Raw genomic sequence first — 72089 nt, 5'->3', positions numbered from 1 at the left:
CTCCAGACCAAGTAACAATGAAGACACCAGCAGCGTGTAGGGGGCAGGCCTGGTCCACTTGTCAGGAGAGAGCAGTCACTGGAGGGTAAGAAGGGGGTGGGGCCTAGTCCTACAGACGGGAGAGAGCACAGACAGGAGAGAGCAAGGTACAGGGGTAGAAGGGGACGGCTGATGTGAAGAAGGGGGCGGGGCCTATTCTTGCATCCTTTCAAAATTCGACTTTTTTAAATTCGACATTTGACAAATTCGACTTTTCTGCAATGGTACAAATGCGGCAATTCAACAAAAGTATATTCAATTGAAGTTTGTAAATTCGACAACAGTGCTTTTAAACAGTAAATTCGTCATTTTCAATCCGCCACACTTTGCAGGCGGAATCTAATAAAAAATAATATTTTTTTGGGGTAATAGCATATCTATTTATATTAGAAGGGATTAGGTACTTGGTTTGTCTTTTTTGGAGGCACAAGTATTATTTATATATTTTTTAAAAGATTATTATTATTATTTATTTTTTTTTTTTAATGGAATGTGAAAAACCCGGAAAAGAAAAATTGCGTGGGGTCCCCCCTCCAAAGCATAACCAGCCTCGGGCTCTTCGAGCCGGTCCTGGTTCTAAAAATCCGGGGGAAAAACGGACAGGGGATCCCCCGTATTTTTAAAACCAGCTCCGGGCTCTGCGCCTGGTGCTGGTGCAAAAAATACGGGGGACAAAAAGAGTAGGGTCCCCCATTATTTTTACACCAGCATCGGGCTCCACTAGCTGGACAGATAATGCCACAGCCGGGGGTCACTTTTATACAGTGCCCTGCGGCCGTGGCATTAAATATCCAACTAGTCACCCCTGGCCGGGGTACCCTGGGGGAGTGGGGACCCCTTCAATCAAGGGGTCCCCCCCCAGCCACCCAAGGGCCAGGGGTGAAGCCCGAGGCTGTCCCCCCCATCCAAGGGCTGCGGATGGGAGGCTGATAGCCTTGAGAAAATTTAAAGAATATTGTTTTTTCCAGTAGTACTACAAGTCCCAGCAAGCCTCCCCCGCAATCTGGTACTTTGAGAACCACAAGTACCAGCATGCGGGAGAAAAACGGGCCCGCTGGTACCTGTAGTTCTACTGGGGAAAAAATACCCAAATAAAAACAGGACACAGACACCGTGAAAGTATAACTTTATTTCACACCTGCCGACACACACATACTTACCTATGTTGACACGAAGCAGTCGGTCCTCTTCTCCAAGTAGAATCCACGGGTACCTGAAAATAAAAGATAATTATACTCACCTGATCCAGGTTCCAGATTAAATCCACGTACTTGGCAAAACAACAAACCGAACACCCGGACCAGACGGACTGAAAGGGGTCCCATGTTTACACATGGGACCCCTTTCCACGAATGCAGACATCCGAATCTCGCGGGAATCCGACAGCGGGATGATGACGTTCGGGCGCGCTCGGGTTAGCCGAGCAAGGCGGGAAGGTTCGAACCTGCCTCGGACCCATGTAAAATGGGTGAAGTTCGGGGGGTCCGGATTCCGACGAACCGAACCCACTCATCACTAGTATGTACGTGTGTGTCAGGTGCCGTGCGCGTACGTACGTGTGTGTCAGGTGTCGTGCGTGTACGTGTGTGTGTGTGTGTGTGTGTGTCAGGTGGCGCGTACCTACATGTGTGTATGTCAGGTGCTGTGCATGTGTGTACGTACACGCGTGTATGTGTCAGGTGCCGCGCGTGTACGTGTGTGTGTGTGTGTGTGTGTGTGCCAGGAGCCACGCGTGTACATGCGTGAGGGTGTCAGGAGCCGCGCATATACGTACATACGTGTAGGTTTCAGGTGCCGCGCGTATACATACGTGTGTGTGTCAGGAGCCGAGCGTGTACGTACATGTGTGTGTGTCAGGAGCAACGCGCGTGTGTGTCAGGAGCCACACGTGTGCATACGTGTGTGTGTCAGGTGCCACACATGTACGTACGTACGTACGTACGTACGTACGTACGTACGTGTGTGTGTGTCAGGTGCCGCGCGTGTACGTGTGTGTGTGTCAAGTGTCGTGTGTGTACGTACGTATGTGTGTGCCTGGAGCCGCGCGTGTACATACATGTGTGTGTGTGTGTGTCTCAGGTGCTGTACGTGTATGTGTGTGTCTCAGGTGCTGCACATGTATATGTGTGTATTTCAGGTGCTGCATTTGTATGCGTCAGCTGCCACGTGGGTGTCAGGTGTTGAGCGTGTATGTGTTTGTGTCAGCTGTCGCATCTGTATGTGTGTGACTGTCAGGTGCTGCGCGTGTATGTGTGTGTCAGGTGCTGTTCATGTATGTGTGAGTGGCAGGTGCTGCGTGTGTATACGAGTGTGTGTGAGGTGCTGCGAGTGTATGTGTGTGTTAGGTGCTCTGAGTGTATATGATTGTGTGTCAGGTGCTGTGCGTGTGTGCGTTAAATGCCACATGTATATATGTGTGTGTGTGTGTGTGTCAGGTGCTGCATGTTTGTATGTGTGTGTGTGTGTCAGGTGCTGCATGTCTGTATGTGTGTGTGTGTGTCAGGCGCTGCATGTCTGTGTGTGTGTGTGTGTGTGTGTGTGTGTGTGTGTGTGTGTCAGGTGCTGCATGTCTGTATATGTGTGTGGGTGTGTCAGGTGATGCATGTCTGTGTGTGTGGGTGTGTCAGGTGATGCATGTGTGTGTGTGGGTGTGTCAGGTGCTGCATGTCTGTATGTGTGTGTGGGTGTGTGTGGGTGTGTGTGTGTGTCTGTCAGGTGCTGCATGTGTGTGTCAGGTGCTGCATGTCTGCGTGTGTGTGTGTGTGTCAGGCGCTGTATGTCTGCGTGTGTGTGTCAGGCGCTGCATATCTGTGTCAGGTGCTGTGTGTGTGTGTGTGTGTGTGTGTGTGCGTGTGTGTCAGGCGCTGCGTGTCTGCGTGTGTGTCAGGCGCTGCGTGTCTGCGTGTGTCAGGCGCTGCGTGTCTGCGTGTGTGTCAGGCGCTGCGTGTCTGCGTGTGTGTCAGGCGCTGCGTGTCTGCGTGTGTGTCAGGCGCTGCGTGTCTGCGTGTGTGTCAGGCGCTGCGTGTGTGTCAGGCGCTGCGTGTGTGTCAGGCGCTGCGTGTCTGCGTGTGTGTCAGGCGCTGCGTGCCTGCGTGTGTGTCAGGCGCTGCGTGTGTGTCAGGCGCTGCGTGTGTGTCAGGCGCTGCGTGTGTGTCAGGCGCTGCGTGTCTGCGTGTGTGTCAGGCGCTGCGTGTCTGCGTGTGTGTCAGGCGCTGCATGTCTGCGTGTGTGTCAGGCGCTGCGTGTCTGCGTGTTTGTGTGTCAGGTGCTGCGTGTGTGTGTCAGGTGCTGCGTGTGTGTGTGTCAGATGCTGCGTGTCTGCGTGTGTGTCAGGTGCTGCGTGTGAGTATGTCAGGTGCTGCGTGTGTCAGGAGCATGTGAGTGTCAGGTGCGTGTGTGTGTCAGGCGCTGCGTGTGTCAGGCGCTGCGTGTGTCAGGCGCTGCATGTGCGTGTGTGTCAGGCGCTGCCTGTGCGTCAGGCGCTGCGTGTCTGTGTGTGTCAGGCGCTGCGTGTCTGTGTGTGTCAGGCGCTGCGTGTCTGTGTGTGTCAGGCGCTGCTTGTGTGCCAGGCGCTGCCTGTGCGTGTGTGCCAGGCGCCGCGTGTGCGTCAGGCGCCGCGTGTGCGTCAGGCGCCGCGTGTCTATGTGCGTCAGGCGCCGCGTGTGAGTGTGTGCGTGTGTGTCAGGTCCGTGTGAGTGTCAGGTGCTGCGTCTGTGTGTGCGTGTGTCAGGTGCTGCGTGTGTGTCAGGTGCTGCGTGTGAGTGTGTGCGCGTGTGTCAGGTCCGTGTGAGTGTCAGGTGCTGTGTGTGTGTGTGTCAGGTGCTGTGTGTGTGCGTGTGTGTGTGTGTGTGTGTGTCAGGTGCTGTGTGTGTGCGTGTGTGTCAGGCGCTGCATATGCGTATGCGTGTCAGGCGTTGCATGTCTGTGTGTGTCAGGCGCTGCGTGTCTGGGAGGGGGTGGCCGGACACACAGCAGAGAGGGGGGGGTGGCTGGACACACAGCAGAGAGGGGAGGGTGACCGGACACACGGCAGGGAGGGGAGGGGGTAGGGGGTGGCCGAACACAGCGGGAAGAGGGGGGAGTTGCCGAACACACAGCAGGGGAGGGGAGGGGATGGTGGCCAGACAAACAGCAGGGGAGGGGAGGGGGGGGAGGGTAGGCCGGACACACAGCAGGTGAGGGGGGGGGTGGCTGGACACACAGCAGGGAGGGGGGGTAGGCAGGACACACAGCAGGGGAGGGGAGGGTGGCCGGACAAACAGCAGGGAGGGGGGGGTAGGCCAGACACACAGCAGGGGAGGGGGGGTGGCTGGACACACAGCAGGTGAGGGGGGGGGGGCTGGACACACAGCAGGTGAGGGGGGGTGGACACACAGCAGGTGAGGGGGGGGGGCTGGACACACAGCAGGTGAGGGGGGGGGCTGGACACACAGCAGGTGAGGGGGGGGCTGGACACACAGCAGGTGAGGGGGGGGGCTGGACACACAGCAGGTGAGGGGGGGCTGGACACACAGCAGGTGAGGGGGGGGCTGGACACACAGCAGGTGAGGGGGGGGCTGGACACACAGCAGGTGAGGGGGGGGCTGGACACACAGCAGGTGAGGGGGGGGCTGGACACACAGCAGGTGAGGGGGGAGGCTGGACACGCAGCAGGTGAGGGGGGAGGCTGGACACGCAGCAGGTGAGGGGGGGGGCTGGACACGCAGCAGGGGAGGGGGGGGGGTAGGCCGGACACACAGCAGAGGAGGGGAGGGTGGCCGGACACACAGCAGAGGAGGGGAGGGTGGCCGGACACACAGCAGGGGAGGGGAGGGTGGCCGGACACACAGCAGGGGAGGGGGGGGGGGTAGGCCGGACACACAGCAGGGGAGGAGGGGGGGGCTGGACACACAGCAGGTGAGGGGGGGCTGGACACACAGCAGGTGAGGGGGGGTAGGCCGGACACACAGCAGGGAGGGGGGGGTAGGCCGCCGGACACACAGCAGGGGAGGGGAGGGTGGCCGGACAAACAGCAGGGGAGGGGGGGGTAGGCCGGACACACAGCAGGTGAGGGGGGGGTGGCTGGACACACAGCAGGTGAGGGGGGGGTCTGGACACACAGCAGGGAGGGGGGGGGGTAGGCCGGACAAACAGCAGGGAGGGGGGGGGGTAGGCCGGACACACAGCAGGGTGGGGGGGGGGGCTGGACACACAGCAGGGGGGGGGGGTAGGCCGGACACACAGCAGGTGAGGGGGGGGTGGCTGGACACACAGCAGGGAGGGGGGGTAGGCCGGACACACAGCAGGTGAGGGGGGGGGCTGGACACACAGCAGGTGAGGGGGGGGCTGGACACACAGCAGGTGAGGGGGGGGGTAGGCCGGACACACAGCAGGTGAGGGGGGGTGGCTGGACACACAGCAGGGAGGGAAGGGGGTAGGGGGGTGGCCTTATTATAATAACCGTGTGGGGGAGGAGTCTGCGGCGGTGGTGAATGAGATGTGGGGGCAGGCTGCTAAGGGTGCAGGGGAGGAGGGGGAAGGGAGCCGGATGGATCTGAATGTGAGCCGCACGTAAGGGACCATACTGATCCTCCCCACCTCAGCCCGCTGGTGCTGCTGCTGCTGCCTGACTTCTTCCGTGCAGCACAGCTGTCTTCTCCGGCTGCCGCTCCCGCACCCGCTTCAGGTGTGGGGGTACCACACCGCTCAGTAGGCAATAGAGATGAGCGCCTGAAATTTTTCGGGTTTTGTGTTTTGGTTTTGGGTTCGGTTCCGCGGCCGTGTTTTGGGTTCGAACGCGTTTTGGCAAAACCTCACCGAATTTTTTTTGTCGGATTCGGGTGTGTTTTGGATTCGGGTGTTTTTTTCAAAAAACACTAAAAAACAGCTTAAATCATAGAATTTGGGGGTCATTTTGATCCCAAAGTATTATTAACCTCAAAAACCATAATTTACACTCATTTTCAGTCTATTCTGAATACCTCACACCTCACAATATTATTTTTAGTCCTAAAATTTGCACGAGGTCGCTGTGTGAGTAAGATAAGCGACCCTAGTGGCCGACACAAACACCGGGCCCATCTAGGAGTGGCACTGCAGTGTCACGCAGGATGTCCCTTCCAAAAAACCCTCCCCAAACAGCACATGACGCAAAGAAAAAAAGAGGCGCAATGAGGTAGCTGTGTGAGTAAGATTAGCGACCCTAGTGGCCGACACAAACACCGGGCCCATCTAGGAGTGGCACTGCAGTGTCACGCAGGATGGCCCTTCCAAAAAACCCTCCCCAAACAGCACATGACGCAAAGAAAAAAAGAGGCGCAATGAGGTAGCTGTGTGAGTAAGATTAGCGACCCTAGTGGCCGACACAAACACCGGGCCCATCTAGGAGTGGCACTGCAGTGTCACGCAGGATGTCCCTTCCAAAAAACCCTCCCCAAACAGCACATGACGCAAAGAAAAAAAGAGGCGCAATGAGGTAGCTGTGTGAGTAAGATTAGCGACCCTAGTGGCCGACACAAACACCGGGCCCATCTAGGAGTGGCACTGCAGTGTCACGCAGGATGGCCCTTCCAAAAAACCCTCCCCAAACAGCACATGACGCAAAGAAAAAAAGAGGCGCAATGAGGTAGCTGTGTGAGTAAGATTAGCGACCCTAGTGGCCGACACAAACACCGGGCCCATCTAGGAGTGGCACTGCAGTGTCACGCAGGATGTCCCTTCCAAAAAACCCTCCCCAAACAGCACATGACGCAAAGAAAAAAAGAGGCGCAATGAGGTAGCTGTGTGAGTAAGATTAGCGACCCTAGTGGCCGACACAAACACCGGGCCCATCTAGGAGTGGCACTGCAGTGTCACGCAGGATGTCCCTTCCAAAAAACCCTCCCCAATCAGCACATGATGCAAAGAAAAAGAAAAGAAAAAAGAGGTGCAAGATGGAATTGTCCTTGGGCCCTCCCACCCACCCTTATGTTGTATAAACAAAACAGGACATGCACACTTTAACCAACCCATCATTTCAGTGACAGGGTCTGCCACACGACTGTGACTGATATGACGGGTTGGTTTGGACCCCCCCCAAAAAAGAAGCAATTAATCTCTCCTTGCACAAACTTGCTCTACAGAGGCAAGATGTCCACCTCATCATCACCCTCCGATATATCACCGTGTACATCCCCCTCCTCACAGATTATCAATTCGTCCCCACTGGAATCCACCATCTCAGCTCCCTGTGTACTTTGTGGAGGCAATTGCTGCTGGTCAATGTCTCCGCGGAGGAATTGATTATAATTCATTTTAATGAACATCATCTTCTCCACATTTTCTGGATGTAACCTCGTACGCCGATTGCTGACAAGGTGAGCGGCGGCACTAAACACTCTTTCGGAGTACACACTTGTGGGAGGGCAACTTAGGTAGAATAAAGCCAGTTTGTGCAAGGGCCTCCAAATTGCCTCTTTTTCCTGCCAGTATAAGTACGGACTGTGTGACGTGCCTACTTGGATGCGGTCACTCATATAATCCTCCACCATTCTATCAATGTTGAGAGAATCATATGCAGTGACAGTAGACGACATGTCCGTAATCGTTGTCAGGTCCTTCAGTCCGGACCAGATGTCAGCATCAGCAGTCGCTCCAGACTGCCCTGCATCACCGCCAGCGGGTGGGCTCGGAATTCTGAGCCTTTTCCTCGCACCCCCAGTTGCGGGAGAATGTGAAGGAGGAGATGTTGACAGGTCGCGTTCCGCTTGACTTGACAATTTTGTCACCAGCAGGTCTTTCAACCCCAGCAGACTTGTGTCTGCCGGAAAGAGAGATCCAAGGTAGGCTTTAAATCTAGGATCGAGCACGGTGGCCAAAATGTAGTGCTCTGATTTCAACAGATTGACCACCCGTGAATCCTTGTTAAGCGAATTAAGGGCTCCATCCACAAGTCCCACATGCCTAGCGGAATCGCTCCGTGTTAGCTCCTCCTTCAATGTCTCCAGCTTCTTCTGCAAAAGCCTGATGAGGGGAATGACCTGACTCAGGCTGGCAGTGTCTGAACTGACTTCACGTGTGGCAAGTTCAAAGGGCATCAGAACCTTGCACAACGTTGAAATCATTCTCCACTGCGCTTGAGACAGGTGCATTCCACCTACTATATCGTGCTCAATTGTATAGGCTTGAATGGCCTTTTGCTGCTCCTCCAACCTCTGAAGCATATAGAGGGTTGAATTCCACCTCGTTACCACTTCTTGCTTCAGATGATGGCAGGGCAGGATCAGTAGTTTTTGGTGGTGCTCCAGTCTTCTGTACATGGTGCCTGTACGCCGAAAGTGTCCCGCAATTCTTCTGGCCACCGACAGCATCTCTTGCACGCCCCTGTCGTTTTTTAAAAAATTCTGCACCACCAAATTCAAGGTATGTGCAAAACATGGGACGTGCTGGAATTTGCCCATATTTAATGCACACACAATATTGCTGGCGTTGTCCGATGCCACAAATCCACAGGAGAGTCCAATTGGGGTAAGCCATTCCGCGATGATCTTCCTCAGTTGCCGTAAGAGGTTTTCAGCTGTGTGCGTATTCTGGAAAGCGGTGATACAAAGCGTAGCCTGCCTAGGAAAGAGTTGGCGTTTGCGAGATGCTGCTACTGGTGCCGCCGCTGCTGTTCTTGCGGCGGGAGTCCATACATCTACCCAGTGGGCTGTCACAGTCATATAGTCCTGACCCTGCCCTGCTCCACTTGTCCACATGTCCGTGGTTAAGTGGACATTGGGTACAACTGCATTTTTTAGGACACTGGTGAGTCTTTTTCTGACGTCCGTGTACATTCTCGGTATCGCCTGCCTAGAGAAGTGGAACCTAGATGGTATTTGGTAACGGGGGCACACTGCCTCAATAAATTGTCTAGTTCCCTGTGAACTAACGGCGGATACCGGACGCACGTCTAACACCAACATAGTTGTCAAGGCCTCAGTTATCCGCTTTGCAGCAGGATGACTGCTGTGATATTTCATCTTCCTCGCAAAGGACTGTTGAACAGTCAATTGCTTACTGGAAGTAGTACAAGTGGGCTTACGACTTCCCCTCTGGGATGACCATCGACTCCCAGCAGCAACAACAGCAGCGCCAGCAGCAGTAGGCGTTACACGCAAGGATGCATCGGAGGAATCCCAGGCAGGAGAGGAATCGTCAGAATTGCCAGTGACATGGCCTGCAGGACTATTGGCATTCCTGGGGAAGGAGGAAATTGACACTGAGGGAGTTGGTGGGGTGGTTTGCGTGAGCTTGGTTACAAGAGGAAGGGATTTACTGGTCAGTGGACTGCTTCCGCTGTCACCCAAAGTTTTTGAACTTGTCACTGACTTATTATGAATGCGCTGCAGGTGACGTATAAGGGAGGATGTTCCGAGGTGGTTAACGTCCTTACCCCTACTTATTACAGCTTGACAAAGGGAACACACGGCTTGACACCTGTTGTCCGCATTTCTGGTGAAATACCTCCACACCGAAGAGCTGATTTTTTTGGTATTTTCACCTGGCATGTCAACGGCCATATTCCTCCCATGGACAAGAGGTGTCTCCCCGGGTGCCTGACTTAAACAAACCACCTAACCATCAGAATCCTCCTGGTCAATTTCCTCCCCAGCGCCAGCAACACCCATATCCTCCTCATCCTGGTGTACTTCAACACTGACATCTTCAATCTGACTATCAGGAACTGGACTGCGGGTGCTCCTTCCAGCACTTGCAGGGGGCGTGCAAATGGTGGAAGGCGCATGCTCTTCACGTCCAGTGTTGGGAAGGTCAGGCATCGCAACCGACACAATTGGACTCTCCTTGTGGATTTGGGATTTCGAAGAATGCACAGTTCTTTGCTGTGCTGCTTTTGCCAGCTTGAGTCTTTTCATTTTTCTAGCGAGAGGCTGAGTGCTTCCATCCTCATGTGAAGCTGAACCACTAGCCATGAACATAGGCCAGGGCCTCAGCCGTTCCTTGCCACTCCGTGTCGTAAATGGCATATTGGCAAGTTTACGCTTCTCCTCCGACAATTTTATTTTAGGTTTTGGAGTCCTTTTTTTTCTGATTTTTGGTGTTTTGGATTTGACATGCTCTGTACTATGACATTGGGCATCGGCCTTGGCAGACGACATTGCTGGCATTTCATCGTCTCGGCCATGACTAGTGACAGCAGCTTCAGCACGAGGTGGAAGTGGATCTTGATCTTTCCCTAATTTTGGAACCTCAACATTTTTGTTCTCCATATTTTAATAGGCACAACTAAAAGGCACCTCAGGTAAACAATGGAGATGGATACTAGTATACAATTATGGACTGCCTGCCGAGTGCAGACACAGAGGTAGCCACAGCCGTGAACTACCGTACTGTACTGTGTCTGCTGCTAATATAGACTGGTTGATAAAGAGATGTCTATGTAACTATGTATGTATAAAGAAGAAAGAAAAAAAAACCACGGTTAGGTGGTATACAATTATGGACGGACTGCCTGCCGAGTGCAGACACAGAGGTAGTCACAGCCGTGAACTACCGTACTGTACTGTGTCTGCTGCTAATAATATAGACTGGTTGATAAAGAGATGTCGTAGTAGTATGTATGTATAAAGAAGAAAGAAAAAAAAACCACGGTTAGGTGGTATACAATTATGGACGGACTGCCTGCCGAGTGCAGACACAGAGGTAGCCACAGCCGTGAACTACCGTACTGTACTGTGTCTGCTGCTAATATAGACTGGTTGATAAAGAGATGTCTATGTAACTATGTATGTATAAAGAAGAAAGAAAAAAAAACCACGGTTAGGTGGTATACAATTATGGACGGACTGGCTGCCGAGTGCAGACACAGAGGTAGCCACAGCCGTGAACTACCGTACTGTACTGTGTCTGCTGCTAGTATAGACTGGTTGATAAAGAGATGTCTATGTAACTATGTATGTATAAAGAAGAAAGAAAAAAAAACCACGGTTAGGTGGTATACAATTATGGACGGACTGCCTGCCGAGTGCAGACACAGAGGTAGCCACAGCCGTGAACTACCGTACTGTACTGTGTCTGCTGCTAATATAGACTGGTTGATAAAGAGATGTCTATGTAACTATGTATGTATAAAGAAGAAAGAAAAAAAAACCACGGTTAGGTGGTATACAATTATGGACGGACTGCCTGCCGAGTGCAGACACAGAGGTAGCCACAGCCGTGAACTACCGTACTGTACTGTGTCTGCTGCTAATATAGACTGGTTGATAAAGAGATGTCTATGTAACTATGTATGTATAAAGAAGAAAGAAAAAAAAACCACGGTTAGGTGGTATACAATTATGGACGGACTGCCTGCCGAGTGCAGACACAGAGGTAGCCACAGCCGTGAACTACCGTACTGTACTGTGTCTGCTGCTAATATAGACTGGTTGATAAAGAGATGTCGTAGTAGTATGTATGTATAAAGAAGAAAAAAAAACCACGGTTAGGTGGTATACAATTATGGACGGACTGCCTGCCGAGTGCAGACACAGAGGTAGCCACAGCCGTGAACTACCGTACTGTGTCTGCTGCGACTGGATGATAAATGATATAAAAAATATATATATATCACTACTGCAGCCGGACAGGTATATATTATATATTATATAATGACGGACCTGCTGGACACTGTCTGTCAGCAGAATGAGTTTTATTTTTATAGAATAAAAAAAAAAACAACACACAAGTGAAGTCACACGACGAGTGTTTAACTTTTTCAGGCAATCACAATATAAGTATACTACTAACTATACTGGTGGTCAGTGTGGTCAGGTCACTGGTCAGTCACACTGGCAGTGGCACTCCTGCAGCAAAAGTGTGCACTGTTTAATTTTAATATAATATTATGTACTCCTGGCTCCTGCTATAACCTATAACTGGCACTGCAGTGCTCCCCAGTCTCCCCCACAATTATAAGCTGTGTGAGCTGAGCAGTCAGACAGATATATAATATATATAGATGATGCAGCACACTGGGCTGAGCCTGAGCAGTGCACACAGATATGGTATGTGACTGAGTCACTGTGTGTATCGCTTTTTACTGCACTGTCTGGTGGTCACTCACTATATAATATTATGTACTCCTGGCTCCTGCTATAACCTATAACTGGCACTGCAGTGCTCCCCAGTCTCCCCCACAATTATAAGCTGTGTGAGCTGAGCAGTCAGACAGATATATAATATATATAGATGATGCAGCACACTGGGCTGAGCCTGAGCAGTGCACACAGATATGGTATGTGACTGAGTCACTGTGTGTATCGCTTTTTTCAGGCAGAGAACGGATATATTAAATAAACTGCACTGTCTGGTGGTCACTCACTAGTAAACTCTCTGCACTCTCTACACTTCTACAGTACTCCTCCTAGTCCTAAACTCCAGTAAATCTCTCTCTCTTATAATCTAAATGGAGAGGACGCCAGCCACGTCCTCTCCCTATCAATCTCAATGCACGTGTGAAAATGGCGGCGACGCGTGGCTCCTTATATAGAATCCGAGTCACGCGATAGAATCCGAGCCTCGCGAGAATCCGACAGCGTCATGATGACGTTCGGGCGTGCTCGGGTTAACCGAGCAAGGCGGGAAGATCCGAGTCGCTCGGATCCGTGTAAAAAAAGCTGAAGTTCGGGCGGGTTCGGATTCCGAGGAACCAAACCCGCTCATCTCTAGTAGGCAAGCGCTGTCAGTCAGGAGTCAGCGCTGCACCGGATGTCTCTTCTGGATGTCCTCTGACTTTCTCCTGCGGCGCAACTCCAGCTATTCCTCCCGCTGCGGCTCCCACTTCGGGTAAGGGGACCATATTGCTCAGTAGTGAGCACTTTCGGTAAGCCTGCGGCTGCTATGCCGCTACCCCTCTCCTCCACAGTCCTAATGGGTCGCTGCAGTCTGTAAGGGACCGCAGGTGCACACACCCAGGAACCGCTGGCTCTCCTCCCGCCGCCAGCAGCTACTTTTATAACCTCAGCCTGCACGAGACCCCTTCCCTCACTCACTCTCGCTCTCCTGGCGGCCACTGCGCAGCCGCAACAAATTGAAAAGCCCTATCTCTATAATGGGGCATATTTCTCCTAATTAAAAAAACCCTATAACTTTCTGAAAAACCACAACCCCAAAAGGCACTACACTGGGGCATACTCTATCTAGTAAAACAAACCCAAGTCTTAATTCGTCCTCTATCCGGAGTTATGCCTTTCCAAAAAATATCTAATTCACTCTATAGGAAAACGGTGTCAAAAAGCCACAAAGGAAGTCACAGAAAAAAACTGACAGTTGGAACTTTAGGTTACTCCCAATTCCTCATTTTTTATTATTTTGCCCTGAAATTTGGCATGCAGCACCGGGTGACGATTCTACACGCCCATGCCAAATTTCAGCTCAGTACGTCCAATCAGTTTTGAGGTGTAGCCCCTCAAACACCATGCCCCCATCTCAGAAGTTCCCTATGGGAGAATTCCGTTTGTTCGATTCAGCCTTAATATAAGGGCACGGCCGTGCCCTTATAATATCTATCTATCTATCTATCTATCTATCGTATGTGTGTGTATATATACATCTATACATACATGCGCTAACACCTGGACATACACTGATGTACCCACACCTAATATCCATACATACACGCCCTGACACCTGGACATACACCAACATTCCCACACCTGCATCTATACATACACATGCTGACACCTGGACATACACCAACATACAAGCACCTGCATCTATATATACACGCGCTGACAAATGGACATACACCGACGTACCCACACTTGCATCTATACATACATGCACTGACATCTGGACATACAAGCACCTGCATCTATACATACACGCGCTGACACCTGAACCTACACTGACCTTCCCACACCTGCATCTATACATACACATTCTGACACCTGGACATACACAGACGTACCCACACCTGCATCTATACATACACGCGTTGACACCTGGACGTACACTGACGTACACACACCTACATCTATATATGCATGGATGCAAATGTGGGTACGTCTGTATACGTCCAGGTGTTAGCATGTGTATGTATAGATGTTAGGTGTGGGTACATCAGTGTATGTCCAGGTGTCAGCACATGTATGTATAGATTCACATGTGGGTAAGCCGGTGTACGTCCACGTGTCAGCATGTGTAGGTATAGATGCAGGTGTGGGTACGTTGGTGTACGTTTAGGGGTCAGCGTGTTAATGTATAGATGTTGGTGTGTGTATGTCAGTGTACGTACAGATATAGGTGTGTGTGTGTGTATGTATGTATGTATGTATGTATGTATGTATATGTATAGAGGAAGGTGTGATACATACATATAACACATACATGATAGATACATACATATATCACACACACGATAGATAGATAGATAGATAGATAGATAGATAGATAGATAGATAAAACACATACATACAAGATAGATACATACATACATACATACATGATAGATACATATATATACACACACATACGATAGATAGATAGATAGATAGATAGATAGATAGATAGATAGATAGATAGATAGATAGATAGATAGATAGATAGAATGATAGATACATATATATACACACACATACGATAGATAGATAGATAGATAGATAGATAGATAGATAGATAGATAGATAGATAGATAGATAGATAGATAGATAGACAGATAGATAGATACATACATATATATATATCACAAACATATATGATTCATACATATATCACACACACATACATGATACATACATGAGAAAGACCTGGGATGGTGATGAGGCCAGGGCCCCCTGCTGATGTTGCGTTGAGGAAGGCAGTGTTCCAGGGCGGATGCAAGTCGGGGAGAGCGCCGCGCAGCCCTGGAAAAATACTGCTGAGGAGCTACATCTGGAAGAGCCCCTGGGAGGGAGAGTGCCACATGCCCCATCCTGCGCGGCAGACTCTGCAGGCCTGCACATGGGAAGGGAGGTCTCTGGCCACACGTACTCACCCTTCTGCTGAAGCCCCGCTGCTGTCCCCATCAGCGCTCTCCAGCGGGGAGCGGGGCCAGGATGAACCTCAACCTGTGAGAACTATCTTCATGATCAAGAGATCTCATATGCAAGATAAGTATGTGTTGGGATAGGGCTGGGGAGGGTGGCTGCTCGGGCACACCCCCGTCAAGTTAAGGAGATTTAACTGAGGAAGCACAAGGGAACTCTCGTCTGGGGACAACAACTGCAGGGAGACCACATCTTTTCAGATGAACATGGGAGGGCGGAAGGCTGCCTAATACTGAAGCACCCTCAGACATTAAACCATATGCAACAACTATTGCAAGCATTCCTGGGGGAAGGTCTGCAGCAGACGGATTTGCATACGGTGATGTCATCCAAGCAGTGGGCCAAAGTTGGCTGGAACCCTCATCTGTATATGAAAAGAGAAAAGGGGCATGCAGGGCATGGCAGCCTTTTGCGGCGCTTGGATAACCCCAAGTTTGCATTAAACACCCCCACCCTCCTTCGGTGTGGGGCTCATGTTGGCCATGCCCAAGCCCCTGAAGCATTCAAGCTGATTTCTTGCAGCAGCTGGGCACTGTAACAGCTTCAGAGCTGCTCTACAAGACAAGTAAAAGGGTGTGGGCCCTGCAGCACCACCTGTAGTTTGCATACACACATATATAGGACAGCATCTCTTATATGCCCCAGGGTCAATAAAATAGTATCCTTGTCTAGGCTATCCATCCCCTCAGATAAGGTATTTGTCCATGCCGCTACAGCACTACACACCCAGGCCGACGCAATTGCCGGTCTGAGTAAGGTACCTGAATGTGTATAAATGGACTTCAGGGTAATCTCCTGTTTGCGGTCAGCACACTCTTTGAGGGTAGCCGTATCCTGGGACGGGAGGGCTACCTTCTTGGATAAGCGTGTTAATGCTTTGTCCACCCTAGGGGAGGATTCCCATCGTAACCTATCCGTTGATGGGAAAGGGGAATCCTTTTGGAAATCTGCAGGAGATTCCCAAGCTTTTTCACATAACTCGTTCAGCTCGTGTGAGGGGGGAAAGGTTACCTCAGGCTTCTTTCCCTTGTACATATGTACCCTCTTGTCAGGGATAGGGGGCTCCTCTGTGATGTGCAAAACATCTTTTATTGCCATAATCATATATCAAATGTATTTTGCCAATTTTGGCTGTAACTTTGCATCATCGTAATCGACACTGGAGTCAGAATCCGTGTCGGTATCTGTGTCAACATCTGGATAGTGGGCGCTTATGAGACCCTGACAGTCCCTGCGACATAGGATTAGGCATTGGTTGAGACCCTGACTGTCCCAAAGCTTCTGCCTTGTCTAATCTTTTGTGCAATGAGTTTACACTAGCATTTAAAACATTCCACATATCCATCCAATCAGGTGTCGGCGGAGACACCACGTTCATTTGCTCCCGCTCCTCTCTAATATAGCCTTCTTCCTCAGACATGTCGACACACGCGTACCGACACACCACACACACAGGGAATACTTTTACTGAAGACATTTCCCCCACAAGGCCCTTTGGAGAGACAGAGAGAGAGTATGCCAGCACATACCCCAGCGCTATATAACCCAGGAACAGCACAGTAACTTAATGTTTGAACAATCGGTGAGGGGGAACATCTTGAAACCCCAGTTTGTACCCTTGGGACACTATTTGTAAAACACACGAGTCCATGTCCGAATGAATCCAGAACTGACTGAAGAGTTTTAGACGTGCCCCCACTGGTGCGGGCTCCTGCAAGAGAGCCCCAGCGTCATGCAGTGGATTTGGCAGAAGCAGAGGATGATCTCTGCTCCTGCGATCTTGAAGACAATAACTTTTACCATTTTAATTTGTTTTAATAGTATATTGACAGTATTGTTTTCTTTCAAAAATCCACTTCATTTTCTTTACCCTATTATTAAAATGGTAATTGACAAAAACAAACTACATTGTCACCAGAAGAGCAATACAAAATGTACAAGTGATATATTAAATTCATCTTTCCAGCTTGAATTTCAATGATGCATTGGGTCAACAATTTTGTGAGAAACATCTTCACCCTTAAATAAAGATTTTCTTAATTCCTTACCTGTGTGCTAATTAGATATCACCTTGTTTTCACATTAAACAGACTTCCACATAAGAAAGCAGCAAGGATGCAGTGGCGTTAATGTTTCCTGGTGTCAACTTGTATTATTTCAGTAGACATTGAAATGAGGATGCATCTTGCTGCCTTTCCAATGAAGCAAGTTTAATTTAGTAATAGGTGAAAAACCATCCTTACAAAGGTGTTAATCAGAGACTTGGCTTTGTGGACACTTTTCAGAGAACAAATTTGTTAGCATAAAAATAAAGCCAGAAAATGAAGAGCTGTTTAATCACTCAATTGGATTTTTCTGCCAGCATATTTTTTTTCTCTGCAACCCACTGCTAAATTGTGCTTCCTAGCTGTTTTTTATAAAATCACTGAATCAAATCTAACTCTGATTACATCAGAGAAGGCCAGGTACCCTACACAATAAGAGGGGGTTTGAAATTTTGACTTGTCTACTTAAATATCACCAAAATCTGATCACAAGGTCAATTACGTCCCTGGGTGGGATTGAACCACCAACCTTTTGGTTAATAGTCAAGCACACTAACCGATTGCGCCACAGAGACACTTTGCAAAATGTACATACTGACAAAGGCTAATAAGCATACATCTAGAACGTTTCCTAGAAAAACATTAAAAAATAAATAATCTGGAGAGTTTTTGTAAGATGTTTCTTCCATCAACCAACGAATAAACACATTGGTACTTTCCCATGATGAGTGAGTGCTTCAGGATCTCTTGCACTTACATGTGCAGCAGAGTACTGCAATGGAAGCATGCTGGACCCATAACCCAGAGGTAGGCAGATTGAAACTATCCTTTGCTATATGCATTTTTTTTTGTTAATTTAAGTAATCAAAACTGGGATTGATATTTTTGCTCTTTTATTTTTACTTAAAGTACAATAACTTTTACCATTTTAATTTGTTTTAATAGTATATTGACAGTATAGTTTTCTTTCAAAAATCCACTTCATTTTCTTTACCCTATTATTAAAATGGTAATTGACAAAAAAAACTACATTGTCACCAGAAGAGCAATACAAAATGTACAAGTGATATATTAAAATCATCTTTCCAGCTTGAATTTCAATGATGCATTGGGGCAACGATTTTGTGAGAAACATCTTCACCCTTAAATAAAGATTTTCTTAATTCCTTACCTGTGTGCTAATTAGATATCACCTTGTTTTCACATTAAACAGACTTCCACATGAGAAAGCAGCAAGGATGCAGTGGCGTTAATGTTTCCTGGTGTCAACCTGTATTATTTCAGTAGACATTGAAATGAGGATGCATCTTGCTGCCTTTCCAATGAAGCAAGTTTAATTTAGTAATAGGTGAAAAACCATCCCTACAAAGGTGTTAATCAGAGACTTTGCTTTGTGGACACTTTTCAGAGAACAAATTTGTTAGCATAAAAATAAAGCCAGAAAATGAAGAGCTGTTTAATCACTCAATTGGATTTTTCTGCCAGCATATTTCTTTTTCTCTGCAACCCACTGCTAAATTGTGCTTCCTAGCTGTTTTTATAAAATCACTGAATCAAATCTAACTCTGATTACATCAGAGAAGGCCAGGTACCCTACACCATAACAGGGGGTTTGAAATTTTGACTTGTCTACTTAAAGATCACCAAAATCTGATAACAAGGTCAATTACGTACCTGGGTGGGATTGAACCACCAACCTTTTGGTTAATAGCCGTACACACTAACTAATTGCGCCACAGAGACACATTGCAAAAGTATATACTGACAAGGGCTAATAAGCATTCATCTAAAACGTTTCCTAGAAAAACTTTAAAAAGTCAATAATCTGGAGAGTTTTTGTAAGATGTTTCTTCCATCAACCAACGAAGAAACACATTGGTACTTTCCCATGATGAGTGAGTGCTTCAGGATCTCTTGCACTTACATGTGCAGCAGAGTACAGCAATGGAAGCATGCTGGGCCCATAACCCAGAGGTAGGCAGATTGAAACTATCCTTTGCTATATGCTTTTTTTTTTGTTAATTAAAGTAATCCAAAACTGGGATTGATATTTTGGCTCTTTTATTTTTACTTAAAGTACAATAACTTTTACCATTTTAATTTGTTTTAATAGTATATTGACAGTATTGTTTTCTTTCAAAAATCCACTTAATTTTCTTTACCCTATTATTAAAATGGTAATTGACAAAAACAAACTACATTGTCACCAGAAGAGCAATACAAAATATACAAGTGATATATTAAAATCATCTTTCCAGCTTGAATTTCAATGATGCATTGGGGCAACGATTTTGTGAGAAACATCTTCACCCTTAAATAAAGATTTTCTTAATTCCTTACCTGTGTGATAATTAGATATCACCTTGTTTTCGCATTAAACAGACTTCCACATGAGAAAGCAGCAAGGATGCAGTGGCGTTAATGTTTCCTGGTGTCAACTTGTATTATTTCAGTAGACATTGAAATGAGGATGCATCTTGCTGCCTTTCCAATGAAGCAAGTTTAATTTAGTAATAGGTGAAAAACCATCCTTACAAAGGTGTTAATCAGAGACTTGGCTTTGTGGACACTTTTCAGAGAACAAATTTGTTAGCATAAAAATAAAGCAAGAAAATGAAGAGCTGTTTAATCACTCAATTGGATTTTTCTGCCAGCATATTTTTTTTCTCTGCAAACCACTGCTAAATTGTGCTTCCTAGCTGTTTTTATAAAATCAATGAATCAAATCTAACTCTGATTACATCAGAGAAGGCCAGGTACCCTACACCATAAGAGGGGGTATGAAATTTTGACTTGTCTACTTAAAGATCACCAAAATCTGATAGCAAGATCAATTACATCCCTGGGTGGGATTGAACCACCAACCTTTTAGTTAATAGCCATACACACTAACTGATTGCGCCACAAAGACACTTTGCGAAAGGGCATACTGACAAAGGCTAATAAGCATTCATCTAAAACGTTTCCTAGAAAAACTTTAAAAAGTCAATAATCTGGAGAGTTTTTGTAAGATGTTTCTTCCATCAACCAACGAAGAAACACATTGGTACTTTCCCATGATGAGTGAGTGCTTCAGGATCTCTTGCACTTACATGTGAAGCAGAGTACAGCAATGGAAGCATGCTGGGCCCATAACCCAGAGGTAGGCAGATTGAAACTATCCTTTGCTATATGCTTTTTTTTTGTTAATTAAAGTAATCCAAAACTGGGATTGATATTTTGGCTCTTTTATTTTTACTTAAAGTACAATAACTTTTACCATTTTAATTTTCTTTTAATAGTATATTGACAGTATTGTTTTCTTTCAAAAATCCACTTAATTTTCTTTACCCTATTATTAAAATGGTAATTGACAAAAACAAACTACATTGTCACCAGAAGAGCAATACAAAATGTACAAGTGATATATTAAAATCATCTTTCCAGCTTGAATTTCAATGATGCATTGGGGCAACAATTTTGTGAGAAACATCTTCACCCTTAAATAAAGATTTTCGTAATTCCTTACCTGTGTGCTAATTAGATATCACCTTGTTTTCACATTAAACAGACTTCCACATGAGAAAGCAGCAAGGATGCAGTGGCGTTAATGTTTCCTGGTTTCAACCTGTATTATTTCAGTAGACATTGAAATGAGGATGCATCTTGCTGCCTTTCCAATGAAGCAAGTTTAATTTAGTAATAGGTGAAAAACCATCCCTACAAAGGTGTTAATCAGAGACTTGGCTTTGTGGACACTTTTCAGAGAACAAATTTGTTAGCATAAAAATAAAGCCAGAAAATGAAGAGCTGTTTAATCACGCAATTTGATTTTTTTGCCAGCATATTTTTTTCTCTGCAACCCACTGCTAAATTGTGCTTCCTAGATGTTTTTATAAAATCATTGAATCAAATCTAACTCTGATTACATCAGAGAAGGCCAGGTACCCTACACAATAACAGGGGGTATGAAATTTGACATGTCTACTTAAAGATCACCAAAATCTGATAACAAGGTCAATTACGTCCCTGGGTGGGATTGAACCACCAACCTTTTGGTTAATAGCCGTACACACTAACTGATTGCGCCACAGAGACACTTTGCAAAAGTATATACTGACAAATGCTAATAAGCATTCATCTAAAACGTTTCCTAGAAAAACTTAAAAAAAGTCAATAATCTGGAGAGTTTTTGTAAGATGTTTCTTCTATCAACCAACGAAGAAACACATTGGTACTTTCCCATGATGAGTGAGTGCTTCAGGATCTCTTGCACTTACATGTGCAGCAGAGTACAGCAATGGAAGCATGCTGGGCCCATAACCCAGAGGTAGGCAGATTGAAACTATCCTCTGCTATATGCATTTTTTGTTGTTAATTAAAGTAATCCAAAACTGGGATTGATATTTTGGCTCTTTTATTTTTACTTAAAGTACAATAACTTTTACCATTTTAATTTGTTTTAATAGTATATTGACAGTATTGTTTTCTTTCAAAAATCCACTTCATTTTCTTTACCCTATTATTAAAATGGTAATTGACAAAAATAAACTACATTGTCACCAGAAGAGCAATACAAAATGTACAAGTGATATATTAAAATCATCTTTCCAGCTTGAATTTCAATGATGCATTGGGGCAACGATTTTGTGAGAAACATCTTCACCCTTAAATAAAGATTTTCTTAATTCCTTACCTGTGTGCTAATTAGATATCACCTTGTTTTCACATTAAACAGACTTCCACATGAGAAAGTAGCAAGGATGCAGTGGCGTTAATGTTTCCTGGTGTCAACCTGTATTATTTCAGTAGACATTGAAATGAGGATGCATCTTGCTGCCTTTCCAATGAAGCAAGTTTAATTTAGTAATAGGTGAAAAACCATCCCTACAAAGGTGTTAATCAGAGACTTTGCTTTGTGGACACTTTTCAGAGAACAAATTTGTTAGCATAAAAATAAAGCCAGAAAATGAAGAGCTGTTTAATCACTCAATTGGATTTTTCTGCCAGCATATTTCTTTTTCTCTGCAACCCACTGCTAAATTGTGCTTCCTAGCTGTTTTTATAAAATCACTGAATCAAATCTAACTCTGATTACATCAGAGAAGGCCAGGTACCCTACACAATAAGAGGGGGTTTGAAATTTTGACTTGTCTACTTAAATATCACCAAAATCTGATCACAAGGTCAATTACGTCCCTGGGTGGGATTGAACCACCAACCTTTTGGTTAATAGTCGAACACACTAACCGATCGCGCCACAGAGACACTTTGCAAAAAGTACATACTGACAAAGGCTAATAAGCATACATCTAGAACGTTTCCTAGAAAAACATTAAAAAATAAATAATCTGGAGAGTTTTTGTAAGATGTTTCTTCCATCAACCAACGAATAAACACATTGGTACTTTCCCATGATGAGTGAGTGCTTCAGGATCTCTTGCACTTACATGTGCAGCAGAGTACTGCAATGGAAGCATGCTGGACCCATAACCCAGAGGTAGGCAGATTGAAACTATCCTTTGCTATATGCATTTTTTTTTGTTAATTTAAGTAATCAAAACTGGGATTGATATTTTTGCTCTTTTATTTTTACTTAAAGTACAATAACTTTTACCATTTTAATTTGTTTTAATAGTATATTGACAGTATAGTTTTCTTTCAAAAATCCACTTAATTTTCTTTACCCTATTATTAAAATGGTAATTGACAAAAAAAACTACATTGTCACCAGAAGAGCAATACAAAATGTACAAGTGATATATTAAAATCATCTTTCCAGCTTGAATTTCAATGATGCATTGGGGCAACAATTTTGTGAGAAACATCTTCACCCTTAAATAAAGATTTTTTGTAATTCCTTACCTGTGTGCTAATTAGATATCACCTTGTTTTCACATTAAACAGACTTCCACATGAGAAAGCAGCAAGGATGCAGTGGCGTTAATGTTTCCTGGTTTCAACCTGTATTATTTCAGTAGACATTGAAATGAGGATGCATCTTGCTGCCTTTCCAATGAAGCAAGTTTAATTTAGTAATAGGTGAAAAACCATCCCTACAAAGGTGTTAATCAGAGACTTGGCTTTGTGGACACTTTTCAGAGAACAAATTTGTTAGCATAAAAATAAAGCCAGAAAATGAAGAGCTGTTTAATCACGCAATTTGATTTTTTTGCCAGCATATTTCTTTTTCTCTGCAACCCACTGCTAAATTGTGCTTCCTAGATGTTTTTATAAAATCATTGAATCAAATCTAACTCTGATTACATCAGAGAAGGCCAGGTACCCTACACAATAACAGGGGGTTTGAAATTTTGACTTGTCTACTTAAAGATCACCAAAATCTGATAACAAGGTCAATTACGTACCTGGGTGGGATTGAACCACCAACCTTTTGGTTAATAGCCGTACACACTAACTAATTGCGCCACAGAGACACATTGCAAAAGTATATACTGACAAGGGCTAATAAGCATTCATCTAAAACGTTTCCTAGAAAAACTTTAAAAAGTCAATAATCTGGAGAGTTTTTGTAAGATGTTTCTTCCATCAACCAACGAAGAAACACATTGGTACTTTCCCATGATGAGTGAGTGCTTCAGGATCTCTTGCACTTACATGTGCAGCAGAGTACAGCAATGGAAGCATGCTGGGCCCATAACCCAGAGATAGGCAGATTGAAACTATCCTTTGCTATATGCTTTTTTTTTGTTAATTAAAGTAATCCAAAACTGGGATTGATATTTTGTCTCTTTTATTTTTACTTAAAGTACAATAACTTTTACCATTTTAATTTGTTTTAATAGTATATTGACAGTATTGTTTTCTTTCAAAAATCCACTTAATTTTCTTTACCCTATTATTAAAATGGTAATTGACAAAAACAAACTACATTGTCACCAGAAGAGCAATACAAAATGTACAAGTGATATATTAAAATCATCTTTCCAGCTTGAATTTCAATGATGCATTGGGGCAACGATTTTGTGAGAAACATCTTCACCCTTAAATAAAGATTTTCTTAATTCCTTACCTGTGTGCTAATTAGATATCACCTTGTTTTCACATTAAACAGACTTCCACATGAGAAAGCAGCAAGGATGCAGTGGCGTTAATGTTTCCTGGTGTCAACCTGTATTATTTCAGTAGACATTGAAATGAGGATGCATCTTGCTGCCTTTCCAATGAAGCAAGTTTAATTTAGTAATAGGTGAAAAACCATCCTTACAAAGGTGTTAATCAGAGACTTGGCTTTGTGGACACTTTTCAGAGAACAAATTTGTTAGCATAAAAATAAAGCCAGAAAATGAAGAGCTGTTTAATCACTCAATTGGATTTTTCTGCCAGCATATTTTTTTTCTCTGTAACCCACTGCTAAATTGTGCTTCCTAGCTGTTTTTTATAAAATCACTGAATCAAATCTAACTCTGATTACATCAGAGAAGGCCAGGTAGCCTACACAATAAGAGGGGGTTTGAAATTTTGACTTGTCTACTTAAATATCACCAAAATCTGATCACAAGGTCAATTACGTCCCTGGGTGGGATTGAACCACCAACCTTTTGGTTAATAGTCGAACACACTAACCGATCGCGCCACAGAGACACTTTGCAAAAAGTACATACTGACAAAGGCTAATAAGCATACATCTAGAACGTTTCCTAGAAAAACATTAAAAAATAAATAATCTGGAGAGTTTTTGTAAGATGTTTCTTCCATCAACCAACGAATAAACACATTGGTACTTTCCCATGATGAGTGAGTGCTTCAGGATCTCTTGCACTTACATGTGCAGCAGAGTACTGCAATGGAAGCATGCTGGACCCATAACCCAGAGGTAGGCAGATTGAAACTATCCTTTGCTATATGCATTTTTTTTTGTTAATTTAAGTAATCAAAACTGGGATTGATATTTTTGCTCTTTTATTTTTACTTAAAGTACAATAACTTTTACCATTTTAATTTGTTTTAATAGTATATTGACAGTATAGTTTTCTTTCAAAAATCCACTTAATTTTCTTTACCCTATTATTAAAATGGTAATTGACAAAAAAAACTACATTGTCACCAGAAGAGCAATACAAAATGTACAAGTGATATATTAAAATCATCTTTCCAGCTTGAATTTCAATGATGCATTGGGGCAACAATTTTGTGAGAAACATCTTCACCCTTAAATAAAGATTTTCGTAATTCCTTACCTGTGTGCTAATTAGATATCACCTTGTTTTCACATTAAACAGACTTCCACATGAGAAAGCAGCAAGGATGCAGTGGCGTTAATGTTTCCTGGTTTCAACCTGTATTATTTCAGTAGACATTGAAATGAGGATGCATCTTGCTGCCTTTCCAATGAAGCAAGTTTAATTTAGTAATAGGTGAAAAACCATCCCTACAAAGGTGTTAATCAGAGACTTGGCTTTGTGGACACTTTTCAGAGAACAAATTTGTTAGCATAAAAATAAAGCCAGAAAATGAAGAGCTGTTTAATCACGCAATTTGATTTTTTTGCCAGCATATTTCTTTTTCTCTGCAACCCACTGCTAAATTGTGCTTCCTAGATGTTTTTATAAAATCATTGAATCAAATCTAACTCTGATTACATCAGAGAAGGCCAGGTACCCTACACAATAACAGGGGGTATGAAATTTGACTTGTCTACTTAAAGATCACCAAAATCTGATAACAAGGTCAATTACGTCCCTGGGTGGGATTGAACCACCAACCTTTTGGTTAATAGCCGTACACACTAACTGATTGCGCCACAGAGACACTTTGCAAAAGTACATACTGACAAATGCTAATAAGCATTCATCTAAAACGTTTCCTAGAAAAACTTAAAAAAGTCAATAATCTGGAGAGTTTTTGTAAGATGTTTCTTCTATCAACCAACGAAGAAACACATTGGTACTTTCCCATGATGAGTGAGTGCTTCAGGATCTCTTGCACTTACATGTGCCGCAGAGTACAGCAATGGAAGCACGCTGGGCCCATAACCCAGAGGTAGGCAGATTGAAACTATCCTCTGCTATATGCATTTTTTTTTGTTAATTAAAGTAATCCAAAACTGGGATTGATATTTTGGCTCTTTTATTTTTACTTAAAGTACAATAACTTTTACCATTTTAATTTGTTTTAATAGTATATTGACAGTATTGTTTTCTTTCAAAAATCCACTTCATTTTCTTTACCCTATTATTAAAATGGTAATTGACAAAAACAAACTACATTGTCACCAGAAGAGCAATACAAAATGTACAAGTGATATATTAAAATCATCTTTCCAGCTTGAATTTCAATGATGCATTGGGGCAACGATTTTGTGAGAAACATCTTCACCCTTAAATAAAGATTTTCTTAATTCCTTACCTGTGTGCTAATTAGATATCACCTTGTTTTCACATTAAACAGACTTCCACATGAGAAAGCAGCAAGGATGCAGTGGCGTTAATGTTTCCTGGTGTAAACCTATATTATTTCAGTAGACATTGAAATGAGGATGCATCTTGCTGCCTTTCCAATGAAGCAAGTTTAATTTAGTAATAGGTGAAAAACCATCCCTACAAAGGTGTTAATCAGAGACTTTGCTTTGTGGACACTTTTCAGAGAACAAATTTGTTAGCATAAAAATAAAGCCAGAAAATGAAGAGCTGTTTAATCACTCAATTGGATTTTTCTGCCAGCATATTTCTTTTTCTCTGCAACCCACTGCTAAATTGTGCTTCCTAGCTGTTTTTATAAAATCACTGAATCAAATCTAACTCTGATTACATCAGAGAAGGCCAGGTACCCTACACCATAACAGGGGGTTTGAAATTTTGACTTGTCTACTTAAAGATCACCAAAATCTGATAACAAGGTCAATTACGTACCTGGGTGGGATTGAACCACTAACCTTTTGGTTAATAGCCGTACACACTAACTAATTGCGCCACAGAGACACATTGCAAAAGTATATACTGACAAGGGCTAATAAGCATTCATCTAAAACGTTTCCTAGAAAAACTTTAAAAAGTCAATAATCTGGAGAGTTTTTGTAAGATGTTTCTTCCATCAACCAACGAAGAAACACATTGGTACTTTCCCATGATGAGTGAGTGCTTCAGGATCTCTTGCACTTACATGTGCAGCAGAGTACAGCAATGGAAGCATGCTGGGCCCATAACCCAGAGGTAGGCAGATTGAAACTATCCTTTGCTATATGCTTTTTTTTTGTTAATTAAAGTAATCCAAAACTGGGATTGATATTTTGGCTCTTTTATTTTTACTTAAAGTACAATAACTTTTACCATTTTAATTTGTTTTAATAGTATATTGACAGTATTGTTTTCTTTCAAAAATCCACTTAATTTTCTTTACCCTATTATTAAAATGGTAATTGACAAAAACAAACTACATTGTCACCAGAAGAGCAATACAAAATGTACAAGTGATATATTAAAATCATCTTTCCAGCTTGAATTTCAATGATGCATTGGGGCAACGATTTTGTGAGAAACATCTTCACCCTTAAATAAAGACTTTCTTAATTCCTTACCTGTGTGATAATTAGATATCACCTTGTTTTCGCATTAAACAGACTTCCACATGAGAAAGCAGCAAGGATGCAGTGGCATTAATGTTTCCTGGTGTCAACTTGTATTATTTCAGTAGACATTGAAATGAGGATGCATCTTGCTGCCTTTCCAATGAAGCAAGTTTAATTTAGTAATAGGTGAAAAACCATCCTTACAAAGGTGTTAATCAGAGACTTGGCTTTGTGGACACTTTTCAGAGAACAAATTTGTTAGCATAAAAATAAAGCCAGAAAATGAAGAGCTGTTTAATCACTCAATTGGATTTTTCTGCCAGCATATTTTTTTTCTCTGCAAACCACTGCTAAATTGTGCTTCCTAGCTGTTTTTATAAAATCAATGAATCAAATCTAACTCTGATAACATCAGAGAAGGCCAGGTACCCTACACCATAAGAAGGGGTTTGAAATTTTGACTTGTCTACTTAAAGATCACCAAAATCTGATAACAAGATCAATTACATCCCTGGGTGGGATTGAACCACCAACCTTTTAGTTAATAGCCGTACACACTAACTGATTGCGCCACAGAGACACTTTGCGAAAGGGCATACTGACAAAGGCTAATAAGCATTCATCTAAAACGTTTCCTAGAAAAACTTTAAAAAGTCAATAATCTGGAGAGTTTTTGTAAGATGTTTCTTCCATCAACCAACGAAGAAACACATTGGTACTTTCCCATGATGAGTGAGTGCTTCAGGATCTCTTGCACTTACATGTGCAGCAGAGTACAGCAATGGAAGCATGCTGGGCTCATAACCCAGAGGTAGGCAGATTGAAACTATCCTCTGCTGTATGCTTTTTTTTTTAATTAAAGTAATCCAAAACTGGGATTGATATTTTGGCTCTTTTATTTTTACTTAAAGTACAATAACTTTTACCATTTTAATTTGTTTTAATAGTATATTGACAGTATTGTTTTCTTTCAAAAATCCACTTAATTTTCTTTACCCTATTATTAAAATGGTAATTGACAAAAACAAACTACATTGTCACCAGAAGAGCAATACAAAATGTACAAGTGATATATTAAAATCATCTTTCCAGCTTGAATTTCAATGATGCATTGGGGCAACGATTTTGTGAGAAACATCTTCACCCTTAAATAAAGATTTTCTTAATTCCTTACCTGTGTGCTAATTGGATATCACCTTGTTTTCGCATTAAACAGACTTCCACATGAGAAAGCAGCAAGGATGCAGTGGCGTTAATGTTTCCTGGTGTCAACTTGTATTATTTCAGTAGACATTGAAATGAGGATGCATCTTGCTGCCTTTCCAATGAAGCAAGTTTAATTTAGTAATAGGTGAAAAACCATCCCTACAAAGGTGTTAATCAGAGACTTGGCTTTGTGGACACTTTTCAGAGAACAAATTTGTTAGCTTAAAAATAAAGCCAGAAAATGAAGAGCTGTTTAATCACTCAATTGGATTTTTTTTTGCCAGCATATTTTTTTTCTCTGCAACCCACTGCTAAATTGTGCTTCCTAGCTGTTTTTTTTATAAAATCACTGAATCAAATCTAACTCTGATTATATCAGAGAAGGCCAGGTACCCTACACAATAAGAGGGGGTTTGAAATTTTGACTTGTCTACTTAAATATCACCAAAATCTGATCACAAGGTCAATTACGTTCCTGGGTGGGATTGAACCACCAACCTTTTGGTTAATAGCCTTACACACTAACCAATTGCACCACAGAGACACTTTGCAAAAAGTACATACTGACAAAGGCTAATAAGCATTCATCAAGAACGTTTCCTAGAAAAACTTTAAAAAGTCAATAATCTGGAGAGTTTTTGTAAGATGTTTCTTCCATCAACCAATGAAGAAACACATTGGTACTTTCCCATGATGAGTGAGTGCTTCAGGATCTCTTGCACTTACATGTGCAGCAGAGTACTGCAATGGAAGCATGCTGGGCCCATAACCCAGAGATAGGCAGATTGAAACTATCCTTTGCTATATGCATTTTTTTTTTGTTAATTAAAGTAATCCAAAACTGGGATTGATATTTTGGCTCTTTTATTTTTACTTAAAGTACAATAACTTTTACCATTTTAATTTGTTTTGATAGTATATTGACAGTATTGTTTTCTTTTAAAAATCCACTTAATTTTCTTTACCCTATTATTAAAATGGTAATTGACAAAAACAAACTACATTGTCACCAGAAGAGCAATACAAAATGTACAAGTGATATATTAAAATCATCTTTCCAGCTTGAATTTCAATGATGCATTGGGGCAACGATTTTGTGAGAAACATCTTCACCCTTAAATAAAGATTTTCTTAATTCCTTACCTGTGTGATAATTAGATATCACCTTGTTTTCACATTAAACAGACTTCCACATGAGAAAGCAGCAAGGATGCAGTGGCGTTAATGTTTCCTGGTGTCAACCTGTATTATTTCAGTAGACATTGAAATGAGGATGCATCTTGTTGCCTTTCCAATGAAGCAAGTTTAATTTAGTAATAGGTGAAAAACCATCCCTACAAAGGTGTTAATCAGAGACTTGGCTTTGTGGACACATTTCAGAGAACAAATTTGTTAGCATAAAAATAAAGCCAGAAAATGAAGAGCTGTTTAATCACTCAATTGTATTTTTTTGCCAGCATATTTTTTTATCTGCAACCCACTGCTAAATTGTGCTTCCTAGCTGTTTTTTTTATAAAATCACTGAATCAAATCTAACTCTGATTACATCAGAGAAGGCCAGGTACCCTACACAATAAGAGGGGGTATGAAATTTTGACTTGTCTACTTAAATATCACCAAAATCTGATCACAAGGTCAATTACATTCCTGGGTGGGATTGAACCACCAACCTTTTGGTTAATAGTCTTACACACTAACCAATTGCACCACAGAGACACTTTGCAAAAGTACATACTGACAAAGGCTAATAAGCATTCATCTAGAACGTTTCCTAGAAAAACTTTAAAAAGTCAATAATCTGGAGAGTTTTTGTAAGATGTTTCTTCCATCAACCAACGAAGAAACACATTGGTACTTTCCCATTATGAGTGAGTGCTTCAGGATCTCTTGCACTTACATGTGCAGCAGAGTACTGCAATGGAAGCATGCTGGGCCCATAACCCAGAGGTAGGCAGATTGAAACTATCCTTTGCTATATGCATTTTTTTTTGTTAATTAAAGTAATCCAAAACTGGGATTGATATTTTTGCTCTTTTATTTTTACTTAAAGTACAATAACTTTTACCATTTTAATTTGTTTTAATAGTATATTGACAGTATTGTTTTCTTTCAAAAATCCACTTAATTTTCTTTACCCTATTATTAAAATGGTAATTGACAAAAACAAATTACATTGTCACCAGAAGAGCAATACAAAATGTACAAGTGATATATTAAAATCATCTTTCCAGCTTGAATTTCAATGATGCATTGGGGCAACGATTTTGTGAGAAACATCTTCACCCTTAAAGATTTTCTTAATTCCTTACCTGTGTGCTAATTAGATATCACCTTGTTTTCACATTAAACAGACTTCCACATGAGAAAGCAGCAAGGATGCAGTGGTGTTAATGTTTCCTGGTGTCAACCTGTATTATTTCAGTAGACATTGAAATGAGGATGCATCTTGCTGCCTTTCCAATGAAGCAAGTTTAATTTAGTAATAGGTGAAAAACCATCCCTACAAAGGTGTTAATCAGAGACTTGGCTTTGTGGACACTTTTCAGAGAACAAATTTGTTAGCATAAAAATAAAGCCAGAAAATGAAGAGCTGTTTAATCACTCAATTGGATTTTTTTGCAAGCATATTTCTTTTTCTCTGCAACCCACTGCTAAATTGTGCTTCCTAGCTGTTTTAATAAAATCACTGAATCAAATCTAACTCTGATTACATCAGAGAAGGCCAGGTAGCCTACACCATAACAGGGGGTTTGAAATTTTGACTTGTCTACTTAAAGATCACCAAAATCTGATCACAAGGTCAATTACGTCCCTGGGTGTGATTGAACCACCAACCTTTTGGTTAGTAGCCGTACACACTAACTAATTGCGCCACAGAGACACTTTGCAGAAGTAAATACTGACAAAGGCTAATAAGCATTCATCTAGAACGTTTCCTAGAAAAACTTTAAAAAGTCAATAATCTGGAGAGTTTTTGTAAGATGTTTCTTCCATCAACCAACGAAGAAACACATTGGTACTTTCCCATGATGAGCGAGTGCTTCAGGATCTCTTGCACTTACATGTGCAGCAGAGTACAGCAATGGAAGCATGCTGGGCCCATAACCCAGAGGTAGGCAGATTGAAACTATCCTTTGCTATATGCTTTTTTTTTGTTAATTAAAGTAATCCAAAACTGGGATTGATATTTTGGCTCTTTTATTTTTACTTAAAGTACAATAACTTTTACCATTTTAATTTGTTTTAATAGTATATTGACAGTATTGTTTTCTTTCAAAAATCCACTTAATTTTCTTTACCCTATTATTAAAATGGTAATTGACAAAAACAAACTACATTGTCACCAGAAGAGCAATACAAAATGTACAAGTGATATATTAAAATCATCTTTCCAGCTTGAATTTCAATGATGCATTGGGGCAACGATTTTGTGAGAAACATCTTCACCCTTAAATAAAGATTTTCTTAATTCCTTACCTGTGTGCTAATTGGATATCACCTTGTTTTCGCATTAAACAGACTTCCACATGAGAAAGCAGCAAGGATGCAGTGGCGTTAATGTTTCCTGGTGTCAACTTGTATTATTTCAGTAGACATTGAAATGAGGATGCATCTTGCTGCCTTTCCAATGAAGCAAGTTTAATTTAGTAATAGGTGAAAAACCATCCCTACAAAGGTGTTAATCAGAGACTTGGCTTTGTGGACACTTTTCAGAGAACAAATTTGTTAGCTTAAAAATAAAGCCAGAAAATGAAGAGCTGTTTAATCACTCAATTGGATTTTTTTTTGCCAGCATATTTTTTTTCTCTGCAACCCACTGCTAAATTGTGCTTCCTAGCTGTTTTTTTTATAAAATCACTGAATCAAATCTAACTCTGATTATATCAGAGAAGGCCAGGTACCCTACACAATAAGAGGGGGTTTGAAATTTTGACTTGTCTACTTAAATATCACCAAAATCTGATCACAAGGTCAATTACGTTCCTGGGTGGGATTGAACCACCAACCTTTTGGTTAATAGCCTTACACACTAACCAATTGCACCACAGAGACACTTTGCAAAAAGTACATACTGACAAAGGCTAATAAGCATTCATCAAGAACGTTTCCTAGAAAAACTTTAAAAAGTCAATAATCTGGAGAGTTTTTGTAAGATGTTTCTTCCATCAACCAATGAAGAAACACATTGGTACTTTCCCATGATGAGTGAGTGCTTCAGGATCTCTTGCACTTACATGTGCAGCAGAGTACTGCAATGGAAGCATGCTGGGCCCATAACCCAGAGATAGGCAGATTGAAACTATCCTTTGCTATATGCATTTTTTTTTTGTTAATTAAAGTAATCCAAAACTGGGATTGATATTTTGGCTCTTTTATTTTTACTTAAAGTACAATAACTTTTACCATTTTAATTTGTTTTGATAGTATATTGACAGTATTGTTTTCTTTTAAAAATCCACTTAATTTTCTTTACCCTATTATTAAAATGGTAATTGACAAAAACAAACTACATTGTCACCAGAAGAGCAATACAAAATGTACAAGTGATATATTAAAATCATCTTTCCAGCTTGAATTTCAATGATGCATTGGGGCAACGATTTTGTGAGAAACATCTTCACCCTTAAATAAAGATTTTCTTAATTCCTTACCTGTGTGATAATTAGATATCACCTTGTTTTCACATTAAACAGACTTCCACATGAGAAAGCAGCAAGGATGCAGTGGCGTTAATGTTTCCTGGTGTCAACCTGTATTATTTCAGTAGACATTGAAATGAGGATGCATCTTGTTGCCTTTCCAATGAAGCAAGTTTAATTTAGTAATAGGTGAAAAACCATCCCTACAAAGGTGTTAATCAGAGACTTGGCTTTGTGGACACATTTCAGAGAACAAATTTGTTAGCATAAAAATAAAGCCAGAAAATGAAGAGCTGTTTAATCACTCAATTGTATTTTTTTGCCAGCATATTTTTTTATCTGCAACCCACTGCTAAATTGTGCTTCCTAGCTGTTTTTTTTATAAAATCACTGAATCAAATCTAACTCTGATTACATCAGAGAAGGCCAGGTACCCTACACAATAAGAGGGGGTATGAAATTTTGACTTGTCTACTTAAATATCACCAAAATCTGATCACAAGGTCAATTACATTCCTGGGTGGGATTGAACCACCAACCTTTTGGTTAATAGTCTTACACACTAACCAATTGCACCACAGAGACACTTTGCAAAAGTACATACTGACAAAGGCTAATAAGCATTCATCTAGAACGTTTCCTAGAAAAACTTTAAAAAGTCAATAATCTGGAGAGTTTTTGTAAGATGTTTCTTCCATCAACCAACGAAGAAACACATTGGTACTTTCCCATTATGAGTGAGTGCTTCAGGATCTCTTGCACTTACATGTGCAGCAGAGTACTGCAATGGAAGCATGCTGGGCCCATAACCCAGAGGTAGGCAGATTGAAACTATCCTTTGCTATATGCATTTTTTTTTGTTAATTAAAGTAATCCAAAACTGGGATTGATATTTTTGCTCTTTTATTTTTACTTAAAGTACAATAACTTTTACCATTTTAATTTGTTTTAATAGTATATTGACAGTATTGTTTTCTTTCAAAAATCCACTTAATTTTCTTTACCCTATTATTAAAATGGTAATTGACAAAAACAAATTACATTGTCACCAGAAGAGCAATACAAAATGTACAAGTGATATATTAAAATCATCTTTCCAGCTTGAATTTCAATGATGCATTGGGGCAACGATTTTGTGAGAAACATCTTCACCCTTAAAGATTTTCTTAATTCCTTACCTGTGTGCTAATTAGATATCACCTTGTTTTCACATTAAACAGACTTCCACATGAGAAAGCAGCAAGGATGCAGTGGTGTTAATGTTTCCTGGTGTCAACCTGTATTATTTCAGTAGACATTGAAATGAGGATGCATCTTGCTGCCTTTCCAATGAAGCAAGTTTAATTTAGTAATAGGTGAAAAACCATCCCTACAAAGGTGTTAATCAGAGACTTGGCTTTGTGGACACTTTTCAGAGAACAAATTTGTTAGCATAAAAATAAAGCCAGAAAATGAAGAGCTGTTTAATCACTCAATTGGATTTTTTTGCAAGCATATTTCTTTTTCTCTGCAACCCACTGCTAAATTGTGCTTCCTAGCTGTTTTAATAAAATCACTGAATCAAATCTAACTCTGATTACATCAGAGAAGGCCAGGTAGCCTACACCATAACAGGGGGTTTGAAATTTTGACTTGTCTACTTAAAGATCACCAAAATCTGATCACAAGGTCAATTACGTCCCTGGGTGTGATTGAACCACCAACCTTTTGGTTAGTAGCCGTACACACTAACTAATTGCGCCACAGAGACACTTTGCAGAAGTAAATACTGACAAAGGCTAATAAGCATTCATCTAGAACGTTTCCTAGAAAAACTTTAAAAAGTCAATAATCTGGAGAGTTTTTGTAAGATGTTTCTTCCATCAACCAACGAAGAAACACATTGGTACTTTCCCATGATGAGCGAGTGCTTCAGGATCTCTTGCACTTACATGTGCAGCAGAGTACAGCAATGGAAGCATGCTGGGCCCATAACCCAGAGGTAGGCAGATTGAAACTATCCTTTGCTATATGCTTTTTTTTTGTTAATTAAAGTAATCCAAAACTGGGATTGATATTTTGGCTCTTTTATTTTTACTTAAAGTACAATAACTTTTACCATTTTAATTTGTTTTAATAGTATATTGACAGTATTGTTTTCTTTCAAAAATCCACTTAATTTTCTTTACCCTATTATTAAAATGGTAATTGACAAAAACAAACTACATTGTCACCAGAAGAGCAATACAAAATGTACAAGTGATATATTAAAATCATCTTTCCAGCTTGAATTTCAATGATGCATTGGGGCAACGATTTTGTGAGAAACATCTTCACCCTTAAATAAAGATTTTCTTAATTCCTTACCTGTGTGATAATTAGATATCACCTTGTTTTCGCATTAAACAGACTTCCACATGAGAAAGCAGCAAGGATGCAGTGGCGTTAATGTTTCCTGGTGTCAACTTGTATTATTTCAGTAGACATTGAAATGAGGATGCATCTTGCTGCCTTTCCAATGAAGCAAGTTTAATTTAGTAATAGGTGAAAAACCATCCTTACAAAGGTGTTAATCAGAGACTTTGCTTTGTGGACACTTTTCAGAGAACAAATTTGTTAGCATAAAAATAAGCCAGAAAATGAAGAGCTGTTAAATCACTCAATTGGATTTTTCTGCCAGCATATTTTTTTTCTCTGCAAACCACTGCTAAATTGTGCTTCCTAGCTGTTTTTATAAAATCAATGAATCAAATCTAACTCTGATTACATCAGAGAAGGCCAGGTACCCTACACCATAAGAGGGGGTTTGACATTTTGACTTGTCTACTTAAAGATCACCAAAATCTGATAACAAGATCAATTACATCCCTGGGTGGGATTGAACCACCAACCTTTTAGTTAATAGCCGTACACACTAACTGATTGCGCCACAGAGACACTTTGCGAAAGTCTGTTTAATGTCTGTTTAATGTGAAAATGCAGTCGAGTTTCCCACATTTGGGGAAATCATAGGGGTCAGCATACCCAGAATGCAATGAATGAACCTCACCCTGGGAGAACAATCTTCATGACCATGGTATCTCCTATGCAAAATAAGTATGATTTGGGATAGGGCAGGGGAGGGCCGCTGCTCAGGCACATCTCTGTCAAGTAAAGGAGATTCAACTGAGGCAGCACAAGGGAACTCTCATCTGGGGACAACAACTGCAGGGAGAACACATATTTTCAGATGAACATGGGAGGGCAGAAGGCTGCCTAATACTGAAGCACCCCCAAACAACAAACCAAATGCAACAACTAGTGCAAGCATTCCTGGGGGAAGGCCTGCAGCAGATGGATTTGCATATGGTAATGCCATCCAAGCAGTGGGTCAAAGTTGGCTTCAACCCTCGTCTGCATATGAAAAGAAAAAAGGGATGTGCAGGGCATGGCGGCCTTTTGCGGCGCTTGCATGACCCTTAGTTCGCATTAAACACCCCCACCCTCCTTCGGTGTGGGGCTCATGTTGGCTATGCCCCAGCACCTGAAGCATTCAAGCTGATTTCTTGCAGCAGCTGGGCACTGTAACAGCTCCAGAGCTGCTCTGTGAGGCAAGTAAAAGGGTGTGGGCCCTGCAGCACTACCTGTAGTTTGCATTGTGTGTTGGAAGGCACAAAGTAAGCAGACGGGAGAAGTCAGGATAGTGCGCAAGGGCATAGAAGGGAGCGGCTCAAGAAAAGAGAAGTGGAAACAGACAGCAAACTAGGCTGGAGAGAGACCTGAGACAAAGAGATCTGAATTATACGAGAGACGACCAGGGGAAACACAAATTATGCAGAAAGTTTCCCACATTTGGGGAAATCACAGGGGCAGCACACCCAGAGTGCAATGGGTGAGCCTTGCCCTGGGAGAAGCACCTACATGATCATAGTATCTCACCTGGCAGGTAAGTAGGAGTTGGGCTAGAGCTGGGGAGGGTCGCTGCTCGGGTACCCCCCTGTCAAGTGAAGGAGATCCAACTGAGGCAGCACAAGGGAACTCTCGAAAGAGGAACAAGGCTAGAGGAAGATCTGAGACAAAGAAATCTGATTTTTACCAGAGTTGACCAGAAGAAAGCACAAACACAGTCCCCCACTACCACAAATAATGCAGTCGAGTTTCCCACATTTGGGGAAATCATAGGGGTCAGCATACCCAGAATGCAATGAATGAACCTCACCCTGGGAGAACAATCTTCATGACCATGGTATCTCCTATGCAAAATAAGTATGATTTGGGATAGGGCTGGGGAGGGCCGCTGCTCAGGCACATCTCTGTCAAGTAAAGGAGATTCAACTGAGGCAGCACAAGGGAACTCTCATCTGGGGACAACAACTGCAGGGAGAACACATATTTTCAGATGAACATGGGAGGGCAGAAGGCTGCCTAATACTGAAGCACCCCCAAACAACAAACCAAATGCAACAACTAGTGCAAGCATTCCTGGGGGAAGGCCTGCAGCAGATGGATTTGCATATGGTGATGTCATCCAAGCAGTGGGTCAAAGTTGGCTTCAACCATCGTCTGCATATGAAAAGAAAAAAGGGATGTGCAGGGCATGGTGTCCTTTTGTGGCGCTTGGATGACCCCTCCTTCGGTGTGGGGCTCATGTTGGCTATGCCCCAGCCCCTGAAGCATTCAAGATGATTTCTTGCAGCAGCTGGGCACTGTAACAGCTCCAGAGCTGTTCTGTAAAGCATGTAAAAGGGTGTGGGCCCTGCAGCACTACCTGTAGTATGCATTGTGCGTTGGAAGGCACAAAGTAAGCAGACGGGAGAGGTCAGGATAGTGCGCAAGGGCATAGAAGGGAGCGGCTCAAGAAAAGAGAAGTGGAAACAGACAGCAAACTAGGCTGGAGAAAGACCTGAGACAAAGAGATCTGAATTATACGAGAGCCGACCAGAGGAAACACAAATTATGCAGTCAAGTTTCCCACATTTGGGGAAATCGCAGGAGCAGCACACCCAGAGTGCAATGGGTGAGCCTTGCCCTGGGAGAAGCACCTTCCTGATCATAGTATCTCACCTGGCAGGTAAGTAGGAGTTGGGCTAGAGCTGGGGAGGGTCGCTGCTCGGGCACCCCCCTGTCAAGTGAAGGAGATCCAACTGAGGCAGCACAAGGGAACTCTCGAAAGAAGAACAAGGCTAGAGGAATATCTGAGACAAAGAAATCTGACTTTTACCAGAGCTGAGCAGAGGAAAGCACAAACAGAGTCCCCCACTACCACAAATAATGCAGTCGAGTTTCCCACATTTGGGGAAATCACAGGGGTCAGCATACCCAGAATGCAATGAATGAACCTCACCCTGGGAGAACAATCTTCATGACCATGGTATCTCTTATGCAAAATAAGTATGATTTGGGATAGGGCTGGGGAGGGCCGCTGCTCAGGCACATCTCTGTCAAGTAAAGGAGATTCAACTGAGGCAGCACAAGGGAACTCTCATCTGGGGACAACAACTGCAGGGAGAACACATATTTTCAGATGAACATGGGAGGGCAGAAGGCTGCCTAATACTGAAGCACCCCCAAACAACAAACCAAATGCAACAACTAGTGCAAGCATTCCTGGGGGAAGGCCTGCAGCAGATTGATTTGCATATGGTAATGCCATCCAAGCAGTGGGTCAAAGTTGGCTTCAACCCTCGTCTGCATATGAAAAGAGAAAAGGGGCGTGCAGGGCATGGCGGCCTTTTGCGGCGCTTGGGTGACCCTTAGTTCGCATTAAACACCCCCACCCTCCTTCGGTGTGGGGCTCATGTTGGCAATGCCCAAGCCCCTGAAGCATTCAAGCTGATTTCTTGCAGCAGCTGGGTACTGTAACAGCTCCAGAGCTGCTCTGTGAGGCAAGTAAAAGGGTGTGGGCCCTGCAGCACTACCTGTAGTTTGCATTGTGTGTTGGAAGGCACAAAGTAAGCAGACGGGAGAAGTCAGGATAGTGCGCAAGGGCATAGAAGGGAGCGGCTCAAGAAAAGAGAAGTGGAAACAGACAGCAAACTAGGCTGGAGAGAGACCTGAGACAAAGAGATCTGAATTATACGAGAGACGACCAGGGGAAACACAAATTATGCAGTCAAGTTTCCCACATTTGGGGAAATCACAGGGGCAGCACACCCAGAGTGCAATGGGTGACCCTTGCCCTGGGAGAAGCACCTACATGATCATAGTATCTCACCTGGCAGGTAAGTAGGAGTTGGGCTAGAGCTGGGGAGGGTCGCTACTCGGGTACCCCCCTGTCAACTTAAGGAGATCCAACTGAGGCAGCACAAGGGAACTCTCGAAAGAGGAACAAGGCTAGAGGAAGATCTGAGACAAAGAAATCTGACTTTTACCAGAGCTGACCAGAGGAAAGCACAAACACAGTCCCCCACTACCACAAATAATGCAGTCGAGTTTCCCACATTTGGGGAAATCATAGGGGTCAGCATACCCAGAATGCAATGAATGAACCTCACCCTGGGAGAACAATCTTCATGACCATGGTATCTCCTATGCAAAATAAGTATGATTTGGGATAGAGCTGGGGAGGGCCGCTGCTCAGGCACATCTCTGTCAAGTAAAGGAGATTCAACTGAGGCAGCACAAGGGAACTCTCATCTGGGGACAACAACTGCAGGGAGAACACATATTTTCAGATGAACATGGGAGGGCAGAAGGCTGCCTAATACTGAAGCACCCCCAAACAACAAACCAAATGCAACAACTAGTGCAAGCATTCCTGGGTGAAGGCCTGCAGCAGATAGATTTGCATATGGTGATGTCATCCAAGCAGTGGGTCAAAGTTGGCTTCAACCCTCGTCTGCATATGAAAAGAGAAAAGGGGCGTGCAGGGCATGGCAGGCCTTTTGCGGCGCTTGGATGACCCCTAGTTCGCATTAAACACCTCCACCCTCCTTCGGTGTGGGGCTCATGTTGGCTATGCCCCAGCCCCTTAAGCATTCAAGCTGATTTCTTGCAGCAGCTGGGCACTGTAACAGCTCCAGAGCTGCTCTGTAAGGCAAGTAAAAGGGTCTCTGTGGCGCAATCAGTTAGTATGTACGGCTATTAACCGAAAGGTTGGTGGTTCAATCCCACCCAGGGACGTAATTGACCTTGTGATCAGATTTTGGTGATATTTAAGTAGACAAGTCAAAATTTCAAACCCCCTCTTATTGTGTAGGGTACCTGGCCTTCTCTGATGTAATCAGAGTTAGATTTGATTCAGTGATTTTATAAAAAACAGCTAGGAAGCACAATTTAGCAGTGGGTTGCAGAGAAAAAAAATATGCTGGCAGAAAAATCCAATTGAGTGATTAAACAGCTCTTCATTTTCTGGCTTTATTTTTATGCTAACAAATTTGTTCTCTGAAAAGTGTCCACAAAGCCAAGTCTCTGATTAACACCTTTGTAAGGATGGTTTTTCACCTATTACTAAATTAAACTTGCTTCATTGGAAAGGCAGCAAGATGCATCCTCATTTCAATGTCTACTGAAATAATACAGGTTGACACCAGGAAACATTAACGCCACTGCATCCTTGCTGCTTTCTCATGTGGAAGTCTGTTTAATGTGAAAACAAGGTGATATCTAATTAGCACACAGGTAAGGAATTAAGAAAATCTTTATTTAAGGGTGAAGATGTTTCTCACAAAATTGTTGACCCAATGCATCATTGAAATTCAAGCTGGAAAGATGAATTTAATATATCACTTGTACATTTTGTATTGCTCTTCTGGTGACAATGTAGTTTGTTTTTGTCAATTACCATTTTAATAATAGGGTAAAGAAAATGAAGTGGATTTTTGAAAGAAAACAATACTGTCAATATACTATTAAAACAAATTAAAATGGTAAAAGTTATTGTACTTTAAGTAAAAATAAAAGAGACAAAATATCAATCCCAGTTTTGGATTACTTTAATTAACAAAAAAAAATGCATATAGCAGAGGATAGTTTCAATCTGCCTACCTCTGGGTTATGGGCCCAGCATGCTTCCATTGCAGTACTCTGCTGCACATGTAAGTGCATGAGATCCTGAAGCACTCACTCATCATGGGAAAGTACCAATGTGTTTCTTCGTTGGTTGATGGAAGAAACATCTTACAAAAACTCTCCAGATTATTGACTTTTTAAAGTTTTGCTAGGAAACGTTTTAGATGAATGCTTATTAGCCTTTGTCAGTATGGACTTTTGCAAAGTGTCTCTGTGGCGCAATCAGTTAGTATGTACGGCTATTAACCAAAAGCACTGTTTGCAAAGTGTCTCGGTGGCGCAATCGGTTAGTGTGTTCGGCTATTAACCAAAAGGTTGGTGGTTCAATCCCACCCAGGGACGTAATTGACCTTGTGATCAGATTTTGGTGATATTAAAGTAGACAAGTCAAAATTTCAAACCCCCTCTTATTGTGTAGGGTACCTGGCCTTCTCTGATGTAATCAGAGTTAGATTTGATTCAGTGATTTTATAAAAAACAGCTAGGAAGCACAATTTAGCAGTGGGTTGCAGAGAAAAAAAATATGCTGGCAGAAAAATCCAATTGAGTGATTAAACAGCTCTTCATTTTCTGGCTTTATTTTTATGCTAACAAATTTGTTCTCTGAAAAGTGTCCACAAAGCCAAGTCTCTGATTAACACCTTTGTAAGGATGGTTTTTCACCTATTACTAAATTAAACTTGCTTCATTGGAAAGGCAGCAAGATGCATCCTCATTTCAATGTCTACTGAAATAATACAAGTTGACACCAGGAAACATTAACGCCACTGCATCCTTGCTGCTTTCTCATGTGGAAGTCTGTTTAATGTGAAAACAAGGTGATATCTAATTAGCACACAGGTAAGGAATTAAGAAAATCTTTATTTAAGGGTGAAGATGTTTCTCACAAAATCGTTGCCCCAATGCATCATTGAAATTCAAGCTGGAAAGATGATTTTAATATATCACTTGTACATTTTGTATTGCTCTTCTGGTGACAATGTAGTTTGTTTTTGTCAATTACCATTTTAATAATAGGGTAAAGAAAATTAAGTGGATTTTTGAAAGAAAACAATACTGTCAATATACTATTAAAACAAATTAAAATGGTAAAAGTTATTGTACTTTAAGTAAAAATAAAAGAGCCAAAATATCAATCCCAGTTTTGGATTACTTTAATTAACAAAAAAAAAAAGCATACAGCAGAGGATAGTTTCAATCTGCCTACCTCTGGGTTATGGGTCCAGCATGCTTCCATTGCTGTACTCTGCTGCACATGTAAGTGCAAGAGATCCTGAAGCACTCACTCATCATGGGAAAGTACCAATGTGTTTCTTTGTTGGTTGATGGAAGAAACATCTTACAAAAACTCTCCAGATTATTGACTTTTTAAAGTTTTTCTAGGAAACGTTTTAGATGAATGCTTATTAGCCTTTGTCAGTATGAACTTTTGCAAAGTGTCTCTGTGGCGCAATCAGTTAGTATGTACGGCTATTAACCAAAAGGTTGGTGGTTCAATCCCACCCAGGGACCTAATTGACCTTGTTATAAGATTTTGGTGATCTTTAAGTAGACAAGTCAAATTTCATACCCCCTGTTATGGTGTAGGGTACCTGGCCTTCTCTGATGTGATCAGAGTTAGATTTGATTCAGTGATTTTATAAAAACATCTAGGAAGCACAATTTAGCAGTGGGTTGCAGAGAAAAAGAAATATGCTGGCAAAAAAATCAAATTGTGTGATTAAACAGCTCTTCATTTTCTGGCTTTATTTTTATGCTAACAAATTTGTTCTCTGAAAAGTGTCCACAAAGCCAAGTCTCTGATTAACACCTTTGTAGGGATGGTTTTTCACCTATTACTAAATTAAACTTGCTTCATTGGAAAGGCAGAGAGATGCATCCTCATTTCAATGTCTACTGAAATAATACAGGTTGACACCAGGAAACATTAACGCCACTGCATCCTTGCTGCTTTCTCATGTGGAAGTCTGTTTAATGTGAAAACAAGGTGATATCTAATTAGCACACAGGTAAGGAATTAAGAAAATCTTTATTTAAGGGTGAAGATGTTTCTCACAAAATTGTTGCCCCAATGCATCATTGAAATTCAAGCTGGAAAGATGATTTTAATATATCACTTGTACATTTTGTATTGCTCTTCTGGTGACAATGTAGTTTTTTTTGTCAATTACCATTTTAATAATAGGGTAAAGAAAATTAAGTGGATTTTTGAAAGAAAACTATACTGTCAATATACTATTAAAACAAATTAAAATGGTAAAAGTTATTGTACTTTAAGTAAAAATAAAAGAGCCAAAATATCAATCCCAGTTTTGGATTACTTTAATTAACAAACAAAAAAATGCATATAGCAGAGGATAGTTTCAATCTGCCTACCTCTGGGTTATGGGCCCAGCATTCTTCCATTGCTGTACTCTGCTGCACATGTAAGTGCAAGAGATCCTGAAGCACTCACTCATCATGGGAAAGTACCAATGTGTTTCTTCGTTGGTTGATGGAAGAAACATCTTACAAAAACTCTCCAGATTATTGACTTTTTTAAGTTTTTCTAGGAAACATTTTAGATGAATGCTTATTAGCATTTGTCAGTATGTACTTTCGCAAAGTGTCTCTGTGGCGCAATCAGTTAGTGTGTACGGCTATTAACCAAAAGGTTGGTGGTTCAATCCCACCCAGGGATGTAATTGACCTTGTTATCAGATTTTGGTGATCTTTAAGTAGACAAGTCAAATTTCAAACCCCCTGTTATGGTGTAGGGTACCTGGCCTTCTCTGATGTAATCAGAGTTAGATTTGATTCAGTGATTTTATAAAAACATCTAGGAAGCACAATTTAGCCGTGGGTTGCAGAGAAAAAGAAATATGCTGGCAAAAAAATCAAATTGCGTGATTAAACAGCTCTTCATTTTCTGGCTTTATTTTTATGCTAACAAATTTGTTCTCTGAAAAGTGTCCACAAAGCCAAGTCTCTGATTAACACCTTTGTAGGGATGGTTTTTCACCTATTACTAAATTAAACTTGCTTCATTGGAAAGGCAGCAAGATGCATCCTCATTTCAATGTCTACTGAAATAATACAAGTTGACACCAGGAAACATTAACGCCACTGCATACTTGCTGCTTTCTCATGTGGAAGTCTGTTTAATGTGAAAACAAGGTGATATCTAATTAGCACACAGATAAGGAATTAAGAAAATCTTTATTTAAGGGTGAAGATGTTTCTCACAAAATTATTGACCCAATGCATCATTGAAATTCAAGCTGGAAAGATGATTTTAATATATCACTTGTACATTTTGTATTGCTCTTCTGGTGACAATGTAGTTTGTTTTTGTCAATTACCATTTTAATAATAGGGTAAAGAAAATGAAGTGGATTTTTGAAAGAAAACAATACTGTCAATATACTATTAAAACAAATTAAAATGGTAAAAGTTATTGTACTTTAAGTAAAAATAAAAGAGCCAAAATATCAATCCCAGTTTTGGATTACTTTAATTAACAAAAAAAAAAAGCATACAGCAGAGAATAGTTTCAATCTGCCTACCTCTGGGTTATGGGTCGAGCATGCTTCCATTGCTGTACTCTGCTGCACATGTTAGTGCAAGAGATCCTGAAGCACTCACTCATCATGGGAAAGTACCAATGTGTTTCTTCGTTGGTTGATGGAAGAAACATCTTACAAAAACTCTCCAGATTATTGACTTTTTAAAGTTTTGCTAGGAAACGTTTTAGATGAATGCTTATTAGCCTTTGTCAGTATGGACTTTTGCAAAGTGTCTCTGTGGCGCAATCAGTTAGTATGTACGGCTATTAACCAAAAGGTTGGTGGTTCAATCCCACCCAGGGACCTAATTGACCTTGTTATCAGATTTTGCTGATCTTTAAGTAGACAAGTCAAAATTTCAAACCCCCTGTTATGGTGTAGGGTACTTGGCCTTCTCTGATGTAATCAGAGTTAGATTTGATTCAGTGATTTTATAAAAACAGCTAGGAAGCACAATTTAGCAGTGGGTTGCAGAGAAAAAAAATATGCTGGCAGAAAAATCCAATTGAGTGATTAAACAGCTCTTTATTTTCTGGCTTTATTTTTATGCTAACAAATTTGTTCTCTGAAAAGTGTCCACAAAGCCAAGTCTCTGATTAACACCTTTGTAAGGATGGTTTTTCACCTATTACTAAATTAAACTTGCTTCATTGGAAAGGCAGCAAGATGCATCCTCATTTCAATGTCTACTGAAATAATACAGGTTGACACCAGGAAACATTAACGCCACTGCATCCTTGCTGCTTTCTCATGTGGAAGTCTGTTTAATATGAAAACAAGGTGATATCTAATTAGCACACAGGTAAGGAATTAAGAAAATCTTTATTTAAGGGTGAAGATGTTTCTCACAAAATCGTTGCCCCAATGCATCATTGAAATTCAAGCTGAAAGGTGATTTTAATATATCACTTGTACATTTTGTATTGCTCTTCTGGTGACAATGTAGTTTGTTTTTGTCAATTACCATTTTAATAATAGGGTAAAGAAAATGAAGTGGATTTTTGAAAGAAAACAATACTGTCAATATACTATTAAAACAAATTAAAATGGTAAAAGTTATTGTACTTTAAGTAAAAATAAAAGAGACAAAATATCAATCCCAGTTTTGGATTACTTTAATTAACAAAAAAAAATGCATATAGCAGAGGATAGTTTCAATCTGCCTACCTCTGGGTTATAGGCCCAGCATGCTTCCATTGCAGTACTCTGCTGCACATGTAAGTGCAAGAGATCCTGAAGCACTCACTCATCATGGGAAAGTACCAATGTGTTTCTTCGTTGGTTGATGGAAGAAACATCTTACAAAAACTCTCCAGATTATTGACTTTTTAAAGTTTTTCTAGGAAACGTTTTAGATGAATGCTTATTAGCCTTTGCAGTATGAACTTTTGCAAAGTGTCTCTGTGGCGCAATCAGTTAGTATGTACGGCTATTAACCAAAAGGTTGGTGGTTCAATCCCACCCAGGGACCTAATTGACCTTGTTATCAGATTTTGCTGATCTTTAAGTAGACAAGTCAAAATTTCAAACCCCCTGTTATGGTGTAGGGTACTTGGCCTTCTCTGATGTAATCAGAGTTAGATTTGATTCAGTGATTTTATAAAAACAGCTAGGAAGCACAATTTAGCAGTGGGTTGCAGAGAAAAAAAATATGCTGGCAGAAAAATCCAATTGAGTGATTAAACAGCTCTTTATTTTCTGGCTTTATTTTTATGCTAACAAATTTGTTCTCTGAAAAGTGTCCACAAAGCCAAGTCTCTGATTAACACCTTTGTAAGGATGGTTTTTCACCTATTACTAAATTAAACTTGCTTCATTGGAAAGGCAGCAAGATGCATCCTCATTTCAATGTCTACTGAAATAATACAGGTTGACACCAGGAAACATTAACGCCACTGCATCCTTGCTGCTTTCTCATGTGGAAGTCTGTTTAATATGAAAACAAGGTGATATCTAATTAGCACACAGGTAAGGAATTAAGAAAATCTTTATTTAAGGGTGAAGATGTTTCTCACAAAATCGTTGCCCCAATGCATCATTGAAATTCAAGCTGAAAGGTGATTTTAATATATCACTTGTACATTTTGTATTGCTCTTCTGGTGACAATGTAGTTTGTTTTTGTCAATTACCATTTTAATAATAGGGTAAAGAAAATGAAGTGGATTTTTGAAAGAAAACAATACTGTCAATATACTATTAAAACAAATTAAAATGGTAAAAGTTATTGTACTTTAAGTAAAAATAAAAGAGACAAAATATCAATCCCAGTTTTGGATTACTTTAATTAACAAAAAAAAATGCATATAGCAGAGGATAGTTTCAATCTGCCTACCTCTGGGTTATAGGCCCAGCATGCTTCCATTGCAGTACTCTGCTGCACATGTAAGTGCAAGAGATCCTGAAGCACTCACTCATCATGGGAAAGTACCAATGTGTTTCTTCGTTGGTTGATGGAAGAAACATCTTACAAAAACTCTCCAGATTATTGACTTTTTAAAGTTTTTCTAGGAAACGTTTTAGATGAATGCTTATTAGCCTTTGCAGTATGAACTTTTGCAAAGTGTCTCTGTGGCGCAATCAGTTAGTATGTACGGCTATTAACCAAAAGGTTGGTGGTTCAATCCCACCCAGGGACCTAATTGACCTTGTTATCAGATTTTGGTGATCTTTAAGTAGACAAGTCAAATTTCATACCCCCTGTTATGGTGTAGGGTACCTGGCCTTCTCTGATGTAATCAGAGTTAGATTTGATTCAGTGATTTTATAAAAACATCTAGGAAGCACAATTTAGCAGTGGGTTGCAGAGAAAAAGAAATATGCTGGCAAAAAAATCAAATTGCGTGATTAAACAGCTCTTTATTTTCTGGCTTTATTTTTATGCTAACAAATTTGTTCTCTGAAAAGTGTCCACAAAGCCAAGTCTCTGATTAACACCTTTGTAGGGATGGTTTTTCACCTATTACTAAATTAAACTTGCTTCATTGGAAAGGCAGCAAGATGCATCCTCATTTCAATGTCTACTGAAATAATACAGGTTGACACCAGGAAACATTAACGCCACTGCATCCTTGCTGCTTTCTCATGTGGAAGTCTGTTTAATGTGAAAACAAGGTGATATCTAATTAGCACACAGGTAAGGAATTAAGAAAATCTTTATTTAAGGGTGAAGATGTTTCTCACAAAATTGTTGACCCAATGCATCATTGAAATTCAAGCTGGAAAGATGATTTTAATATATCACTTGTACATTTTGTATTGCTCTTCTGGTGACAATGTAGTTTTTTTTGTCAATTACCATTTTAATAATAGGGTAAAGAAAATTAAGTGGATTTTTGAAAGAAAACTATACTGTCAATATACTATTAAAACAAATTAAAATGGTAAAAGTTATTGTACTTTAAGTAAAAATAAAAGAGCAAAAATATCAATCCCAGTTTTGATTACTTAAATTAACAAAAAAAAATGCATATAGCAAAGGATAGTTTCAATCTGCCTACCTCTGGGTTATGGGTCCAGCATGCTTCCATTGCAGTACTCTGCTGCACATGTAAGTGCAAGAGATCCTGAAGCACTCACTCATCATGGGAAAGTACCAATGTGTTTATTCATTGGTTGATGGAAGAAACATCTTACAAAAACTCTCCAGATTATTGATTATTTAATGTTTTTCTAGGAAACGTTCTAGATGTATGCTTATTAGCCTTTGTCAGTATGTACTGTTTGCAAAGTGTCTCGGTGGCGCAATCGGTTAGTGTGTTCGGCTATTAACCAAAAGGTTGGTGGTTCAATACCACCCAGGGACATAATTGACCTTGTGATCACATTTTGGTGATATTTAAGTAGACAAGTCAAAATTTCAAACCCCCTCTTATTGTGTAGGGTACCTGGCCTTCTCTGATGTAATCAGAGTTAGATTTGATTCAGTGATTTTATAAAAAACAGCTAGGAAGCACAATTTAGCAGTGGGTTGCAGAGAAAAAAAATATGCTGGCAGAAAAATCCAATTGAGTGATTAAACAGCTCTTCATTTTCTGGCTTTATTTTTATGCTAACAAATTTGTTCTCTGAAATGTGTCCACAAAGCCAAGTCTCTGATTAACACCTTTGTAAGGATGGTTTTTCACCTATTACTAAATTAAACTTGCTTCATTGGAAAGGCAGCAAGATGCATCCTCATTTCAATGTCTACTGAAATAATACAGGTTGACACCAGGAAACATTAACGCCACTGCATGCTTGCTGCTTTCTCATGTGGAAGTCTGTTTAATGTGAAAACAAGGTGATATCTAATTAGCACACAGGTAAGGAATTACGAAAATCTTTATTTAAGGGTGAAGATGTTTCTCACAAAATTGTTGCCCCAATGCATCATTGAAATTCAAGCTGGAAAGATGATTTTAATATATCACTTGTACATTTTGTATTGCTCTTCTGGTGACAATGTAGTTTTTTTGTCAATTACCATTTTAATAACAGGGTAAAGAAAATTAAGTGGATTTTTGAAAGAAAACTATACTGTCAATATACTTTTAAAACAAATTAAAATGGTAAAAGTTATTGTACTTTAAGTAAAAATAAAAGAGCAAAATATCAATCCCAGTTTTGATTACTTAAATTAACAAAAAAAATGCATATAGCAAAGGATAGTTTCAATCTGCCTACCTCTGGGTTATGGGTCCAGCATGCTTCCATTGCAGTACTCTGCTGCCCATGTAAGTGCAAGAGATCCTGAAGCACTCACTCATCATGGGAAAGTACCAATGTGTTTATTCGTTGGTTGATGGAAGAAACATCTTACAAAAACTCTCCAGATTATTGATTTTTTAATGTTTTTCTAGGAAACGTTCTAGATGTATGCTTATTAGCCTTTGTCAGTATATACTTTTTGCAACGTGTCTCTGTGTCGCAATCGGTTAGTGTGTTTGGCTATTAACCAAAAGGTTGGTGGTTCAATCCCACCCAGGGACGTAATTAACCTTGTGATCAGATTTTGGTGATATTTAAGTAGACAAGTCAAAATTTCAAACCTCCTCTTATGGTTTAGGGTACATGGCCTTCTCTGATGTAATCAGAGTTAGATTTGATTCAGTGATTTTATAAAAAACAGCTAGGAAGCACAATTTAGCAGTGGGTTGCAGAGAAAAAAAATATGCTGGCAAAAAAAATCCAATTGAGTGATTAAACAGCTCTTCATTTTCTGGCTTTATTTTTATGCTAACAAATTTGTTCTCTGAAAAGTGTCCACAAAGCCAAGTCTCTGATTAACACCTTTGTAAGGATGGTTTTTCACCTATTACTAAATTAAACTTGCTTCATTGGAAAGGCAGCAAGATGCATCCTCATTTCAATGTCTACTGAAATAATACAGGTTGACACCAGGAAACATTAACGCCACTGCATCCTTGCTGCTTTCTCATGTGGAAGTCTGTTTAATGTGAAAACAAGGTGATATCTAATTAGCACACAGGTAAGAAATTACGAAAATCTTTATTTAAGGGTGAAGATGTTTCTCACAAAATCGTTGCCCCAATGCATCATTGAAATTCAAGCTGGAAAGATGATTTTAATATATCACTTGTACATTTTGTATTGCTCTTCTGGTGACAATGTAGTTTGTTTTTGTCAATTACCATTTTAATAATAGGGTAAAGAAAATGAAGTGGATTTTTGAAAGAAAACAATACTGTCAATATACTATTAAAACAAATTAAAATGGTAAAAGTTATTGTACTTTAAGTTAAAATAAAAGAGACAAAATATCAATCCCAGTTTTGGATTACTTTAATTAACAAAAAAAAATGCATATAGCAGAGGATAGTTTCAATCTGCCTACCTCTGGGTTATGGGCCCAGCATGCTTCCATTGCAGTACTCTGCTGCACATGTAAGTGCAAGAGATCCTGAAGCACTCACTCATCATGGGAAAGTACCAATGTGTTTCTTCGTTGGTTGATGGAAGAAACATCTTACAAAAACTCTCCAGATTATTGACTTTTTAAAGTTTTGCTAGGAAACGTTTTAGATGAATGCTTATTAGCCTTTGCAGTATGAACTTTTGCATAGTGTCTCTGTGGCGCAATCAGTTAGTATGTACAGCTATTAACCAAAAGGTTGGTGGTTCAATCCCACCCAGGGACCTAATTGACCTTGTTATCAGATTTTGGTGATCTTTAAGTAGACAAGTCAAATTTCATACCCCCTGTTATGGTGTAGGGTACCTGGCCTTCTCTGATGTAATCAGAGTTAGATTTGATTCAGTGATTTTATAAAAACATCTAGGAAGCACAATTTAGCAGTGGGTTGCAGAGAAAAAGAAATATGCTGGCAAAAAAATCAAATTGCGTGATTAAACAGCTCTTAATTTTCTGGCTTTATTTTTATGCTAACAAATTTGTTCTCTGAAAAGTGTCCACAAAGCCAAGTCTCTGATTAACACCTTTGTAGGGATGGTTTTTCACCTATTACTAAATTAAACTTGCTTCATTGGAAAGGCAGCAAGATGCATCCTCATTTCAATGTCTTCTGAAATAATACAGGTTGACACCAGGAAACATTAACGCCACTGCATCCTTGCTGCTTTCTCATGTGGAAGTCTGTTTAATGTGAAAACAAGGTGATATCTAATTAGCACACAGGTAAGGAATTAAGAAAATCTTTATTTAAGGGTGAAGATGTTTCTCACAAAATTGTTGACCCAATGCATCATTGAAATTCAAGCTGGAAAGATGATTTTAATATATCACTTGTACATTTTGTATTGCTCTTCTGGTGACAATGTAGTTTTTTTTGTCAATTACCATTTTAATAATAGGGTAAAGAAAATTAAGTGGATTTTTGAAAGAAAACTATACTGTCAATATACTATTAAAACAAATTAAAATGGTAAAAGTTATTGTACTTTAAGTAAAAATAAAAGAGCAAAAATATCAATCCCAGTTTTGATTACTTAAATTAACAAAAAAAAATGCATATAGCAAAGGATAGTTTCAATCTGCCTACCTCTGGGTTATGGGCCCAGCATGCTTCCATTGCAGTACTCTGCTGCACATGTAAGTTCAAGAGATCCTGAAGCACTCACTCATCATGGGAAAGTACCAATGTGTTTCTTCGTTGGTTGATGGAAGAAACATCTTACAAAAACTCTCCAGATTATTGACTTTTTAAAGTTTTTCTAGGAAACGTTTTAGATGAATGCTTATTAGCCTTTGTCAGTATGGACTTTTGCAAAGTGTCTCTGTGGCGCAATCAGTTAGTATGTACGGCTATTAACCAAAAGGTTGGTGGTTCAATCCCACCCAGGGACCTAATTGACCTTGTTATCAGATTTTGGTGATCTTTAAGTAGACAAGTCAAAATTTCAAACCCCCTGTTATGGTGTAGGGTACCTGGCCTTCTCTGATGTAATCAGAGTTAGATTTGATTCAGTGATTTTATAAAAACAGCTAGGAAGCACAATTTAGCAGTGGGTTGCAGAGAAAAAAAATATGCTGGCAGAAAAATCCAATTGAGTGATTAAACAGCTCTTTATTTTCTGGCTTTATTTTTATGCTAACAAATTTGTTCTCTGAAAAGTGTCCACAAAGCCAAGTCTCTGATTAACACCTTTGTAAGGATGGTTTTTCACCTATTACTAAATTAAACTTGCTTCATTGGAAAGGCAGCAAGATGCATCCTCATTTCAATGTCTACTGAAATAATACAGGTTGACACAAGGAAACATTAACGCCACTGCATCCTTGCTGCTTTCTCATGTGGAAGTCTGTTTAATGTGAAAACAAGGTGATATCTAATTAGCACACAGGTAAGGAATTAAGAAAATCTTTATTTAAGGGTGAAGATGTTTCTCACAAAATCGTTGCCCCAATGCATCATTGAAATTCAAGCTGGAAAGATGATTTTAATATATCACTTGTACATTTTGTATTGCTCTTCTGGTGACAATGTAGTTTGTTTTTGTCAATTACCATTTTAATAATAGGGTAAAGAAAATGAAGTGGATTTTTGAAAGAAAACAATACTGTCAATATACTATTAAAACAAATTAAAATGGTAAAAGTTATTGTACTTTAAGTAAAAATAAAAGAGACAAAATATCAATCCCAGTTTTGGATTACTTTAATTAACAAAAAAAATGCATATAGCAGAGGATAGTTTCAATCTGCCTACCTCTGGGTTATGGGCCCAGCATGCTTCCATTGCAGTACTCTGCTGCACATGTAAGTGCAAGAGATCCTGAAGCACTCACTCATCATGGGAAAGTACCAATGTGTTTCTTCGTTGGTTGATGGAAGAAACATCTTACAAAAACTCTCCAGATTATTGATTTTTTAATGTTTTTCTAGGAAACGTTCTAGATGTATGCTTATTAGCCTTTGTCAGTATGGACTTTTCGCAAAGTGTCTCTGTGGCGCAATCGGTTAGTGTGTTTGGCTATTAACCAAAAGTTTGGTGGTTCAATCCCACCCAGGGACCTAATTGACCTTGTTATCAGATTTTGGTGATCTTTAAGTAGACAAGTCAAAATTTCAAACCCCCTGTTATGGTGTAGGGTACCTGGCCTTCTCTGATGTAATCAGAGTTAGATTTGATTCAGTGATTTTATAAAAATAGCTAGGAAGCACAATTTAGCAGTGGGTTGCAGAGAAAAAAAATATGCTGGCAGAAAAATCCAATTGAGTGATTAAACAGCTCTTTATTTTCTGGCTTTATTTTTATGCTAACAAATTTGTTCTCTGAAAAGTGTCCACAAAGCCAAGTCTCTGATTAACACCTTTGTAAGGATGGTTTTTCACCTATTACTAAATTAAACTTGCTTCATTGGAAAGGCAGCAAGATGCATCCTCATTTCAATGTCTACTGAAATAATACAAGTTGACACCAGGAAACATTAACGCCACTGCATCCTTGCTGCTTTCTCATGTGGAAGTCTGTTTAATGTGAAAACAAGGTGATATCTAATTAGCACACATGTAAGGAATTAAGAAAATCTTTATTTAAGGGTGAAGATGTTTCTCACAAAATCGTTGCCCCAATGCATCATTGAAATTCAAGCTGGAAAGATGATTTTAATATATCACTTGTACATTTTGTATTGCTCTTCTGGTGACAATGTAGTTTGTTTTTGTCAATTACCATTTAATAATAGGGTAAAGAAAATTAAGTGGATTTTTGAAAGAAAACAATACTGTCAATATACTATTAAAACAAATTAAAATGGTAAAAGTTATTGTACTTTAAGTAAAAATAAAAGAGACAAAATATCAATCCCAGTTTTGGATTACTTTAATTAACAAAAAAAAAAGCATACAGCAGAGGATAGTTTCAATCTGCCTACCTCTGGGTTATGGGTCCAGCATGCTTCCATTGCTGTACTCTGCTGCACATGTAAGTGCAAGAGATCCTGAAGCACTCACTCATCATGGGAAAGTACCAATGTGTTTCTTCGTTGGTTGATGGAAGAAACATCTTACAAAAACTCTCCAGATTATTGACTTTTTAAAGTTTTGCTAGGAAACGTTTTAGATGAATGCTTATTAGCCTTTGTCAGTATGGACTTTTGCAAAGTGTCTCTGTGGCGCAATCAGTTAGTATGTACGGCTATTAACCAAAAGGTTGGTGGTTCAATCCCACCCAGGGACCTAATTGACCTTGTTATCAGATTTTGCTGATCTTTAAGTAGACAAGTCAAAATTTCAAACCCCCTGTTATGGTGTAGGGTACTTGGCCTTCTCTGATGTAATCAGAGTTAGATTTGATTCAGTGATTTTATAAAAACAGCTAGGAAGCACAATTTAGCAGTGGGTTGCAGAGAAAAAAAATATGCTGGCAGAAAAATCCAATTGAGTGATTAAACAGCTCTTTATTTTCTGGCTTTATTTTTATGCTAACAAATTTGTTCTCTGAAAAGTGTCCACAAAGCCAAGTCTCTGATTAACACCTTTGTAAGGATGGTTTTTCACCTATTACTAAATTAAACTTGCTTCATTGGAAAGGCAGCAAGATGCATCCTCATTTCAATGTCTACTGAAATAATACAGGTTGACACCAGGAAACATTAACGCCACTGCATCCTTGCTGCTTTCTCATGTGGAAGTCTGTTTAATATGAAAACAAGGTGATATCTAATTAGCACACAGGTAAGGAATTAAGAAAATCTTTATTTAAGGGTGAAGATGTTTCTCACAAAATTGTTGCCCCAATGCATCATTGAAATTCAAGCTGAAAGGTGATTTTAATATATCACTTGTACATTTTGTATTGCTCTTCTGGTGACAATGTAGTTTGTTTTTGTCAATTACCATTTTAATAATAGGGTAAAGAAAATGAAGTGGATTTTTGAAAGAAAACAATACTGTCAATATACTATTAAAACAAATTAAAATGGTAAAAGTTATTGTACTTTAAGTAAAAATAAAAGAGACAAAATATCAATCCCAGTTTTGGATTACTTTAATTAACAAAAAAAAATGCATATAGCAGAGGATAGTTTCAATCTGCCTACCTCTGGGTTATGGGCCCAGCATGCTTCCATTGCAGTACTCTGCTGCACATGTAAGTGCAAGAGATCCTGAAGCACTCACTCATCATGGGAAAGTACCAATGTGTTTCTTCGTTGGTTGATGGAAGAAACATCTTACAAAAACTCTCCAGATTATTGACTTTTTAAAGTTTTTCTAGGAAACGTTTTAGATGAATGCTAATTAGCCTTTGCAGTATGAACTTTTGCAAAGTGTCTCTGTGGCGCAATCAGTTAGTATGTACGGCTATTAACTAAAAGGTTGGTGGTTCAATCCCACCCAGGGACCTAATTGACCTTTTTATCAGATTTTGGTGATCTTTAAGTAGACAAGTCAAATTTCATACCCCCTGTTATGGTGTAGGGTACCTGGCCTTCTCTGATGTAATCAGAGTTAGATTTGATTCAGTGATTTTATAAAAACATCTAGGAAGCACAATTTAGCAGTGGGTTGCAGAGAAAAAGAAATATGCTGGCAAAAAAATCAAATTGCGTGATTAAACAGCTCTTTATTTTCTGGCTTTATTTTTATGCTAACAAATTTGTTCTCTGAAAAGTGTCCACAAAGCCAAGTCTCTGATTAACACCTTTGTAGGGATGGTTTTTCACCTATTACTAAATTAAACTTGCTTCATTGGAAAGGCAGCAAGATGCATCCTCATTTCAATGTCTACTGAAATAATACAGGTTGACACCAGGAAACATTAACGCCACTGCATCCTTGCTGCTTTCTCATGTGGAAGTCTGTTTAATGTGAAAACAAGGTGATATCTAATTAGCACACAGGTAAGGAATTAAGAAAATCTTTATTTAAGGGTGAAGATGTTTCTCACAAAATTGTTGACCCAATGCATCATTGAAATTCAAGCTGGAAAGATGATTTTAATATATCACTTGTACATTTTGTATTGCTCTTCTGGTGACAATGTAGTTTTTTTTGTCAATTACCATTTTAATAATAGGGTAAAGAAAATTAAGTGGATTTTTGAAAGAAAACTATACTGTCAATATACTATTAAAACAAATTAAAAATGGTAAAAGTTATTGTACTTTAAGTAAAAATAAAAGAGAAAAAATATCAATCCCAGTTTTGATTACTTAAATTAACAAAAAAAAATGCATATAGCAAAGGATAGTTTCAATCTGCCTACCTCTGGGTTATGGGTCCAGCATGCTTCCATTGCAGTACTCTGCTGCACATGTAAGTGCAAGAGATCCTGAAGCACTCACTCATCATGGGAAAGTACCAATGTGTTTATTCATTGGTTGATGGAAGAAACATCTTACAAAAACTCTCCAGATTATTGATTTTTTAATGTTTTTCTAGGAAACGTTCTAGATGTATGCTTATTAGCCTTTGTCAGTATGTACTGTTTGCAAAGTGTCTCGGTGGCGCAATCGGTTAGTGTGTTCGGCTATTAACCAAAAGTTTGGTGGTTCAATCCCACCCAGGGACATAATTGACCTTGTGATCACATTTTGGTGATATTTAAGTAGACAAGTCAAAATTTCAAACCCCCTCTTATTGTGTAGGGTACCTGGCCTTCTCTGATGTAATCAGAGTTAGATTTGATTCAGTGATTTTATAAAAAACAGCTAGGAAGCACAATTTTACAGTGGGTTGCAGAGAAAAAAAATATGCTGGCAGAAAAATCCAATTGAGTGATTAAACAGCTCTTCATTTTCTGGCTTTATTTTTATGCTAACAAATTTGTTCTCTGAAAAGTGTCCACAAAGCCAAGTCTCTGATTAACACCTTTGTAAGGATGGTTTTTCACCTATTACTAAATTAAACTTGCTTCATTGGAAAGGCAGCAAGATGCATCCTCATTTCAATGTCTACTGAAATAATACAGGTTGACACCAGGAAACATTAACGCCACTGCATCCTTGCTGCTTTCTCATGTGGAAGTCTGTTTAGTATGAAAACAAGGTGATATCTAATTAGCACACAGGTAAGGAATTAAGAAAATCTTTATTTAAGGGTGAAGATGTTTCTCACAAAATTGTTGCCCCAATGCATCATTGAAATTCAAGCTGAAAGGTGATTTTAATATATCACTTGTACATTTTGTATTGCTCTTCTGGTGACAATGTAGTTTGTTTTTGTCAATTACCATTTTAATAATAGGGTAAAGAAAATGAAGTGGATTTTTGAAAGAAAACAATACTGTCAATATACTATTAAAACAAATTAAAATGGTAAAAGTTATTGTACTTTAAGTAAAAATAAAAGAGACAAAATATCAATCCCAGTTTTGGATTACTTTAATTAACAAAAAAAAATGCATATAGCAGAGGATAGTTTCAATCTGCCTACCTCTGGGTTATGGGCCCAGCATGCTTCCATTGCAGTACTCTGCTGCACATGTAAGTGCAAGAGATCCTGAAGCACTCACTCATCATGGGAAAGTACCAATGTGTTTCTTCGTTGGTTGATGGAAGAAACATCTTACAAAAACTCTCCAGATTATTGACTTTTTAAAGTTTTTCTAGGAAACGTTTTAGATGAATGCTAATTAGCCTTTGCAGTATGAACTTTTGCAAAGTGTCTCTGTGGCGCAATCAGTTAGTATGTACGGCTATTAACTAAAAGGTTGGTGGTTCAATCCCACCCAGGGACCTAATTGACCTTTTTATCAGATTTTGGTGATCTTTAAGTAGACAAGTCAAATTTCATACCCCCTGTTATGGTGTAGGGTACCTGGCCTTCTCTGATGTAATCAGAGTTAGATTTGATTCAGTGATTTTATAAAAACATCTAGGAAGCACAATTTAGCAGTGGGTTGCAGAGAAAAAGAAATATGCTGGCAAAAAAATCAAATTGCGTGATTAAACAGCTCTTTATTTTCTGGCTTTATTTTTATGCTAACAAATTTGTTCTCTGAAAAGTGTCCACAAAGCCAAGTCTCTGATTAACACCTTTGTAGGGATGGTTTTTCACCTATTACTAAATTAAACTTGCTTCATTGGAAAGGCAGCAAGATGCATCCTCATTTCAATGTCTACTGAAATAATACAGGTTGACACCAGGAAACATTAACGCCACTGCATCCTTGCTGCTTTCTCATGTGGAAGTCTGTTTAATGTGAAAACAAGGTGATATCTAATTAGCACACAGGTAAGGAATTAAGAAAATCTTTATTTAAGGGTGAAGATGTTTCTCACAAAATTGTTGACCCAATGCATCATTGAAATTCAAGCTGGAAAGATGATTTTAATATATCACTTGTACATTTTGTATTGCTCTTCTGGTGACAATGTAGTTTTTTTTGTCAATTACCATTTTAATAATAGGGTAAAGAAAATTAAGTGGATTTTTGAAAGAAAACTATACTGTCAATATACTAATAAAAACAAATTAAAAATGGTAAAAGTTATTGTACTTTAAGTAAAAATAAAAGAGAAAAAATATCAATCCCAGTTTTGATTACTTAAATTAACAAAAAAAAATGCATATAGCAAAGGATAGTTTCAATCTGCCTACCTCTGGGTTATGGGTCCAGCATGCTTCCATTGCAGTACTCTGCTGCACATGTAAGTGCAAGAGATCCTGAAGCACTCACTCATCATGGGAAAGTACCAATGTGTTTATTCATTGGTTGATGGAAGAAACATCTTACAAAAACTCTCCAGATTATTGATTTTTTAATGTTTTTCTAGGAAACGTTCTAGATGTATGCTTATTAGCCTTTGTCAGTATGTACTGTTTGCAAAGTGTCTCGGTGGCGCAATCGGTTAGTGTGTTCGGCTATTAACCAAAAGTTTGGTGGTTCAATCCCACCCAGGGACATAATTGACCTTGTGATCACATTTTGGTGATATTTAAGTAGACAAGTCAAAATTTCAAACCCCCTCTTATTGTGTAGGGTACCTGGCCTTCTCTGATGTAATCAGAGTTAGATTTGATTCAGTGATTTTATAAAAAACAGCTAGGAAGCACAATTTTACAGTGGGTTGCAGAGAAAAAAAATATGCTGGCAGAAAAATCCAATTGAGTGATTAAACAGCTCTTTATTTTCTGGCTTTATTTTTATGCTAACAAATTTGTTCTCTGAAAAGTGTCCACAAAGCCAAGTCTCTGATTAACACCTTTGTAAGGATGGTTTTTCACCTATTACTAAATTAAACTTGCTTCATTGGAAAGGCAGCAAGATGCATCCTCATTTCAATGTCTACTGAAATAATACAGGTTGACACCAGGAAACATTAACGCCACTGCATCCTTGCTGCTTTCTCGTGTGGAAGTCTGTTTAATGTGAAAACAAGGTGATATCTAATTAGCACACAGGTAAGGAATTACGAAAATCTTTATTTAAGGGTGAAGATGTTTCTCACAAAATTGTTGCCCCAATGCATCATTGAAATTCAAGCTGGAAAGATGATTTTAATATATCACTTGTACATTTTGTATTGCTCTTCTGGTGACAATGTAGTTTTTTTGTCAATTACCATTTTAATAACAGGGTAAAGAAAATTAAGTGGATTTTTGAAAGAAAACTATACTGTCAATATACTATTAAAACAAATTAAAATGGTAAAAGTTATTGTACTTTAAGTAAAAATAAAAGAGCAAAAATATCAATCCCAGTTTTGATTACTTAAATTAACAAAAAAAATGCATATAGCAAAGGATAGTTTCAATCTGCCTACCTCTGGGTTATGGGTCCAGCATGCTTCCATTGCAGTACTCTGCTGCACATGTAAGTGCATGAGATCCTGAAGCACTCACTCATCATGGGAAAGTACCAATGTGTTTCTTCGTTGGTTGATGGAAGAAACATCTTACAAAAACTCTCCAGATTATTGACTTTTTAAAGTTTTGCTAGGAAACGTTTTAGATGAATGCTTATTAGCCTTTGTCAGTATGGACTTTTGCAAAGTGTCTCTGTGGCGCAATCAGTTAGTATGTACGGCTATTAACCAAAAGCACTGTTTGCAAAGTGTCTCGGTGGCGCAATCGGTTAGTGTGTTCGGCTATTAACCAAAAGGTTGGTGGTTCAATCCCACCCAGGGACGTAATTGACCTTGTGATCAGATTTTGGTGATATTAAAGTAGACAAGTCAAAATTTCAAACCCCCTCTTATTGTGTAGGGTACCTGGCCTTCTCTGATGTAATCAGAGTTAGATTTGATTCAGTGATTTTATAAAAAACAGCTAGGAAGCACAATTTAGCAGTGGGTTGCAGAGAAAAAAAATATGCTGGCAGAAAAATCCAATTGAGTGATTAAACAGCTCTTCATTTTCTGGCTTTATTTTTATGCTAACAAATTTGTTCTCTGAAAAGTGTCCACAAAGCCAAGTCTCTGATTAACACCTTTGTAAGGATGGTTTTTCACCTATTACTAAATTAAACTTGCTTCATTGGAAAGGCAGCAAGATGCATCCTCATTTCAATGTCTACTGAAATAATACAAGTTGACACCAGGAAACATTAACGCCACTGCATCCTTGCTGCTTTCTCATGTGGAAGTCTGTTTAATGTGAAAACAAGGTGATATATAATTAGCACACAGGTAAGGAATTAAGAAAATCTTTATTTAAGGGTGAAGATGTTTCTCACAAAATTGTTGACCCAATGCATCATTGAAATTCAAGCTGGAAAGATGATTTTAATATATCACTTGTACATTTTGTATTGCTCTTCTGGTGACAATGTAGTTTGTTTTTGTCAATTACCATTTTAATAATAGGGTAAAGAAAATGAAGTGGATTTTTGAAAGAAAACAATACTGTCAATATACTATTAAAACAAATTAAAATGGTAAAAGTTATTGTACTTTAAGTAAAAATAAAAGAGACAAAATATCAATCCCAGTTTTGGATTACTTTAATTAACAAAAAAAAAATGCATATAGCAGAGGATAGTTTCAATCTGCTTACCTCTGGGTTATGGGCCCAGCATGCTTCCATTGCAGTACTCTGCTGCACATGTAAGTTCAAGAGATCCTGAAGCACTCACTCATCATGGGAAAGTACCAATGTGTTTCTTCGTTGGTTGATGGAAGAAACATCTTACAAAAACTCTCCAGATTATTGACTTTTTAAAGTTTTTCTAGGAAACGTTTTAGATGAATGCTAATTAGCCTTTGCAGTATGAACTTTTGCAAAGTGTCTCTGTGGCGCAATCAGTTAGTATGTACGGCTATTAACCAAAAGGTTGGTGGTTCAATCCCACCCAGGGACCTAATTGACCTTGTTATCAGATTTTGGTGATCTTTAAGTAGACAAGTCAAATTTCATACCCCCTGTTATGGTGTAGGGTACCTGGCCTTCTCTGATGTAATCAGAGTTAGATTTGATTCAGTGATTTTATAAAAACATCTAGGAAGCACAATTTAGCAGTGGGTTGCAGAGAAAAAGAAATATGCTGGCAAAAAAATCAAATTGCGTGATTAAACAGCTCTTTATTTTCTGGCTTTATTTTTATGCTAACAAATTTGTTCTCTGAAAAGTGTCCACAAAGCCAAGTCTCTGATTAACACCTTTGTAGGGATGGTTTTTCACCTATTACTAAATTAAACTTGCTTCATTGGAAAGGCAGCAAGATGCATCCTCATTTCAATGTCTACTGAAATAATATAGGTTGACACCAGGAAACATTAACGCCACTGCATCCTTGCTGCTTTCTCATGTGGAAGTCTGTTTAATGTGAAAACAAGGTGATATCTAATTAGCACACAGGTAAGGAATTAAGAAAATCTTTATTTAAGGGTGAAGATGTTTCTCACAAAATTGTTGACCCAATGCATCATTGAAATTCAAGCTGGAAAGATGATTTTAATATATCACTTGTACATTTTGTATTGCTCTTCTGGTGACAATGTAGTTTTTTTTGTCAATTACCATTTTAATAATAGGGTAAAGAAAATTAAGTGGATTTTTGAAAGAAAACTATACTGTCAATATACTATTAAAACAAATTAAAAATGGTAAAAGTTATTGTACTTTAAGTAAAAATAAAAGAGAAAAAATATCAATCCCAGTTTTGATTACTTAAATTAACAAAAAAAAATGCATATAGCAAAGGATAGTTTCAATCTGCCTACCTCTGGGTTATGGGTCCAGCATGCTTCCATTGCAGTACTCTGCTGCACATGTAAGTGCAAGAGATCCTGAAGCACTCACTCATCATGGGAAAGTACCAATGTGTTTATTCATTGGTTGATGGAAGAAACATCTTACAAAAACTCTCCAGATTATTGATTTTTTAATGTTTTTCTAGGAAACGTTCTAGATGTATGCTTATTAGCCTTTGTCAGTATGTACTGTTTGCAAAGTGTCTCGGTGGCGCAATCGGTTAGTGTGTTCGGCTATTAACCAAAAGTTTGGTGGTTCAATCCCACCCAGGGACATAATTAACCTTGTGATCACATTTTGGTGATATTTAAGTAGACAAGTCAAAATTTCAAACCCCCTCTTATTGTGTAGGGTACCTGGCCTTCTCTGATGTAATCAGAGTTAGATTTGATTCAGTGATTTTATAAAAAACAGCTAGGAAGCACAATTTAGCAGTGGGTTGCAGAGAAAAAAAATATGCTGGCAGAAAAATCCAATTGAGTGATTAAACAGCTCTTCATTTTCTGGCTTTATTTTTATGCTAACAAATTTGTTCTCTGAAAAGTGTCCACAAAGCCAAGTCTCTGATTAACACCTTTGTAAGGATGGTTTTTCACCTATTACTAAATTAAACTTGCTTCATTGGAAAGGCAGCAAGATGCATCCTCATTTCAATGTCTACTGAAATAATACAGGTTGACACCAGGAAACATTAACGCCACTGCATCCTTGCTGCTTTCTCGTGTGGAAGTCTGTTTAATGTGAAAACAAGGTGATATCTAATTAGCACACAGGTAAGGAATTACGAAAATCTTTATTTAAGGGTGAAGATGTTTCTCACAAAATTGTTGCCCCAATGCATCATTGAAATTCAAGCTGGAAAGATGATTTTAATATATCACTTGTACATTTTGTATTGCTCTTCTGGTGACAATGTAGTTTTTTTGTCAATTACCATTTTAATAACAGGGTAAAGAAAATTAAGTGGATTTTTGAAAGAAAACTATACTGTCAATATACTATTAAAACAAATTAAAATGGTAAAAGTTATTGTACTTTAAGTAAAAATAAAAGAGCAAAAATATCAATCCCAGTTTTGATTACTTAAATTAACAAAAAAAATGCATATAGCAAAGGATAGTTTCAATCTGCCTACCTCTGGGTTATGGGTCCAGCATGCTTCCATTGCAGTACTCTGCTGCACATGTAAGTTCAAGAGATCCTGAAGCACTCACTCATCATGGGAAAGTACCAATGTGTTTCTTCGTTGGTTGATGGAAGAAACATCTTACAAAAACTCTCCAGATTATTGACTTTTTAAAGTTTTTCTAGGAAACGTTTTAGATGAATGCTTATTAGCCTTTGTCAGTATGGACTTTTGCAAAGTGTCTCTGTGGCGCAATCAGTTAGTATGTACGGCTATTAACCAAAAGGTTGGTGGTTCAATCCCACCCAGGGACCTAATTGACCTTGTTATCAGATTTTGGTGATCTTTAAGTAGACAAGTCAAAATTTCAAACCCCCTGTTATGGTGTAGGGTACCTGGCCTTCTCTGATGTAATCAGAGTTAGATTTGATTCAGTGATTTTATAAAAACAGCTAGGAAGCACAATTTAGCAGTGGGTTGCAGAGAAAAAAAATATGCTGGCAGAAAAATCCAATTGAGTGATTAAACAGCTCTTTATTTTCTGGCTTTATTTTTATGCTAACAAATTTGTTCTCTGAAAAGTGTCCACAAAGCCAAGTCTCTGATTAACACCTTTGTAAGGATGGTTTTTCACCTATTACTAAATTAAACTTGCTTCATTGGAAAGGCAGCAAGATGCATCCTCATTTCAATGTCTACTGAAATAATACAGGTTGACACAAGGAAACATTAACGCCACTGCATCCTTGCTGCTTTCTCATGTGGAAGTCTGTTTAATGTGAAAACAAGGTGATATCTAATTAGCACACAGGTAAGGAATTAAGAAAATCTTTATTTAAGGGTGAAGGTGTTTCTCACAAAATCGTTGCCCCAATGCATCATTGAAATTCAAGCTGGAAAGATGATTTTAATATATCACTTGTACATTTTGTATTGCTCTTCTGGTGACAATGTAGTTTGTTTTTGTCAATTACCATTTTAATAATAGGGTAAAGAAAATTAAGTGGATTTTTGAAAGAAAACAATACTGTCAATATACTATTAAAACAAATTAAAATGGTAAAAGTTATTGTACTTTAAGTAAAAATAAAAGAGCCAAAATATCAATCCCAGTTTTGGATTACTTTAATTAACAAACAAAAAAATGCATATAGCAGAGGATAGTTTCAATCTGCCTACCTCTGGGTTATGGGCCCAGCATGCTTCCATTGCTGTACTCTGCTGCACATGTAAGTGCAAGAGATCCTGAAGCACTCACTCATCATGGGAAAGTACCAATGTGTTTCTTCATTGGTTGATAGAAGAAACATCTTACAAAAACTCTCCAGATTATTGACTTTTTTAAGTTTTTCTAGGAAACGTTTTAGATGAATGCTTATTAGCATTTGTCAGTATGTACTTTTAGCAAAGTGTCTCTGTGGCGCAATCAGTTAGTGTGTACGGCTATTAACCAAAAGGTTGGTGGTTCAATCCCACCCAGGGACGTAATTGACCTTGTTATCAGATTTTGGTGATCTTTAAGTAGACAAGTCAAATTTCATACCCCCTGTTATGGTGTAGGGTACCTGGCCTTCTCTGATGTAATCAGAGTTAGATTTGATTCAGTGATTTTATAAAAACATCTAGGAAGCACAATTTAGCAGTGGGTTGCAGAGAAAAAGAAATATGCTGGCAAAAAAACCAAATTGCGTGATTAAACAGCTCTTCATTTTCTGGCTTTATTTTTATGCTAACAAATTTGTTCTCTGAAAAGTGTCCACAAAGCCAAGTCTCTGATTAACACCTTTGTAAGGATGGTTTTTCACCTATTACTAAATTAAACTTGCTTCATTGGAAAGGCAGCAAGATGCATCCTCATTTCAATGTCTACTGAAATAATACAAGTTGACACAGGGAAACATTAACGCCACTGCATCCTTGCTGCTTTCTCATGTGGAAGTCTGTTTAATATGAAAACAAGGTGATATCTAATTAGCACACAGGTAAGGAATTAAGAAAATCTTTATTTAAGGGTGAAGATGTTTCTCACAAAATCGTTGCCCCAATGCATCATTGAAATTCAAGCTGGAAAGATGATTTTAATATATCACTTGTACATTTTGTATTGCTCTTCTGGTGACAATGTAGTTTGTTTTTGTCAATTACCATTTTAATAATAGGGTAAAGAAAATGAAGTGGATTTTTGAAAGAAAACAATACTGTCAATATACTATTAAAACAAATTAAAATGGTAAAAGTTATTGTACTTTAAGTAAAAATAAAAGAGACAAAATATCAATCCCAGTTTTGGATTACTTTAATTAACAAAAAAAATGCATATAGCAGAGGATAGTTTCAATCTGCCTACCTCTGGGTTATGGGCCCAGCATGCTTCCATTGCAGTACTCTGCTGCACATGTAAGTGCAAGAGATCCTGAAGCACTCACTCATCATGGGAAAGTACCAATGTGTTTCTTCGTTGGTTGATGGAAGAAACATCTTACAAAAACTCTCCAGATTATTGACTTTTTAAAGTTTTTCTAGGAAACGTTTTAGATGAATGCTTATTAGCCTTTGTCAGTATGGACTTTTGCAAAGTGTCTCTGTGGCGCAATCAGTTAGTATGTACGGCTATTAACCATAAGGTTGGTGGTTCAATCCCACCCAGGGACCTAATTGACCTTGTTATCAGATTTTGGTGATCTTTAAGTAGACAAGTCAAAATTTCAAACTCCCTGTTATGGTGTAGGGTACCTGGCCTTCTCTGATGTAATCAGAGTTAGATTTGATTCAGTGATTTCATAAAAACAGCTAGGAAGCACAATTTAGCAGTGGGTTGCAGAGAAAAAAAATATGCTGGCAGAAAAATCCAATCGAGTGATTAAACAGCTCTTCATTTTCTGGCTTTATTTTTATGCTAACAAATTTGTTCTCTGAAAAGTGTCCACAAAGCCAAGTCTCTGATTAACACCTTTGTAAGGATGGTTTTTCACCTATTACTAAATTAAACTTGCTTCATTGGAAAGGCAGCAAGATGCATCCTCATTTCAATGTCTACTGAAATAATACAGGTTGACACCAGGAAACATTAACGCCACTGCATCCTTGCTGCTTTCTCATGTGGAAGTCTGTTTAATATGAAAACAAGGTGATATCTAATTAGCACACAGGTAAGGAATTAAGAAAATCTTTATTTAAGGGTGAAGATGTTTCTCACAAAATCGTTGCCCCAATGCATCATTGAAATTCAAGCTGGAAAGATGATTTTAATATATCACTTGTACATTTTGTATTGCTCTTCTGGTGACAATGTCGTTTTTTTGTCAATTACCATTTTAATAACAGGGTAAAGAAAATTAAGTGGATTTTTGAAAGAAAACTATACTGTCAATATACTATTAAAACAAATTAAAATGGTAAAAGTTATTGTACTTTAAGTAAAAATAAAAGAGCAAAAATATCAATCCCAGTTTTGATTACTTAAATTAACAAAAAAAATGCATATAGCAAAGGATAGTTTCAATCTGCCTACCTCTGGGTTATGGGTCCAGCATGCTTCCATTGCAGTACTCTGCTGCCCATGTAAGTGCAAGAGATCCTGAAGCACTCACTCATCATGGGAAAGTACCAATGTGTTTATTCGTTGGTTGATGGAAGAAACATCTTACAAAAACTCTCCAGATTATTGATTTTTTAATGTTTTTCTAGGAAACGTTCTAGATGTATGCTTATTAGCCTTTGTCAGTATGTACTTTTTGCAAAGTGTCTCTGTGGCGCAATCGGTTAGTGTGTTTGGCTATTAACCAAAAGGTTGGTGGTTCAATCCCACCCAGGGACGTAATTAACCTTGTGATCAGATTTTGGTGATATTTAAGTAGACAAGTCAAAATTTCAAACCTCCTCTTATGGTGTAGGGTACATGGCCTTCTCTGATGTAATCAGAGTTAGATTTGATTCAGTGATTTTATAAAAAACAGCTAGGAAGCACAATTTAGCAGTGGGTTGCAGAGAAAAAAAATATGCTGGCAGAAAAATCCAATTGAGTGATTAAACAGCTCTTCATTTTCTGGCTTTATTTTTATGCTAACAAATTTGTTCTCTGAAAAGTGTCCACAAAGCCAAGTCTCTGATTAACACCTTTGTAAGGATGGTTTTTCACCTATTACTAAATTAAACTTGCTTCATTGGAAAGGCAGCAAGATGCATCCTCATTTCAATGTCTACTGAAATAATACAAGTTGACACCAGGAAACATTAACGCCACTGCATCCTTGCTGCTTTCTCATGTGGAAGTCTGTTTAATGTGAAAACAAGGTGATATCTAATTAGCACACAGGTAAGGAATTAAGAAAATCTTTATTTAAGGGTGAAGATGTTTCTCACAAAATCGTTGCCCCAATGCATCATTGAAATTCAAGCTGGAAAGATGATTTTAATATATCACTTGTACATTTTGTATTGCTCTTCTGGTGACAATGTAGTTTGTTTTTGTCAATTACCATTTAATAATAGGGTAAAGAAAATTAAGTGGATTTTTGAAAGACAACAATACTGTCAATATACTATTAAAACAAATTAAAATGGTAAAAGTTATTGTACTTTAAGTAAAAATAAAAGAGCCAAAATATCAATCCCAGTTTTGGATTACTTTAATTAACAAAAAAAAAAAGCATACAGCAGAGGATAGTTTCAATCTGCCTACCTCTGGGTTATGGGTCCAGCATGCTTCCATTGCAGTACTCTGCTGCCCATGTAAGTGCAAGAGATCCTGAAGCACTCACTCATCATGGGAAAGTACCAATGTGTTTATTCGTTGGTTGATGGAAGAAACATCTTACAAAAACTCTCCAGATTATTGATTTTTTAATGTTTTTCTAGGAAACGTTCTAGATGTATGCTTATTAGCCTTTGTCAGTATGTACTTTTTGCAAAGTGTCTCTGTGGCGCAATCGGTTAGTGTGTTTGGCTATTAACCAAAAGGTTGGTGGTTCAATCCCACCCAGGGACGTAATTAACCTTGTGATCAGATTTTGGTGATATTTAAGTAGACAAGTCAAAATTTCAAACCTCCTCTTATGGTGTAGGGTACATGGCCTTCTCTGATGTAATCAGAGTTAGATTTGATTCAGTGATTTTATAAAAAACAGCTAGGAAGCACAATTTAGCAGTGGGTTGCAGAGAAAAAAAATATGCTGGCAGAAAAATCCAATTGAGTGATTAAACAGCTCTTCATTTTCTGGCTTTATTTTTATGCTAACAAATTTGTTCTCTGAAAAGTGTCCACAAAGCCAAGTCTCTGATTAACACCTTTGTAAGGATGGTTTTTCACCTATTACTAAATTAAACTTGCTTCATTGGAAAGGCAGCAAGATGCATCCTCATTTCAATGTCTACTGAAATAATACAAGTTGACACCAGGAAACATTAACGCCACTGCATCCTTGCTGCTTTCTCATGTGGAAGTCTGTTTAATGTGAAAACAAGGTGATATCTAATTAGCACACAGGTAAGGAATTAAGAAAATCTTTATTTAAGGGTGAAGATGTTTCTCACAAAATCGTTGCCCCAATGCATCATTGAAATTCAAGCTGGAAAGATGATTTTAATATATCACTTGTACATTTTGTATTGCTCTTCTGGTGACAATGTAGTTTGTTTTTGTCAATTACCATTTAATAATAGGGTAAAGAAAATTAAGTGGATTTTTGAAAGACAACAATACTGTCAATATACTATTAAAACAAATTAAAATGGTAAAAGTTATTGTACTTTAAGTAAAAATAAAAGAGCCAAAATATCAATCCCAGTTTTGGATTACTTTAATTAACAAAAAAAAAAAGCATACAGCAGAGGATAGTTTCAATCTGCCTACCTCTGGGTTATGGGTCCAGCATGCTTCCATTGCTGTACTCTGCTGCACATGTAAGTGCAAGAGATCCTGAAGCACTCACTCATCACGGGAAAGTACCAATGTGTTTCTTCGTTGGTTGATGGAAGAAACATCTTACAAAAATTCTCCAGATTATTGACTTTTTAAAGTTTTGCTAGGAAACGTTTTAGATGAATGCTTATTAGCCTTTGTCAGTATGGACTTTTGCAAAGTGTCTCTGTGGCGCAATCAGTTAGTATGTACGGCTATTAACCAAAAGGTTGGTGGTTCAATCCCACCCAGGGACCTAATTGACCTTGTTATCAGATTTTGGTGATCTTTAAGTAGACAAGTCAAAATTTCAAACCCCCTGTTATGGTGTAGGGTACTTGGCCTTCTCTGATGTAAACAGAGTTAGATTTGATTCAGTGATTTTATAAAAACATCTAGGAAGCACAATTTAGCAGTGGGTTGCAGAGAAAAAAAATATGCTGGCAGAAAAATCCAATTGAGTGATTAAACAGCTCTTTATTTTCTGGCTTTATTTTTATGCTAACAAATTTGTTCTCTGAAAAGTGTCCACAAAGCCAAGTCTCTGATTAACACCTTTGTAAGGATGGTTTTTCACCTATTACTAAATTAAACTTGCTTCATTGGAAAGGCAGCAAGATGCATCCTCATTTCAATGTCTACTGAAATAATACAGGTTGACACCAGGAAACATTAACGCCACTGCATCCTTGCTGCTTTCTCATGTGGAAGTCTGTTTAATATGAAAACAAGGTGATATCTAATTAGCACACAGGTAAGGAATTAAGAAAATCTTTATTTAAGGGTGAAGATGTTTCTCACAAAATCGTTGCCCCAATGCATCATTGAAATTCAAGCTGGAAAGATGATTTTAATATATCACTTGTACATTTTGTATTGCTCTTCTGGTGACAATGTAGTTTGTTTTTGTCAATTACCATTTTAATAATAGGGTAAAGAAAATGAAGTGGATTTTTGAAAGAAAACAATACTGTCAATATACTATTAAAACAAATTAAAATGGTAAAAGTTATTGTACTTTAAGTAAAAATAAAAGAGACAAAATATCAATCCCAGTTTTGGATTACTTTAATTAACAAAAAAAAAATGCATATAGCAGAGGATAGTTTCAATCTGCTTACCTCTGGGTTATGGGCCCAGCATGCTTCCATTGCAGTACTCTGCTGCACATGTAAGTTCAAGAGATCCTGAAGCACTCACTCATCATGGGAAAGTACCAATGTGTTTCTTCGTTGGTTGATGGAAGAAACATCTTACAAAAACTCTCCAGATTATTGACTTTTTAAAGTTTTTCTAGGAAACGTTTTAGATGAATGCTTATTAGCCTTTGTCAGTATGGACTTTTGCAAAGTGTCTCTGTGGCGCAATCAGTTAGTATGTACGGCTATTAACCAAAAGGTTGGTGGTTCAATCCCACCCAGGGACCTAATTGACCTTGTTATCAGATTTTGGTGATCTTTAAGTAGACAAGTCAAAATTTCAAACCCCCTGTTATGGTGTAGGGTACCTGGCCTTCTCTGATGTAATCAGAGTTAGATTTGATTCAGTGATTTTATAAAAACAGCTAGGAAGCACAATTTAGCAGTGGGTTGCAGAGAAAAAAAATATGCTGGCAGAAAAATCCAATTGAGTGATTAAACAGCTCTTTATTTTCTGGCTTTATTTTTATGCTAACAAATTTGTTCTCTGAAAAGTGTCCACAAAGCCAAGTCTCTGATTAACACCTTTGTAAGGATGGTTTTTCACCTATTACTAAATTAAACTTGCTTCATTGGAAAGGCAGCAAGATGCATCCTCATTTCAATGTTTACTGAAATAATACAGGTTGACACCAGGAAACATTAACGCCACTGCATCCTTGCTGCTTTCTCATGTGGAAGTCTGTTTAATGTGAAAACAAGGTGATATCTAATTAGCACACAGGTAAGGAATTAAGAAAATCTTTATTTAAGGGTGAAGGTGTTTCTCACAAAATCGTTGCCCCAATGCATCATTGAAATTCAAGCTGGAAAGATGATTTTAATATATCACTTGTACATTTTGTATTGCTCTTCTGGTGACAATGTAGTTTGTTTTTGTCAATTACCATTTTAATAATAGGGTAAAGAAAATTAAGTGGATTTTTGAAAGAAAACAATACTGTCAATATACTATTAAAACAAATTAAAATGGTAAAAGTTATTGTACTTTAAGTAAAAATAAAAGAGCCAAAATATCAATCCCAGTTTTGGATTACTTTAATTAACAAACAAAAAAATGCATATAGCAGAGGATAGTTTCAATCTGCCTACCTCTGGGTTATGGGCCCAGCATGCTTCCATTGCTGTACTCTGTTGCACATGTAAGTGCAAGAGATCCTGAAGCACTCACTCATCATGGGAAAGTACCAATGTGTTTCTTCGTTGGTTGATAGAAGAAACATCTTACAAAAACTCTCCAGATTATTGACTTTTTTAAGTTTTTCTAGGAAACGTTTTAGATGAATGCTTAT

The 72089-nt window shown here is 39.3% G+C and overlaps 8 non-coding genes and 1 pseudogene across 8 annotated transcripts; 2 read left to right on the top strand and 7 right to left on the bottom strand.

Annotated features, from left to right (window-relative positions):
• Positions 1–36414: 36414 nt before the first annotated feature.
• On the bottom strand, positions 36415–36542 carry LOC135031677 (U1 spliceosomal RNA; annotated as a pseudogene).
• Positions 36543–37213: 671 nt separating this feature from the next.
• Positions 37214–37375, bottom strand: LOC135031676 (U1 spliceosomal RNA). Its single transcript, XR_010227332.1, has one exon. It is a non-coding gene; the product is annotated as a U1 spliceosomal RNA (small nuclear RNA).
• Positions 37376–37527: 152 nt separating this feature from the next.
• LOC135031672 (U1 spliceosomal RNA) lies at positions 37528–37691 on the bottom strand. The gene has a single exon (XR_010227328.1). It is a non-coding gene; the product is annotated as a U1 spliceosomal RNA (small nuclear RNA).
• A 646-nt stretch (positions 37692–38337) lies between these two features.
• Positions 38338–38500, bottom strand: LOC135031674 (U1 spliceosomal RNA). Its single transcript, XR_010227330.1, has one exon. It is a non-coding gene; the product is annotated as a U1 spliceosomal RNA (small nuclear RNA).
• A 152-nt stretch (positions 38501–38652) lies between these two features.
• LOC135031673 (U1 spliceosomal RNA) lies at positions 38653–38816 on the bottom strand. The gene has a single exon (XR_010227329.1). It is a non-coding gene; the product is annotated as a U1 spliceosomal RNA (small nuclear RNA).
• A 671-nt stretch (positions 38817–39487) lies between these two features.
• On the bottom strand, positions 39488–39650 carry LOC135031675 (U1 spliceosomal RNA). The gene has a single exon (XR_010227331.1). It is a non-coding gene; the product is annotated as a U1 spliceosomal RNA (small nuclear RNA).
• A 152-nt stretch (positions 39651–39802) lies between these two features.
• On the bottom strand, positions 39803–39966 carry LOC135031671 (U1 spliceosomal RNA). The gene has a single exon (XR_010227327.1). It is a non-coding gene; the product is annotated as a U1 spliceosomal RNA (small nuclear RNA).
• Positions 39967–67442: 27476 nt separating this feature from the next.
• Positions 67443–67516, top strand: TRNAN-AUU (transfer RNA asparagine (anticodon AUU)). The gene has a single exon. It is a non-coding gene; the product is annotated as a tRNA-Asn (tRNA).
• Positions 67517–68612: 1096 nt separating this feature from the next.
• TRNAN-AUU (transfer RNA asparagine (anticodon AUU)) lies at positions 68613–68686 on the top strand. Its single transcript has one exon. It is a non-coding gene; the product is annotated as a tRNA-Asn (tRNA).
• The last annotated feature ends 3403 nt before the right edge of the window (positions 68687–72089 follow it).

Source organism: Pseudophryne corroboree, unplaced genomic scaffold (genome assembly GCF_028390025.1).
Source record: "Pseudophryne corroboree isolate aPseCor3 unplaced genomic scaffold, aPseCor3.hap2 scaffold_524, whole genome shotgun sequence".
Taxonomy (NCBI): Eukaryota; Metazoa; Chordata; class Amphibia; order Anura; family Myobatrachidae; genus Pseudophryne; species Pseudophryne corroboree.
Note: the sequence above shows the minus strand (reverse complement) of the source record. Positions and strands in the feature narration are given on the sequence as shown.